The sequence below is a fragment of the Eutrema salsugineum genome, unplaced genomic scaffold (assembly GCF_000478725.1).
Source record: "Eutrema salsugineum unplaced genomic scaffold, Eutsalg1_0 scaffold_15, whole genome shotgun sequence".
NCBI lineage: Eukaryota > Viridiplantae > Streptophyta > Magnoliopsida > Brassicales > Brassicaceae > Eutrema > Eutrema salsugineum.
This window is the reverse complement of record NW_006256867.1, coordinates 3,284,487-3,340,149: the sequence shown is the minus strand read 5'-3', so window position 1 is coordinate 3,340,149 and position 55,663 is coordinate 3,284,487. Positions and strand designations below refer to the sequence as shown.

The 55,663-nt window shown below is 34.8% G+C and overlaps 5 protein-coding genes across 5 annotated transcripts; 1 reads left to right on the top strand and 4 right to left on the bottom strand.

Moving 5' to 3' along the window:
* Positions 1-3,988: 3,988 nt before the first annotated feature.
* On the bottom strand, positions 3,989-6,258 carry LOC112088025 (zinc finger BED domain-containing protein RICESLEEPER 2-like). The gene is made up of 5 exons (XM_024158172.1): positions 6,048-6,258; positions 4,919-5,577; positions 4,571-4,846; positions 4,143-4,473; positions 3,989-4,068 (listed from the first exon to the last, which is right to left on the bottom strand). The coding sequence occupies exons 1-5, from the start codon at positions 6,256-6,258 to the stop codon at positions 3,989-3,991; spliced, it is 1,557 nt and encodes a 518-aa protein (XP_024013940.1).
* Positions 6,259-11,801: 5,543 nt separating this feature from the next.
* Positions 11,802-14,026, top strand: LOC18022350 (cytoplasmic 60S subunit biogenesis factor REI1 homolog 2). The gene is made up of 5 exons (XM_006404921.2): positions 11,802-12,046; positions 12,334-12,903; positions 12,992-13,161; positions 13,252-13,461; positions 13,533-14,026. The coding sequence occupies exons 1-5, from the start codon at positions 11,942-11,944 to the stop codon at positions 13,687-13,689; spliced, it is 1,212 nt and encodes a 403-aa protein (XP_006404984.1). The 5' UTR covers positions 11,802-11,941; the 3' UTR covers positions 13,690-14,026.
* Positions 14,027-35,170: 21,144 nt separating this feature from the next.
* On the bottom strand, positions 35,171-36,468 carry LOC18022349 (F-box protein At3g28330). The gene is made up of 2 exons (XM_024158171.1): positions 35,920-36,468; positions 35,171-35,821 (listed from the first exon to the last, which is right to left on the bottom strand). Exons 1-2 carry the CDS (start codon positions 36,466-36,468, stop codon positions 35,171-35,173), a joined length of 1,200 nt encoding a protein of 399 aa, XP_024013939.1.
* A 658-nt stretch (positions 36,469-37,126) lies between these two features.
* Positions 37,127-39,749, bottom strand: LOC18022348 (mechanosensitive ion channel protein 9). Its single transcript, XM_006404919.1, has 5 exons — positions 38,518-39,749; positions 38,330-38,450; positions 37,827-38,120; positions 37,462-37,664; positions 37,127-37,367 (listed from the first exon to the last, which is right to left on the bottom strand). Exons 1-5 carry the CDS (start codon positions 39,747-39,749, stop codon positions 37,127-37,129), a joined length of 2,091 nt encoding a protein of 696 aa, XP_006404982.1.
* A 10,389-nt stretch (positions 39,750-50,138) lies between these two features.
* LOC112088024 lies at positions 50,139-50,983 on the bottom strand. The gene is made up of 2 exons (XM_024158170.1): positions 50,788-50,983; positions 50,139-50,746 (listed from the first exon to the last, which is right to left on the bottom strand). Exons 1-2 carry the CDS (start codon positions 50,981-50,983, stop codon positions 50,139-50,141), a joined length of 804 nt encoding a protein of 267 aa, XP_024013938.1.
* Positions 50,984-55,663: the final 4,680 nt, after the last annotated feature.

Here is a 55,663-nt window from a genome sequence, read left to right as displayed (position 1 = left end):
GAGGAAATATGGGTTCAACTGGAAAATAAATTCACGAGGATAAAGGAAGATCGAACTTTTCTTTGCCATGTGAGCGAAAAAAGGCAATGGATGCTCGTGGATCGTGGCAATGCATTGCAATGCCATGTAGTTATATCAAATATCTCTTGTTTTGGAGTTCAGTGTTTAAGTCTCTTTCTAGTTTTATTAAGAAGTTTTTTGGATAATTAAGAACTTTCAGATTTTATGGGTCTTTAATTTGTCTGGACTGAGAAACAAAGCAGACTTCATGTTTGTGTTACATTACCATTTGCATTGGTCCTAATTGTATATATCTCTATATTATTATTTGAGTAGATATTTATATAAATGAACTTTTCTTTGTAAGATATTACAAAATATTTTACATAATTAATCATTTATTTATAAAATATTATATAAATAAACCTTAACTTAGAAAATATTATATAAATAAACTTTACAAATATAAAAAGCTTAATGAAATATTTCTTTACTTATTAAAACATATTCTATTATTTAAAATAATAATTAATCTATATATATAAAAAAATCTATTTAATTTTTTGCAATATTTTTTATCTGTATTTTCATAATTAGTTAGTATCAATTTTGAAAATTAGTTCAATTATTTTTATAAAAAAAAACTAAACTATGTTTTCAAAATTTACGGGTTGGCCAAAAAAATATTTTATTTAAATATCGATTGTGTGATATTTATATATGTATTGTTATTTAATTGCCACCAATTTTATTTCTTTATATTTTTTGTTAACGGAATTGTGCAACCAATTTTAATTTAACCAAAAATTAAAATTAAATTTAAAGACAATTTAAACAACATTACCCTGCACAATGTGCAGTTTAATTTCTAGTTCTATTTTAAACTATATAGTCCAATGTTTTCGAAGAGCTTATCATCTGTTAAATATTTGGAAGAAGAATTTTTAAGAAGCTGTAATTAGGAAGATTTTGAAAAATAACAGTCAAAATTTTGTATGGTCTTTCTTATCTATTTATCTAGTGTTTGCAAGAATTAATTTAAGCTTTGCCGTGATTGATGAATACAAACTTTTTAGCAAAGAAAGATTTTGAAAAGTTTTTACGTCTGGTATGATGCTTCACATCCTGTTTAGCAGAGAATCCATATAACTCTCTTCTAGATAACATTTTCGAATATGTCAAAACATATACTGTATATTTTGAACTTTTTATGGATCATATTGTATTATTCCTTTGTGCGTTTGAGTGGGATCTCGAATCTTATGTACTCTGGGTTAATTCTACATCTTACATATAGTATATATATATATATATATAGTTTTTCTTTCTATAAAAAAACTCCTTAAATACAGTATCAACGAATTCATTTTTAAATCCCTCGGTTCAATTTGTGATGGTAAAATCCTTCAATTAAAGTTTGTTAAAGAATAATAATGTATATATAATAATTAATATCTAACAAAATCTTGATGTCAAAAATAAAGATTTTATGTTACAAAAATATAAAGAGAAAATTTGAGAAAATACTTTGTCATGAGTTTATAATTTGAAAAATATACTAATTTTAAGTTTTTTTTTTGAAATCTACACTTATTGATAAGTAAAATAACAAAATTACCCATAATTTATAATTTAATATTTAAATAGTAATACATATATATATTTACATTTTCTGCACAAATAATCTAATTAGCTTTTATTTTATTTTATTTTATTCTAATTACAAAAATAATATTTTAATAAAAAATTATTGCTTTTGATTCAATTCAGTTCAAATCTATTCCAAGAGCTGCAAATTGTTTCGCAGACTCTAGCCTTTTTGGGCCGAAATGTACTAGGCTGAAATTGTATATGGATAAGTTTGATCAAAAATATAAATAAAAATAATCTATTATGTTAAAATATAAGCATTTTTAGTGTTTGTTTCCAAACACTCCCAAAGTTTTTTTTAAAATTTTTTTTTATATATATATAAATTTAATTCTGAAAATTAGATATTAATTTAGATAACTAAATTTTTTCTTAAATATAGGTTATATTTATAGTCTATAAATATTAATTTAAATAGACTTCCTTAAATATATATTAGATTTAATTAACATTTGAAATTTAAATAAAATTTTTAGAATAACACATATGATTAACAAATATCTTCTTTTATTTTTTTAATCATATTCTATCAGATTAAAATTTCACATATTGAAAATAGATAAATATTAATATTATATATTAATTTGATGGGACAAATTAAGTTTTTTTATAATTATGATCGGGTTAGGTTATCAAAGCATGCAAGATATTAGGAAAAAATTATTTCAAAATTAGTAAATATTTATATTATAAAGTAATATAAACGGGCGGGTTAGAATTATGGTTTCATAATCATGTCTTTTTTGGATTAATAAAATGAGCGAGTTAGAAATATATTTTTATAATAATAATCACTTTTTAATTATTACAATAACCGGATTAAAATTATGTTTTTATGATCATGGTGGTCATAATAATACTAAAAATAAAAACAAATTATATCTAAACACAAATTTTTTTTTATATCACTTATTAAAAAATATATTTATATAAAAAACATAAATTAAATTACAAATTTTGATTAAAACAAATTCCCGTGCGGATGCACAGGGTAAAATCTAGCAAAGAATTATTTCTATCTGAATTTCTCTAACAACATTTCCGAGTTTAGGTCGAGACGTCGGGATTCTCCAAAACGAGATCAAACATTGCCTGGAGGAGAGTGTGGACTAGTGGCTTACATCGTCTTGTCACTTGCACCTGCTCCAAATATTGTTAGATCTCCTAATAACACCATCAATATCACTCATTCTTGCCTCTAATTGGTAAAAAAAATTGTTTCGTTCTCAATTGGTATTATTGTGGTGTTATGATTTTCTTCTTTTTATTCTCAAAATGGTTCTGTGTTTTGTTTTTTTTATGAAGGAAAATATTGCATAAAACTGGAGTTTTGGGTGAATGGCAAGTGAAAAAGGAATCATGGAGATTCATCATGAATACTACAAAAAGGTAAATTATTCACCATTAGGGATGGTTTGAAGTTTGCTGATATGGTTTAGATGGTACACGAAGATTTTGGATTTGATAAGTTGGTTGATGATGTAGAACTTAGCTATGCCTTACCTGAGATAATGATGAGAGACATGCCCAAGGATACCCGACCTATCTTTGTAACTAATGAAAGGCAACTAAAGACTTTATTCAAAATGTGCAGATCGATGCATGTTCGTCTTTGCATCTCAGTTAAAAAGAATGTTAATCCAAAATACCAAAATGAAGACTTCTGTTCTCATGAATTATCTGTGGTTTATAAAAAAGGCATCACAAATATGACTAAAAATTCATATGAGAATATTGATAGGCAGAATAGTAATGATGAGTAGTGGTGTTTTTACGGGCTACCCAGGCCAGTTTAAACCCTGCCAGTATAAAGCCTGCCCTATTAAAGCCCGCTTAAATAAAACCCGTTTATGTTTGTAATTTTTTAGCCCATTTATTTAGAAGCCCGCCGGGCTTAAATAACCCTTTTAAGCCCGTTTATCTTTTTTTTAATCTAATTATTTAAATTACATTTGAATTTTTGTTATATTATGTATGTTATTATAAATTTAAAATACATATTATGTTTTTTTTTATATATTTTTAGAAAACATAATATCTTAAAGAAAATAAAACTTTCTGAAATGAAAAAACATATATCATAAACAAAATCCAACATTTCATAAGTAAATAAGTAACTAATAACAAAATCCAATTCAAAAATATAACATCAACGTTTTGTTCAAACAAACACAAAATTATAAAATAAATATTTGTAAATATTATCTTTGATTTAAACTTGATCTTTTTCTTCATCCTCTGCAAAAAAAAAAAAATATAAATAACATTTAACTTAAAAAAAAAGAGACTTTATAAACAACTTTCACAAACATAAATTTTTTTAAAGATACCTTTGTTTTCATGGCATGCTTGAATCTTCTGCTCTTGATCCTTCAACTGCGGAGCTACTTTCTGCTTCATCAGTATCCTCTATGATACCTGTAATTAAAAATATTAATAAGTTAATAAAATCAATAACTATAAAACTGTTTTTGCAAATCTTAAAGTTTTACCATCATAATCTGCATAACCGCGTAACCAATTGCGAGTGCAGAGTAAAGCTTGCACGTTCTTGGGAAGTAAGCGATTTCTGTATGGTGTCAAAACCCAAGCTCCAATACTAAATACTGACTCTGAAGCTACCGTGGTAATTGGAATAGTGAGAATATCACGTGCCATTGCAGCTAAACCACTAAGTCGATGTTCATTTTCTTTCCAATAGCTCAAAATATCCAAATCTGGAAAAGAACTTCGCGCTAGCCTCGACTCATCCAAATAGATATCCAAATGTGTTTTTGTGTTGCCAACACCAGCTTCAATACTTCTTTCTAACTCATAGAGATCCTATATGATCATGCACTCAATTATAAACTATTCTATCTTATAATTTGCTAAAGTAAAGTAATCAATCAAAGCTAAAAGAGAAGAGTAAGTTACTTACATTATCAAAGTCATATTCAAGTGGAGATTCAGTGACTATCTCATGTGGGGTTTGTGTAGCTGAAACACCCAAAGAACTTGCTCTAGTCTGATACTCTTTGTATAAAGCTTTCAAACTATCCTTAAGCTCTTGAATTTTTGAATGAGATGTGAAGGGATCTACAGATTCATAAGCTTTTTCAAGCACCTGCACTTTCATCCTAGGATCTAAAACAGCTCCCATAGCCAAAATGATACTGTAATCTTTCCAGTACTTATCAAATTTCACTTGCATGCTCTGAACCATTTCTCTTATTCCAAAATCATCACATAGAGCATACTTCTTTTACAACATTTGTATCCTCCATACTTGTGTGAAGTATACATTTGAAGTAGGATACTTATAGCCTGAAATATATGTAGTAATGATGCTGAACGGCTTTAGCAGGTCACATATCTTTTCCCCACGGTTCCAGTCTTCCTCTGCAGGCAATGACGTATAATGTGTGTCAAAAGATGCCAAACTTTCAAATTCTTTTCTGAACTTCAACGCTCTGACAAGCATCTCATAAGTTGAATTCCATCTAGTCTGAATATCAAGTGATAAGCCAGCTCCACCTTTGATATTCTCTCGCTCTACACAGCTTGCAAAAGACTCTATTCTCTGTTGAGATGATTTGACATATCTGACACTCTCTCTAATATCATGTAGAAGATCTTTTGCCAGCTCTAAGCTTTCTTTCACAATCAGGTTCAATATATGAGCACAACACCTAACATGCAGATACTTTCCCTCACACAACAAACCACTACCACTCGTCATTTGAAGCCTCCCTTTAAGAATTCGCTGCATACTAGTCTGGTTGGTTGCATTATCCAGAGTGATTGAAAAGACTTTTTTCTCTAATCCCCATTCTTTCAAACAATCAAAAATCTGACTAGCAATCCCTTCACCAGTGTGTGGACACTTCAGATAACAGAAGGCTAAAATCTTACAATGTAATCTCCAGCTATCATCAATGAAAGAAACTGTTAAGCAAATATACCCCATCATAGTTGTATGAGATAACCACAAGTCTGAGGTAAAACAAACCCGCCCATTATGATTTGCTAATACCACTTTCAACTTTTCTTTTTCAACCAGAAATCTCCTCTAGACATCAGCTGCAGCAGTCTATCTACAAATAGGCTTACAATCAGGATTAAGATATAGATTTCTAGCTCTAACCTTCTCATACTCAGCATATCGAAATGGCAAATCATGGTAGATTATGATTTCACTAGTCATCTCCTCTTATGATCATATGCTGGCCTATCTATCTTTTTTGGCACCTTTGAACATGTTTCTAAGTGTCGAAGCAAGTGGGTTATTCCATGTGTTCTAGTATTTATCACTAGTTTTGCCCCACAATGATTACACTGACCTCTTTCTTTGCCATCACTTTCAACCCCAACTGATGTAAAATCTTTCCAAACAGATGAAGTTAAGCGTCACTTACGTCGAGTGCGAGTTGGTTGAGTTGCTGGAGCCGCTTGAGTTGCCTGGGTTGCTTGAGTATCACTATGGTCTGGTTCTTGCGTTTCTGTTTCTCCCTCATTCATAGCATCTTCCATGTTTATAGCATCTTCTTCATTCATATCCATGTAATCATTCATGTAATCATTTTGAGCATCAAGAAGTGCTATGGTATGGAGAGACTCTAAATCCATTCTCTGTAATCGGAAGACAAAATCAGAAAACCGTGCCTTTTTCTTAAAAAATCTTGACTAGTACCGCCCGGTTACACTGTAATCGGAAGAAAAAATCAAACAATGAATGAAATGCCTTTTTCTTAAAAAATCTGGACTAGTGCCACCTTAGTCAACAATTAAAAATTATTTAAATAGCAACTGATGGGCACTGAAGTGTAGTAATATTTATAGAACAGCTTGAACTTCACTTTACACTCTTTAGTCGATGTGGGACAATTTGGTTTTGTAATACTACTTTCTACACTCTCCTTTCCTCTCCTTTTCTCTCCAAATGTCCTTGTGCCCTTGATGACAAAATTCCATTTGTGCCCTTGATGACAAATCTCGGCGACAACTACAACATTTAGATCCCATTTAACTACAACATTTAGAGAGAAAAAGAAGAATATGAAAAACTCACCGCAAGCAGATCAAAGTTTGATGAACTCGTTCCAATTCAACTTCTAACAACGAAACATGTGTTTGGCAAAAAAGATGATGCATTTGTTTCTCAAATGTTTTAGGAACTCGAAGACAATTCAACCATGCATTTTTAAAAATTCAATCGCTTTCCAAAACAACTCTATCGCTGCTTCCGCATCTTTCTCCACAAGCTGACCAAAACATTTCCAATTTTAGTTCCCAAAAATTTAGAATCAATCAAAACATCTCTCCTCCTCTTCTCAGACTCATCATCATCAGGAAGAAACCCAAATGGATCTGCGAGAAACAGCTTCGATGATTTATGTTGCTGGTTCACGAAACTATGTCGTGGAACGGCGGCGAATCTCGGGCGGAAGTCGGAGTCGGGAGAGATGAAGATAAAAAATAAAACGGTGTCGTTTCTTCAATTGAAAAAAAATAAAAATAAACGGGTACCTTTTTATTTCGCGGGTAAGCCCATATAATAAATGGACGTAAATGGATCTACCCTTTTATGATTTCATATAAGTAAACGGGTTACGGGCTTAAAACTTAATGAAGAGCCCGTATAAGCCCGCAGGCTTCAGGCCCGCAAAAACACCACTAATGATGAGGCAGAAGTAGAAGCTTTGAATTTCCATGATGGAAAGGTCATTAAAAAGGACCAATGGTTCAAGAATAAGGCAGAGTTGCCTTGGAGTATATGGATGCTTTCGATTGAAAGAAAATTCAGAATCAGTGTTAAGAAGTCAGACACTAAATTGTTAGTTGTCAAGTGTGTTGAGACTAGCTGCAACTGGATGGTTTGAGCTACAAAGACTAATCCATCATGTGAGTATTTTAGGGTAACAAAGTACATCGACAAGCATACATATCTTTCTATAAGAGTTTGGTGGACCAAAAGCTCCATCGAAAGTAATAAGTAAACTTGTTTTGGAAACTTTTGGAAATGCTGGTATAAATATGAAACCAGGGCAGATCTCTACAACTATAAAACGACGATATGGTCTTGATTCAAGATATTGGAAGATATGGAAAGCTAGAGAAAATGCTCGGGAAGAGGTATTGGGTACTCCAGAAAGTAGCTATGCTCAACCCCCTATATACATCCACAATATTAAGAGGCTAATCCTCACGATTTTGATTGATGAGCCTATATCTGTACAGTGCAATGTATCGAAAGAGGCTTTCAAATCTGTTTTTGTTACCTGAAAAAAAAAACAAATTGATAGAAATTATCTACGATACATAAAACAAATTGCAAAATACAAAATCATCAAGCTAAAAAATTGTTTACCTTCCTTGCTGTTTTTAAACTTTTTTTCACTGTGCTCGATTTTTGTAAAGTCTTCAAGTTTTCATCAAGTCTTTTTAGCTTAGCTTTCCACATCCAAAAGCTCTGAACTAAGCTTCACAAAGCCATTGTTCAAACTTTCTTCAAATTCTGTCATACACGCTTGAAAATAGTCTTTTGATAAAATTTCCACGCATGCGATAACACTTTTCTTCATTGCTCTGATTCTGTCTTTTTTTTTCCATCAATTTCTTTCCGAAACTTGTATTCCATCTCTAACAGAACATATGAAAGAAAAGAAAAATATAATATGTGGTAACTTTCAATAAACAAATCATCCATTGTAAGAAAATAGAGTATATGAATTGTTGATGAATCATAAATCTAATAAAATAATCAACGAGCAAGGTAAATATATAATAGAGGACCTCAAGTCAATGACCAAAATGAATATATAGCAGAAGACCTCAAATCGATGTACCGTTGATGTGTTGATGTTCTCTGTTTTTTTCAAAATAGCCATTGATGAATCATAAATCTCATAAAAAAATCAACGAGCAAAGTGAATATATAAGAGAGGACCTTAAGTCAACGACGAAAGTGAATATATAAGAGAGGATCACAAATCGACGGACCGTTGCTGTGTTGTTCTTTTCTGCTCCCTTCTCTGTTTTTTTTTTTTCTCAGAAAAGCTAAAAGTAACATGTTTGTTTATATAACACAATAATTTTTTTTTTGTGTCGAGATAAAGTTAAAAAATTTGTAAAATTTTATCCAATTAGACATTTAATAATATCAAGTAATAAGATATCTTTATCTCAAATAAAAAATTAATCATAATATTAATTATTTCAAAATTTTATTTTCATTTAATAGGTTATGTTATTCCTAATTAAATTTTGGTCAAAAGTTCTTTTAACATATATCAAAAGTTTATTTTGGAAAATAAATAAATTAAAACAGTGTATTTTACTAATTCACATACTTAATTAGTGTATTTTGCCAATTATCCCATAAATAAATATATTAAGGATATAAACAAGAAACAGGCCTGGATAATGAAACGATTCAACTTTCGGCCTATCAGCTTGTGCTCAGTCAGTTATAAAATCATTTCTAAAGTCTTAGTTATGCGGCTCAAGAATTGTCTTGGTTCGATTATTTCAGAAGCTCAATCTGCTTTTGTTCCTGGAAGAAATATTAATGACAACATCCTCATTGCTCATGAACTTGTTCATGCACTCAATGCCAAAAAGGATTGTTCAGAGAACTATATGGTTATTAAAACGGACCGAGTGGAATGGTGTTTTTTGGAACGAGCAATGCATCAGATGGGCTTCGACAACAAATGGATTAAGTGGGTGATGACTTGTGTTTGTTCAGTCTCGTATTCTGTATTAATTAATGGAGCTTCCTATGGACACATTACTCCAAGCAGAGGAATTCGACAAGGGTGTTCGCTGTCTCCATATTTATTCTTAATATGTGCGGAGGTACTTAGTCAGATGATTGCTCGAGCTGAGAAAAACAAGATCTTCAGGGCATGAAACTTGCTAGACATTGCCCGACAATCACACATCTCCTTTTTGCTGATGACTCTCTATTTTTTTGTCGAGCAGATTATGCAAACTGTGAAGAGTTGGCTCGTATTATCAATGATTATGAAGTCATTTCTGGCCAGAAAGTTAATTACAATAAATCCTCCATCATCTTTGGCGCGAGAGTGGAAGAAGATCAAAGGATGATCATGAGAGATATTTTGGGAATTGAGCATATGGGCGGCGAAGGTAAATACTTAGGTCTGCCTGAACAACTAGGAAGAAGTAAAGTTGAAGCTTTCGATTTTGTGGTAAAGAGGATACGAGATACATTAGGAGGCTGGTATAATCAATTTCTTTCACCAGCAGGCAAAGAAGTTTTGATAAAATCGGTTTTGTTGGCAAAACCAATTTATCCTATGAACTGTTTTCTTCTACCAAAAACTCTTTGCGATGATATAAATAGTGCACTGTCAGAGTTTTGGTGGGGCTCAGATGAGGGTAAAAGGAAAATCTCTTGGATATCATGGAAGAGATTATCTTTACCAAAGAAAGAAGGAGGCATGGGATTCAGAGATTTACAGCGATTCAATGAGGCTCTATTAGCAAAGCATGCTTGGCGTCTATTTCAAAATCAATCATCTTTGTTGGCCAGATTGTACAAAGGTCGTTATCACAATAAGTCGACATTTTTACAGTCGTCTTGTGGAGGACAATCTTCGTACGGTTGGAGATCGATTCAAGCAGGGAAGGAACTGCTAGCAAAAGGATTAAAGGTTCAACTAGGAGATGGTCATAATACAAAGGTCTTTTCCGATTACTGGTTACCTTCGAAGCCGCTAAGGTTAGCCAGAAGTAATAATAATGCCTCTATGCTCACTGTAAGAGAATTATGGACAGAGGGTAACATGGTATGGAATCATGAAAAACTCGATCAATTTTTGGTCCCAGAAGATGCAGCTCTAGCCAAAACTATCATCCTTTCTACTTATGAAACTGAGGATCGTTTAGTTTGGGCATACACAGAAGACTCAACATATACTGTCAAATCAGGTTATTGGGTAGCAACGCATATTGGGATTGAGAATGAGGATATTATTCCACCAGCAGGTGATTTAGAACTCAAAAATGAGATTTGGAAACTAAATATTCTTCCAAAGATTAAGCATTTCTTATGGAGGGTTCTCACAGGTGCATTATCTACAGCAGACAGACTTCGGAGCAGACAGATCAATATGAGTTCATTATGTCAACGTTGTTGTCAACATGATGAGACTATAAACCACGTGATCTTTGAGTGTCTCCACGCTAAAGCTATATGGAGATGTGCCGGAATATTACATTTTGATTCAAATGTTGCAGGTTTAGAAGCTAATATCCACACATTATTTAGAATATACCGTAATGGAGCAGGTTCGGAGGAATCTAAGCTGTTACCATTTTGGACTTGCTGGATCATTTGGAAGTCAAGGAATGAGTTCTTGTTTAGATCACGTAATACTCACCCAAATGACGATGGCGTAAGAGCTATAGATGCAGTACAAGAGTGGATAGATATTATGTCTGAAGAACAATCAAAAATTACCTTCTTTGAGAGTGACAGAGTTTTGGACCGTTCAAGTTATTGGGAGCCACCACCAAATAATTGGTTAAAGTGCAACTTTGATAGTAGTTGGAAAGCAAATTCTGATACTACAGGTTTAGGGTGGATAGTTCGAGACCATAGTGGGAAACATATTTGCTCTGGAGCTTCTAAAGGTTCAACTGCGTTTTCTCCATTGCAAGCAGAAGCTATGAGCTTTTTATATGCGCTTCAAATAGTTTGGATAAAAGGTTGGAGATATGTGTGGTTTGAAAGTGACAATCTGCAGTTGGTCAACTTGATTAATCAACAAAGAAACCATGTTGAAATAGGCAATTTGCTTACGGATATTCGCTATTGGATGGGAAAATTATTAGAGTGTTCTCTTAGTCATACCAATCGAGAAAGGAATTCTGCAGCTGATGTTTTGGCAAAGCGAAGCTTTCATCTCTTAGAATCTAGTTGTTGTTATTATATTCCTGCAGTTTGGTTACAGAACTATTTGTATTTCCCATATACTTTATAAAATAATAAAATAGCTGTTAAAAAAAAAAAATGAAACGATTCAACTTTTGTTTGGGCCAAAATTAAATCCAAACGGCTTAATCCGACCCATAATAAGTCACCTGCTTACGCAAAAAAACCGACTTTTTTTTTTTGTGACTTTTGGGGAATAATCGTCGTTAACAAATTTTGCTTTTAACCTTCTTCCCTCAACCGACCTCCGAGCCATCGCCGCAAGTATATAAATAGCTCATCCCTAACCTCTAAACACTTTTTCTTTCCTTCTTCTTCTTCATTTTCAATCGATCGAGATAGAGAGAGATGTCAGGCTTAGCTTGTAATTCGTGTAACAAGGAGTTCGAAGACGACGCTGAGCAGAAACTCCATTACAAGTCCGAATGGCACCGTTACAATCTCAAACGCAAGGTGAGTAAATTATTCTCTGCTGATTTTGGTTGATTTTCTTTGATTTTTCCCTAAGATTGGATTTGTTTGTTTTCTCGGGAAACTCCTGTTTCCTTCCGAGTCGTAGATTCGTTAGGGTTGATATGATTCCTGATTGTGATGGCAAGCTTTCTGTAATTTATTGAGAAGGAACGAAGAAGAAAGAGCTTTCGTTTGTTTGTTCATTTGATTTTGTTCTTCAGTTGCTATTACGTTTCTGTTCCTGTGATTATGATGAATCGGTTTGGTTTTATGTTGTAAATGTTAAGATTGCTGGTGTTCCTGGAGTTACGGAAGCACTTTTCGAAGCTAGACAAGCTGCGATTGCTCAGGAGAAGGTCAAATCTAACGAAGCACCATTGCTTTATAGTTGTGGAATCTGTGGTAAAGGTTACAGGAGCTCCAAGGCTCATGAGCAGCATCTCAAGTCGAAGAGTCACGTTTTGAAAGCTTCTTCGCAAGGGACGAGCAACGGAGACGAGGATAAAGCGATCATCAAGCAGCTTCCTCCTCGCCGTGTTGAGAAAAACGACCCTTCTCAACTAAAAGGTTCGATTGAGGAAGAGAGTGAAGAGAGTGAAGATGAATGGGTTGAGGTTGGTTCTGACGAGGATTTGGACGGTGAAGATATGGATGCAGACGAGTCTGGTTCTGGTGATGATATGGATGAGGATGATATCGAGTTTGAATTGGATCCGGCTTGCTGTTTGATGTGTGATAAAAAGCATAAGACGATTGAGAAGTGCATGGTTCATATGCATAAGTACCATGGATTCTTCATTCCCGATATCGAATACCTAAAGGATCCAAAAGGGTTTCTAACCTACGTTGGTCTAAAGGTCTGTAATTTTGTGTCGTCACTTTAGTCCTCGTTGTTTTCACGGTCTTGGATGTTTTTCTTAGCTGCTTACATGGTGGTGGTTATAGGTGAAGAGGGACTTCATATGTTTGTACTGCAATGAATTGTGCCATCCATTTAGTAGTTTGGAAGCTGTGCGGAAGCATATGGAAGCTAAGGGACATTGCAAAGTGCATTATGGTGATGGTGGCGATGAAGAAGATGCAGAACTTGAAGAGTTCTATGATTACACCAGCAGGTCACCATTGTTTGGTATCTTATTTACCAAGTCTTGCGTTTTCTTTTTTGCTTGAACTAATGTTTCCTTTGAATGTGTGTGTTTGTACAGCTATGTCAACGAAGGCGAAAATCAGATGGTTGTATCCGGAGAATCAGCTAACACCGTGGAGCTTTTTGGTGGGTCTGAGCTTGTGATCACCAAAAGAACCGATGACAAAGTGACGTCTAGGACTCTCGGGTCTCGAGAATTCATGCGCTACTACAAACAGAAGCCACCTCCATCTTCTCAGAAGCACATTGTCAACTCATTAACCTCGAGGTTTATCTTTGACCTCTCTGTCTTTAGAATCAGGATTTGCAGAATCTGACTTCAATGGAACTTATTCACAGGTACAAGAGCATGGGTCTAGCAACAGTGCACTCGAAGGAGGACATAGTGAGGATGAAGGTGATGAGAGAGATGAACAAAAGAGGAGCGAAAATGCGTGTTAAGCTTGGAATGAAGAGCAACGTCATCAGAAACCTGCCCAATAACGTCACGTATTAAGTCTCTGGTAAACTCTTTTGTTTGATTCTGTAACGGATCATTGTAATTGTGAGAGATGATCGACAAACCAAAGTTTTATGGAACTTGTGTTGGTCAGTGAGTGCAGAACCTATCTGAGCTTATATGCATTTGAAGGGTCTCACTCTTCGATTTTGTGCCATTTAGTCTCGAGAATGTTTTACTTTTGAGCAGAGTTTGTATCTCTTTTGTCCCGTACTTTATTGTCCTATTTTTTTTTGTTTTTTTGTTTTTGTTTTTTGTTTTTTGGTAACTACACAGTCTACACTCTACACTCTATACTATCTAATCAATAGTTATTTACCTTTAATAAACGATGAACGGCAAATCCTTTTTATTTTGATCAACACTAATCTATACTACTTTTAGCAAGAAAGTGATATACAAATACACAGAATTTTAGGGTGCTAATAATTGTCTATGACACTCTAGTAAGTGAGCAAATTTGTACTTGATTAAGATTGTTTGCAAATGGAAAAACGAGCTTGGTTCAAGCTTAAAGGAAACATGTGATGATCTCAAATACGATAACAACAAATATATTTTCATAGGATCTTATTTTTAATGATATTTGATTGATTCAATGGGTGGAAGGAGAAATTTTGGGATGCAAATTTTTCAAATTTATCGTCTTTGTACTATATATCTTCCCCCGGTTTCTGTTCGAGTCTTAGAAGAAATCATACACAATCCATATCGAGGGATATTAGCATTTTTGGAAAAATCTGCATATTTTTTCTCCATATTTGAGATGAAATATTCTCGGTTGTTTTTTATTGTGTATCCATGTTTTTTGTACCCTATCTAGTACCAACCACCAACAAAACTTTGTGATTCATGTCTTTGTTTTTCCAGGTCTCTCACTACCGAAATAACTCAAATTATAGTCTGCGTTCAGCCAAAAATTTAGTTATTTTAGTAAGTTTTCTTCACTTAACACTGCACACTAGTCCTGGGCTTAAAAACCGACCTGAGAGGACCCGAACGGACCCAACCCCGAAAAACACGGTTTGGTTCGGTTTCGGTTCCTTCATTAAATCTGAATGGTTTCCAATTTAATTTGAATCGGTTCTTGATTCGCGTTAGGTTGGATCCGAGACCCATTCGGGTATCCGAAAACCTGAAATTAATAGGTTAATATAAGATTAGAAAATTAATTATGTGTATAATGTTGTTGTTGTTAATTGTTATTACATAAGTATGTAATTATTGCAAATTTTGGATCGGTTTTTATCTAAAATGCTTCTTTCTCTCTCTCACTTTTCGACATTTCTTCAATTTTTTCATGTAAATAGCAAAAACAAAACACTGGAAGACCTAGGTCGATATCTCAGCCGCCGGTCACCACCTTCGACTCCTACAAAGCAAATCCCAGAAACAGCTTCATCAAGAAATCAATCACAGGTACGGTTCATCGAGAACTCAATCACATCGACAATCATCATCTTTCTGTTTTCGTTTTCATTTGGGGATATTACGGTTTGATTTGACTGAGTAGAATTAGATATTGTAATTGCAGATGGGTTCCTCACCCAAGTGATTATGAACCTGAAGATGGAGGAGATGAATTCGAGACTCCTGCTCCTGCACCTGCAACTGGAAAAAAGCGGAAAGGAAATGCGTCTGAAGGAAGCTCTCTTCCATCAAAGAAGAAGAAGAAAAACACAATCCCAAGGTCGTTAGTCTGGAAACACTACACGAGAACCGAATATGATGAGGATAAGTGCAATTGCAATTACTGTGGCAAAGAAATGTGCTGCAAAACATCATCTGGGACTACGAGCTTGAAGAAACATCTCGGCTGTTGCAAGGCATTCAATACATGGAATGAGACCAACTCTCAATGCCAGCATACTTTAAATCAGGAAGGGGAGCAAGGGGAGTTGAAGCTATCGAAAGTTTCTGAAGCAGTTTTCCATGAAGTTTGTAACGAGATGTTGGTTTTGGGAGAATTGCCTCTAGCATTCATAGAGAGTTTGGCTTTCAGACATTTCTGCGCAAGGCTTAACCTTCAGCAGCCACATTCTAGAAGACAAGCAACTCGTGACATTGTGGAAATGTTTGTCAAGAGAAAAGCTGCGATGATGATGATTCTAAAGGGTAGTAATCAACGGCTATCCTTGACAACAGACATCTGGGTTGCTCCAACGACAACTGCATCTTATATGGTGATCACTGCACACTACATTGATGCGTTTTGGAAGCTGAGGAAGCTAATTATTGGATTTAGGAATGTCACACACCATAAGGGGAAGACTATATCTGCTGTTCTGATGGAGGTTTTGGCTGAGTGGGATATAAAGAGATTGTTCACCATCACGGTGGACAATGCCACTGCTAATACATCAGCTTTGAGCAGATTCAAGGAGGCATTCACTTGGGCAGGAGGTGAATTGGTTTTAGGAGGAGAGTTTATGCATCCCCGATGCTCTGCTCATATCATTAATCTAGTTGTGAAGGATGGTTTGTATGAAGTGGACAAGGCTGTGACTGCTATTCGGAATGCTGTGTCTTATGTAAGAGCATCGATAAATAGAGTGAAGGCGTTTGATTCTAGAGTTGAGTCACGGAATATGACAAGAGGAAGTTTAAGTCTGGACTGCAAGACGAGATGGAACTCAACGTACCTGATGCTATTGAGAGCTTCTAAGTTCAAGACTACTTTCATCAAAATGGCAGAAGATGACAAGTTGTATACTGACCATTTTCAAGAAAAGGTGGATGGGACTAAACGGATTGGGCCACCTACACCAGATGATTGGGAGTCCGTGGCAAGGTTAGTGAGGTTTCTCATCATTTTTTACAAGTCTACTCTGGTGGTTTAAGCTTCTACTTCTGTCAATTCTTACAAATGTTACAATGAGATTGTAACTATTGAAAGAAATCTCATTAAGCTGACTACTGATACTGATGAATCACGAAGGTAAAAAGCCACGGCTATGAGATATAAATTTGATAAGTATTGGGAGGGAACCACGAAAATCAATAGGCTGTTGATAATTGCTAGCATTTTGGATCCAAGGAACAAAATGAAGTTTGCGGATATGTGATTTGATATGCTTTACGGTTAGGACAGCATGGAAGCTAAGGGACTTCATGATGCAGTCATAGAGGTTATGAAGAGGTTATTTGAAGAGTATAATACTGCTCTGGTCCCACCTGTGAATGCTACATCTTCTCAGTTTGTAGCATATTCGTCTCAGACTCAGAACCAATCTACACAAGAGTCTGAAGAGCAGGTTGCAGGCGATCTAGACTTAGATGAAGAGCTCGGGTATGAAAGAATAGACTCCTTGTAAAAAGAGATGGCAAGTGAAATCAGATTTCAGGATGCAAGTAACGAGCTGGACTTATATCTGAAGGAGAGAACAAAGAATCCGAAGACAGCAATGGCCGGTGTAGAATATGGTGTGTTAGGTTGGTGGCGTCTCAACAGTCAGAAGCATCCTGTCTTATCTGAGATTGCAAAGGACGTTCTGGCAATGCAAATTACTTTGGTTGCTTCTGAGTCCGCTTTCAGCACAAGTAACCGAATCTTAAATCCTTCGAGAAGTTGTTTAACACACTATATGATAGAAGTTTTAATGTGCACTGAGCAATGGATGAAGACTGAGAGTCACTTGAATGAGAAGGGAGTTGTTATTACGAAAGAGCAATTGCTTGCTGAGATTGAATTGCAGGATAAACTACAGAGTGGTAAACATTAGCTTCTAGTTTGTTTTTTACAGTTGTTTGTGCTTCTGGTTTTACGTTTTAACATTAGCTTCATAAATTTATGTTAGAGTTCGACTTTGGTTGTGTAACTGAAGGCTGAATTCCTCATCTGCGATTAGGTATACATGACACTATCACCAGTTATTTCTATCTTGTAATAGTTTTCTCAGTTTTGAGCTTCCAAGTTTGTCAAGTCTTGACTGATGAGATTTGAGAACGTGTGATTGGTTTTGGATATCTCTTATACTTAGGATTTTTGCAGAATACTAGAAATCTTTAACTCTGAATATCTCTTATGCTAATGATTTTTGCAGACCAAGGAGTAGGCGTAGCATTAGACAACTTAGAGAAGAAGTGAAGAGGCTGAGAGTCTGAGAGCACACAGTGAGACACTGAGTCTGGTTTTCTTTTTGGTTGTGTTCTTTGTGTTCATTTAGACTTTCTTACTTGCCTCGGAAATGTTTTTTGGAACTTGGAAATGTGCTGCAAAACATTTTGTTGTCTAACTCTACTCTTGTTTTGGAGTTAGAGTTACATAAGTTCTAAACTCTGAATATTGGTTTTGTTGTGCTTAAACACTATCATTTGGAGTTGAATTATGATGTTTACGAATGTAAGCTACAAAGTTTTTTGTTTTACACTTCATATGTGACATTTCAGGTACATTTTTTTCGGGTTCTCGGTTCTAATCCGAATCCGATCAGACCCGAAAAAAATTTCGGTTCCATTTCGGTTTATTATTGAAATTCGAGAACAGACCCGAATCCGAAAGGAACCGACCCGAACCGAACCAAATTACACACCAGAACCAAATTGTTCCAATTCCTCTAGATCCGAAACCTGAAAAACTCGACCCGACCCGAACCACAGATCCGAAGGCCCAGGACTACTGCACACTGTGTTCTCTACATGTGAACATACGACATGCTGATTGAAAGAAGATAATACGAGAAAAAAATTCGCAAACGAGACTTTCAAGCTGCCTTAATTTTTCTTCTAATATATATTGCATAATGTGAAATAACACTCTTTCTTTGACCTTTCCTCCAAAATTTGTTTAATATCTTTTTTTTTAGATTATAAGAATAATGATGAAATAGATTACTGTACAATACTTGGATACGAACATTCAAGTGCTCCGTTGCTAATTTAGGTTTTCTCTGATAAATTTTTGCGTTTTCGATTCTTAGTTGAAATATCCATATCGTTATTTTAAAAATTTTGTTTCAAAAGATTATAAGATTATTAGTTATTTTTGGTATGTAAATTGGAGAAAGAAACGGATTTTATATGACTATATTAATGTTCCAGAAGATGGAGATGTTTACCTCGACACAAAAAGTGCGGACTATACATTTGGATCGAAAACATAGTTAACAATGTCTCATCATATTCTTAGTTTAAACAATAATTATTGATTTATGGTTACTATATATTGTCATTCACTAAAGTTCCATGTACAATGTGAAATTGGTAACTCAAGCTATCAAAAGTTCATTTCGGAAGTAATTTCCTAAGAATAGGTGATATTACAAAATTTTGGAAACAAATCTATTATTTAAGACTAGTTACAATAGATGTTTATTTAACTGTTGAATAATTTATTCAACTGATGAATCTTCACAATTAGATATTGAATAAAATGAAAGATGATGCGGATTCAGAATTGTTGAATCGATTCAAGATCAATTCAAGATCAATTCAAGATCAATTCAAGATCAATTCAAGATCAATTCAAGATCAAGATCAATTGCTTTATAGAAAAAGATATTTGATTTATGTTTTTTATACGAAAGTTTATCATTTTTCAAACTCTATAAATACAGACTTGTTTCAATTCGGTTTGACATAGACAAAAAAAATATATTTTTTACTATATTCAGTCTTCAAAAACTCTTGTTTATTTCTTTACCCGTCTTTTTAGTAAAATGAATATGAATAGTCCTTTTAGCTCCCAAAATTCTTCTAATTATCCTTTGAACTACCCAAATCCTAATAATTATCATTTTTCAAATCAATTTTCCAACCAGCCCAAATATACCAAATTATAGTTATCCACCAAATTTCTTCATAACGTCAGCTGTTCCAAACTAATGTCGATATTATGGATCGATGATGTCATATCCATTTCAAACATCCTTTTATTTTTCTACTCCAAAGGGTAATAACATTGTTCTGAATATTGGAATAATTGAATTTTCTACACAACTGGCTCTTGGTGGTATGAGCGGTGTTTATGAAACAACTCCAGATGTAGAAGATTCAACTCCTGCTTGTCGGAAACACCCTAAATGGACTAATCAATAAAATTTGGTGCTTTTGAGTGGGTGGATTAAATATGGAACATATAGCATTGTTGGTAGAAACCAGAAAGGTACAAAATATTGGGGTAAAATTGCTGAGTACTACAACGAGCATTGCTCACTTGATCCTTCGCGTGATGAGGCTTCATACAGAAATCATTATAACTACATAAACAAATATTGGGAAAATGGTTAGGCGCTTACGATAACGCTAAGCGTATGCAACAGAGCGGGCGGTCGGAGAATGATGTATTGGCAAAAACGCAAGAACTATATTCAAGTGCTGATACTAGAACTTTCAATTTAATGGAAGAATGGCTCGCTGTCCGTGAGCAACCACGTTATGGTAGTCAGGTAAGTGGAAATACTGGCTCTGGAAGCAACATATCTAAGAGGACCCATGAGAGTGATGCTAGTGACTCCAGCTCTGTAGGATGTAGTGCTCGTCCAATGGGGAGGGATACAACTAAGAAAAAGGCTAAAAAGGAAGGTACAGGCGCAACCTTGGAAGTGGTCAGTGAAGAGTAGAATGAATTCAAACAATACAATGAGCAAGAGTTGGAACGTTTGGCCACAATAACAATGAAGAAAGAGGAGGCAAACGAATTGTAGAAAGAAAAGACTCAGGCTAAGAAGGTGAAAATGTATTTGAAGTTAAGTGAGAAGGAGCATCTCGATGACCAGAGCAAAAAATTACTGGAGAAGTTGGGTAAAGATCTATTTGAAGGTTAATTATCGACAAATTTATGTTTATATTTTGTCACATTATGCTTTAATAATGTATGTTTGTCATTTTACTTTAATAATGTGTGTTTGTCATTTTCTATTTCTGATAATGTTTGTTTATCATTTTCTGTTCTAATAATATTTCTACTTTAATAATGTTTGTTTGTCATTTTTTGCTTTAATCAGAGATTTCAATCCTTTCAGTTTTAATCATTCAATTTGAATCCAATCTTTATCCAGTCAGTGACTTTTGGATAGTCTAATGGGAGAGCGTTCTCTCCTTTTAAGTTGTCCACATCAACAAAATTTTAAAAAGTAACATATTCTAAATATTTATTTCTTAAATACATAATTATAGTTATTACTTTATCTTAAATTTATACCATTAAGTTTTAAAACTAATCTCATTAAAAATTTAGAATGTGATACTAAAGTCAATGACTCAATTACTTCACACACTTTGAAATAAATATTTTTTTTTAGTTACGGAAAAAGAAATATTCTACACTAAAATTAAGGATTTAGTTAATTCACACAATTTTTATAATTAATATTTTTCATCCAGAAGAATAGGAGTAAAAACTGGAAACAAGAAGAAATTATAGAAAAAGATGATGATAAAAAATAGTACGAAGAAAAAAAAAGAAAAAAAAAGAAGAGAACGCAAATGAAAACGGAGTAAAAGAAGAAGAATACATATAGTAAGTAAAAATAAGAGATAAAATAAAATCAGAAAACAAAGATGAAGAAAAACCGAATGAAAAAAAAAAAGAAGAAGAAGTAGAAGTTGAAGATGATAAAGAGAAAGATTGAAAAAAAATATAAAGAAGAGGAGGAACATTCAGAAAATACAAAGATAAAAACGTTGAAGATTGAGAAGGAGACTAGACGATAAAAATAACAAATTAAGAGAATATGAATATGAGATGGAGTCAAATAAAATTAAGAAATATTAAAAAAAAAGGCAAATATGATGAATTATCTGTTTAACGATTCATAATAATAGCTGTTTAAAAAAAAAAATCTCATGCAACACGCTGACTATAAATCTAGTTAAGTAAATGGTAATGATGTGATTTAAATATTTTCTGAACTATCTATCCTTCATTTAACGGTGTTATAAAAACTGCCTTTAAAATTTTTTACTATTTTTACATCAGATGATACCCATTTAAACAAGGCTGCCTTTTCCGCTGCACCCAATCGAAATATAGGAACATGTGCTTTTCCATTATTTGTAATGTGCAACTCACTCCGAGAACAAATATCAGGCAAGTCTAGTCTCGACTTACTGCTGTTTTTACTCCTTCCAGGAACATTCAACACCGTATGCATGATGTTATCAAAAAAAGTTTTCTCAATATGCATCACATCCAGATTGTGTCTAAGCATATGGTCTTTCCAATATGGAAGCTTCCAGAATATGCTTTTCTTATGCCAGTTGTGCATTTCTCCATATCCATCTGGCATATTAGCTGGAGTATGCCAGTTTCCACCACGAATTATTGTTTCTTGTGCACCGTAATTATCAATATCTGCTTCCAAATCTTCCCTTGATAAATACCAGGTGGAGGAACACGAGAAGCTTTGTTCTTTAGAAACAACCGTTTGTTTCTTGGTATGGATGGTGAGGTGGTAGAAATTGACGGTGACAATCAAACCAACATGTCTTTCGCCCATGCTTTAGTTGAAAAACTTCTGTCCGATAAAGACAATACGGACAAGACAACCGACCATGCGTAGTACACCTTGAACATCCTGTAAGCAGAAAAGTCGCGTATAGTCCAGATAAGCACTGCTCGCATAGTAAAATTTTTTTTTCTTGCAAAATCATATGTCTGAACTCCGGTATACCACAATTTCTCTAATTCCTCAATCAGAGGCTGCAAAAAGACATCAAAGGAACGCTTCAGGTGTTTTGGACCAGGAACTAAAATACTCAAGAATAAAAATTCTCTTTGCATACACAAATCTGGAGGAAGGTTGTAAGGTGTTAAGATTAAAGGCCATAACGAATATTGTCTACCTGACATACCAAATGGACTAAATCCATATATGCATAAACCAAGGTATACATTTCGTTTCTCTCTGGCAAAATCTGGATGTACTGATTTAAAGTGTTTCCACACTTTTGCATCTGACGGATGAGTAATCTTTCCATCTGTCTGCAAATGATCTGCATGCCATCTCATCGCTGTCGCTGTCCTTTCAGAATGATACATTCTTTTCAACCTATCAGTTATAGGAAGGTACCTCATACGCTGGAATGGTACTTTGCTGCGACTAGTTCTTTGCAGCTTATATCTTGGTTTATGACAAAATCGACATTCCTGCAACTTATCATCATCTTTCCAAAATAGCATGCAATTGTCAACACATAAATCTATCATCTCAGAAGGCAATCCAAGACTATAAATAAGTTTTTGGATCTCATAGTAAGTTACAGCTGCTAAATTATCTTCCGGTAAATACTCTTTAATCAGGCCAGCCCAATCATCCATGCAAGTCTTAGATAAGTTATGATCAGTTTTAATAGTTATCATCCTAGCTGCCAGCGATAATTTAGATTGCCCTTCTTTACATCCATTGTAAAATGGTTGATTAGCAGCACCTAGCATATCATAAAATCTTTTTACATCTACATTGGGTTCCTTATCCATGCAAGTCTCAGCTAAGTTATGATCAATTTTAATAGTTATCATCCTAGCTGCCAGCGATAATTTAGATTGCCCTTCTTTACATCCACTGTAAAATGGCTGATTAGCAGCACCTAGCATATCATAAAATCTTTTTGCATCTACATTGGGTTCCTCATCATGGACAGGTGCAAATGTATTTCTGGTTTTGTGAAATGCATCTGTAACCATGTCATGAATCCTATCATGATCAAGCCGTGCTGGCAAATTATTTGACGACTCATCAAAATTTGATGCTTAATAATTGCTACTACTACTACCTGCACTTTCTCCATGACCTTCTCCATGATGATACCATATAAAGTAATGTAGCATAAATCCTCTATTTAATATATGCGACCACACCTTCGCAATAGTGATAAATTTTCTATTCAAGCATTTAGGACAAAGACAATACATCATACGACTGGTAATCGTCCTTGGAAGTTTTTCTGCCTCATGCATGAATTCCTCTACCCCCCTCACTGAATTCTTTTTTTCAGCGCTCCCGTTGAATCAATACGATTGTACATCCATTTCCGAATTTCGTATATGGACGACATTTCGTATATTTATTCACTATCAAAGTGAATATTTTTAAAACTTAAACTTGTTCCCAATTAAGTGATCAATTCAATCACTTTTATTATTTGGGAGCATTGTAAGTTTTTGGGTTATAGGGTGGTGTTATATATAGAATTTTACTTAGGTTACCATTGAATTAACAACGTAAATTAACAACGATTTAACAATGAAATTGAGTTTACCGTCGAATTAACACAAATAAGAAAAACTGGTACACCAAAATTAAACGTGTTCACCTAACTTGTATTTGTCGTAAAAGCGTCGTTACTATGCGACAAAAATTTTTTATCGTTAAATCGTCGCTAAGTTACGACAATATAACGTCGATTTTGTTAATCATCGCCAAATCGTCGTTAATGTAAGACTATTTAATGACGAATATATTTTGTCGCAAATTAACGATGATTTTATGACGAATTTCGAAATCGACGTTAAATCGTTGTTAATTCGAAGGTAATTCACAACGATTTCAAATCGTCGTAAAAAATTGTTGATAATGTCTCGAATTCTTGTAGTATAGTCTCTGTGTTGTTGGTTTATATAGTTTTTTTACCTGCCACTGCTGAGAATGTGAGTCATGTGAACTATAGCTTATTTTTATACCTACTATATGCATGCATTATATTTAGTAGATATAGATTGGGTATTTAATCGTGGAAATTAATTGTCCCGTTGTTGGTAGGATAACATTGCCGATCATGGCCCTGCTAATACGGAGTTTCACGACCAACCTGATAATGTAGATTCTACTGCTCTTGCATCTGCCATTGTGAATGTGAGTTATGATCTATATGATAAGTGATGGCATATATATATGGTATCAGAGCCATGCTAATGGTTCGTGGTAAGAGAGAGATAGTTAAAGATTTTGGTTTATTAAAAGTCTTAGGTCTAAGTTTTTTGTGACCTTTTATTAAATATCATTGTTAGTTTTTGGGAAAACACTTTAAGTCTCCTGAGTGTTTTAGCCAGTCTAAGAAAGGGTTGTAAGTCCCATTTGTTACTAGACAGGATTGTAAGGAGTCATAAAACATTTTTCTTAATATACTAAAAATGAGTTTATTTAAAAAGATCAACATCAAACAGGTCCGAGTCTACATCTTCTTCTAGATCTGATAGTAAGTCTCTTAGAAATTCAAAAGGCATCATCACTAGTTATGAAACAACTATAGATGATTTCCAAGGTTCAATTGATAATTGGGAAATTCCAAAAATTCATAAAGAACAAATTTATCAAATCTCAAATTAAATTTTCTAAGAACTGATTACTCAATTAAAACTGAAGAACGAGATATACAACTTACAAAACCTTTTGAAAAAACCATTTGTTTTCTGAAAAAGCTCTAAAAAGACATAGAGAAAATGGTTTTATATATATACATATTGGTTTAGCTCAAGTTGGAATAAAACCACTTTCAAAAGAAGGATTAAACACTTCTATTTTAGCTATTTTACGAGATACAAGATTTAAAATATTTGAAGATTCATTATTAAGCTCTATTGAATCAAGTTTGTGTACTGGTCCAATTTCATTTGATTGTTATCCAAATTTTACAGTATCTTTAAAAGATAAAAATATCTTAAAATCTCTAGTTTTACAAGTTAAAACTCACAATTATGAAATGACTGCAGGATCTATTCCAATTGCTATAATTTTTAGAGTTCATTACAAGGCCATGATGAGTGCTTTCTCTTCAAAAGTAAAAATTTCGAGTAAAAAGGGTGAAACCCTCTTACAAACAGATCTTTCGAGATCCAACTCCGTAATTCCAAGATCTATTCAATGGAAAGAAATAAATCTTCCTGATGAATGGGTCCTTGAAGGAGTTGTCCAACCAAAACCTATAAAACCTAATGAACCTTTAGAGCCAAATACACGTTTAAAACATATTGAACAATTTCATGATGGAAAGGTAAAATTTTCTTTCATACGAAATCATCATGAAACGATAGATGATTACACATGTGAATCTTCTTCTCTTCCAGAAACTATTGATCTAGGAAGATTTTCATAATTAGCACAAGATTTTTCCAGAATGGAAAATTGTCCAAAATTCCAACCACGGTTTTCAACTTCTGATATTCCAAATTCTGTTTTAAGAAATGTTGATTTTCGAACACAAATCCCAAAACCTGTTTATAAAGCAGAAAGTAGTTTTCAACATCATGACTTTTCTCCAAAATCGAAGCCAACAAGTCCTACTTTCTCAGCTGTTACAGATAATATGATAAATGAGTTAAATGTTTTAGAAAAAGATTTTCAAATCGATAAAGAGTTTTTACGTGATGAATTTTACTCTAAAAATAACACCCAAAAAAGACTTTGGTTTTTCAAAAACTTTTTAAATAATATAAATTTAATCCAAGAAGAGTTTTACAAATATCTCTATGAACATAAAGTACAAATTTTATTTTTTTAATTGGTTTGAATACTATACATTCAAAAATAGTATCAATTTTCCTTTTTCTAAAACTGCAAATCCTATCACCATTCACAATAAAACCCCTGAATGGGAAACCCTTGCCAATGGAAAACTTATCCGTTCCAATCACTCCCCTCAACAGGGAATCAAGTTTGAATTATTGGGAACACCAATTGAAGCGATTCCTTTTAAACGTCCCCAAGATGATGATAAGACTAATATCAAAAATATCATCGTCCAAAATAATTTTTCAAATACGAATTTTAGAACGATAGGCAAACAGCTTGATAGAATCGAAAAATCAATTCAAAATCAACCTATCACTTCAATAGATTCTACCTCTGAAAAGAAAACAAAAAAACCCATATTCAAACCTTTCCAAATTTCAAGCTCTAGTGTCAAAACCTACCAAGAGACGAATAAAGAATTCATTCGTGCTCTTCAAAGCCAACTAAGTAAGATAGACATAGGAGAAAATAACGAGCCTCAGGAATCCAATATTCCCGATACTCCTACTTCTAAAGCCCAGATAAATACTCTAGCAAATGAATCCTATTCTAGTGAAACCTCTGAGCAAAATTCAACCCCTGAGATTAACCGTCTTGGTCGGGAAAACCATCAAGATCATCAAATAATCTCTGCCCCTGACTTAGGTCAAATCCAGACAATAGAACAATCTAGGGTCAATTCATCTTCAGTTTACGACTGGAATATCGATGGAATATCTGAGTACAATATCCTAAATTTCCTACAAAAGATGACTATGGCCGAAAACGCCTACAGAACTCAAGTAGGAAATGAAGATAGAACCGTAGCTGAGCTCCTAGTTGCTGGTTTTTCAGGCCAGCTTAAAGGATGGTGGGATAACTACCTAAACAATCAGCAATGCTCATAAATTCTAGATGCCGTCAAAACGGATGAGGATAACGTGCCCATACTAGATTATTTTGGAAATCCCCAACAATGATGCTGTAGCCACCTTAGTTATAGCCATAACCTTGCATTTTATAGGAGATCCCTCAATACTTAGGGATAAGAACGCTGAACTCCTTTCAAACCTTAAATGCAAAAGGCTTAGTGATTTCCAATGGTACAAAAACACTTTCATTACTAGGGTTCTACTCCGCCAAGATTCAAACCAACCTTTTTGGAAAGAAAAATTCCTCGCAGGACTTCCAACCCTTCTAGGAGAAAAAGTTAGAAATAAAATTAGAGATTCCACGGGAACTCAAATAATTGATTATGATGATTTCACTTATGGAGAATTCATCAGTATTGTTCAACAAGAAGGTCTCAAGATCTGTCAAGATCTAAAACTCCAGAAACATCTTAAATGGGGAACTCAAAAGAACAAAAGTAGAATTAGGCTCATTTTGTAGACAATTCGAAATTGATCCCAGCAAAAATAGTAAGTCCTGCATAGGAGATTGCAGTAATTCTTACTACTCTAAAGTAAGCCTAGAAAATACTCTAAGCCTATAGAAATCATAAATCTCACAAAAATTCCTGGCAAAAATCTCGTAAGAGATTTACTCCAAAAGAAATAACAAACTCTAAGTCATTCTACAAAAATCTCACTTGCTTCAAATGTAATAAAAAGGGTCACACTTCAAAATTCTGCCGTTTTAACAGAAAAATCTAAGAACTCGGCCTTGGAGAAGAACTTTCGAGTAAAATATCAAATCTCTTGCTAAATCATTCATCATCATCGGGTAATGATTCTTATTCATCATTATCTTCTGAAAAAGTCCTACAAGTTGATGAGCTAAAAAACTCATCATCCGGCTCTGAATCCGATGAAAATAAAATAAATGTACTTACAAAAGATCAAGAATTTCAGATTGAAATCTTGAATTCCATTTCAAATCCTCAGACCAAACAAATTTTTTTAGAAACAATCCTTTCTTCCCTTAACGAAAAAGAAATAAAAATCTCTGAAAACACATCAAGGCCTCATAATCCAACATCTTCAAAATCATCGTATGATCTAACCACAATCCTTAACAAAAGAACGAAAGATAGTTCTAAAACAACAATTCAAGATCTTAGGATGGAAATAAAAGAGGTAAGAAATGATCTCAAAACTCTTAGAGAAAAACAAAAAAGGGATTCTGAGTATTTTCACTCAATTATATCTTCTATCAAAGGGAATCATGATTCTAGTTCTGATGAACAAGACAATGATAACCTAGATAACATAGAAGATGATATCAGTCTCAAAGAACAAATACAGTCTCTAGACTCTGCCCCTAAAGATTTCCTCTGTGTTTTAAGAGAAATCACTTCCCGAAAATATAAAATAAAAATCACACTTGTTTTTTCTGAAAATTACAAAATTGATACGATCGCTCTGTTTGATACAGGCGCTAATCTTAATTGCATCAAGTCTGGGCTTGTCCCAAAATGTTTTCATCTAGAAACACAAGAAAAATTATCTGCTGCTAATAATTCCAAACTCCGCATAACATCTAAAGCAGAAGCTTCAGTTTTAAAAGATAATATATTCATCAAGACTGCATTCATCTTAACAGATGATATATATCAGAATGTTATATTAGGAACTCCCTTCATAAATTTAATCACACCATACAAAGTTATGGATGATTCAATTTCTTTCAAAACCCAAAACAAAAAACTGTCTTTCCAATTTCTTGAATCACCTAAAAAGCGAAGTCTAAATTTAATGAAAGCTTGCTCAATACAAGAGAATTTCTTAAATTCTTTAATATATAGTAAAACATTCCATTTGGAAAATTTAAAATCTGAATTTTTTACTACAAAAAAAAAGAAGGCTTTGGATACGAAAGAAGTAAAAGACAAAATTTTAAATCTTGAAAAACTTTTCGAAAAGGAAATTTGTTTAGAATTACCAACAGCCTTTTGGAATCGCAAACAACACATTGTTGATTTGCAATACGAGGAAAATTTCAATGAAAAAGAAATTCCCACTAAGGCTCGTCCTATACAAATGAACTCTGAATTAGAAAAACATTGTAGGAAAGAAATTTCTGACCTTTTAAACAAAGGCTTAATTTCAAAATCAAGATCTCCTTGGTCATGTGCTGCTTTTTATGTGAATAAAATTCTGAAATTGAGAGAGGCACTCCTAGGTTAGTAATAAATTACAAACCTTTAAATACCGCATTAAAATGGATTAGATATCAAATACCAAACAAAAAAGATTTACTTCAAAAGCTTTATTCTGCCCACATATTTTCAAAGTTTGATCTTAAATCAGGATTTTGGCAAATTCAAATCTCTGAAACAGATTGCTATAAAACAGCATTTACAGTTTCTTTTGGTCAATACCAGTGGAATGTAATGCCATTTGGTTTTAAAAATGCACCTTCGGAATTTCAAAGAATCATGAATGACATATTTTCTGAATATTCAAAATTTTGTATTGTTTACATTGATGATATTTTAATATTTTCAAATTCTCACATTTTAAAAATTTGAAGACATTTTATTATGTTGCAAGAAAAAATGGTCTTGTTGTTTCAAAAACAAAAATGTCTTTATTCCAAACTAAGATCAGATTTCTAGGACATTACATATCGCAAGGTATGATAACCCCGATAGAAAGATCTTTAGAATTTGCAAACAAATTTCTAGATAAAATTTTAGATAAAACCCAATTACAAAGGTTCCTTGGTAGTCTTAACTATGTATTAGATTTCTGTCCTAACATTAATAGGATAGCAAAACCATTACATAGTCGTCTAAAGAAAAACTCAGTTCTTTGGACAAAAGAGCATACTGCACTAGTACAAAAAAATAAAAAGCAGGTTCTTGAAATTCCTTGTCTGCACATAGATGCATCAGATGTAGGATATGGTGGTATTCTTAAACAAAAGAACATAGATGGTCGAGAAAGTATAATACAATTTACATCTTCGCATTGGAATGATACCCAAAGAAACTATTCTACTATTAAAAAAAAAGAGATTTTAAGTATAGTACTATGTATACAAAAATTTCAAAGTGATCTCTTGAATAATTTTTTTTTATTACGTATCGATTGCAAAAGCGCTAAAGATATTTTACAAAAAGATGTTAAAAACTTTGCCTCAAAACAAATTTTTGCACGATGGCAAACAATTTTAAGTATTTTTGATTTTGATATAGAATATATTAAAGGAGATTCAAACTCTGTTCCAGATTTTTTCACAAGAGAATTTCTTCAAAACAGGTACGATGCCTCCGAGGAAGATTGATAAAGGAAAAGGCATATCCCTGGAACCAATCCCAGAAAAAACCTTACCCCCAAACACATCCTCACAGATAAAAACAGAACCTTGGATCTCTGTTACAAAAAAAAATGTGAAAAAAGAAGAACATTCTGATTCTCTTCAAACTTCAGAGAAAATCATGGATCAAATTCTATAGCTACAAAAAGCCTTCGAGCTAGTTTTTCAAAACAGGAGAAGAGTGATTCTTCTAAAACCCCCTCTTCGAAAAATGTTTTAAAATCCTCTGAGGTCCCTTCAAAAATAATTTTACATGAAAACCAGACCTCTAAAATGATTTCAAAACCTTTAAATAATTCACAAATTATTCTGAAGGAGTTTCCACAAAACTCACCTTCTGAAAATTTTGAAAAAACTATTTACCAAAACATTATAAATATTGAAAAAGGATTTTTGGTTAGCAACGACCCATTTTCAATAATCGAAAAATATTTTGGGAAAAACAGATTTTTCAAACCTCGTAATACAGATAAAACTGTGTTATTCTTTCAAACAATTTTGGAAATAACAGAATCAGTGTCCTTTAAACATTTTTATCTCAATGAAAACCACACTGATCCTGCTTATTCCACTTTTAAAATTCATAAGGTCATTGCTCCAAGCGATTGGGAATACGATCTTAATGAAAATTTAAATTTTCCAGAAAATCTAAAAGATCTCTCTTATTTCAATGTCTCTTTCAACTACTGGGACTATTGTCAGGCTTAGTACAATTCCTTTTTAATCCAATCTCCAAAACGTAAACACACATGGTTAATATTTTTTTATACCACTTGTGATTTATCCAAATCTCCTTATTGGTTCATTCCGTGGTGGAACTATTTTGGTTCTGTTACTGAAATTTTCAAGCCTAACATTCAAAAGTCTTTTCAAATCTTCAAAACAAACTTCATTCCATCAGAAAATGAAAAGAAATTTCCCCCATTAGCCTTTTTTCACTCTAAATTTCATTTTCCTTGGGTTTTTTCTTGGACTCTCGAGTTTTCCTCTGATCCGATTCCAACCATTAGGAGAAAGTTCAGGGTAAAATGGTGGGATAAATTTAAAATTCCCTCAAACCTTTATCCGTCCAACATTCTAGAATGGATAAAAATCCAAAATTCCAACTCCTCCGTCGCCCTTATCCAAACACCAAATAAAAACCAAACACCGGAAACAACCTTTTTATTAGCACAAAAATCCAAAATGTTATCGATGCTAGCAGCTGCTAAATCTGAAGAAGAAATTAAGGCAATCTCCTTACAATTCATGCCTTCAATCTCAGACTCTATTTCACAAACCTCGGGAAGCGGATCAGAATCTAATATCCCAGATGTTGATGAAGAAATTTTTGGAAACAGTGGAGTATGATTTCTCGCCATCAAAGTACAAATCTCGACAAAATCATTGTTACGAAGATATCATAAAGACGAATATTTTGATACGATCCACAACGACGAAATACGACAACACCGCACATCGAAGACCGCATTTCTCGGTGTTGTTTTCCGCAGACGTGACACCACTTTGAAATTGGAGACAATCTTTTGCAAATTGGAGACAAGCTTTTGTGAGAGGATTTATCCATTCTCTACCACTATTTTATGTTTTATTATTATTTTTATCATTTGAACTCTTGTAAAACTCCTATATAAAGGAGTGTGTGGTTAGTTGTAATCTCCAAGTTCTCATTCTCCATTTTTTGATCCCTCTCTTTCATTTTCTCCACCATATTCTCTGAGTACTTGTAATCTTCTACATTGTTACGATCTCCAATAAGTAAGTTTTCAACTTTGTACTATGGCTGGTTTAACCGCTTTTAATTTTATGTAATAAAAAGTATTTTATTCTTGTTTATATTATAATTTATGTTTATCTTTATGTTTATGTTTATATTTATGATTCTATTTATGTTTAAGTGGCTGGTTTAACCGCCCAATTTACTATATAATTATCATTTTTATTTACGTTTCTTATGATTCTATTTATGTATAATTATCATTTTTATTTATGTTTCTTATGTTTATGTTTATATATATATATATATATATATATATATATATATTCCCTCAGATCATCATATTTTCCAACATAATTAACTACACTAGATTTTCCAACGAAATTTTGATTTTTAAACAGTTAATTCATCATATTTATCTTTTTATTTATCTTGATTTTATTAGACTCATTATCTATCTTCATATTATCATAGTTTATTATTTTCATTTTTTGATTTTATTTTTCATCTTCAACATTATTATCATTGTATTTTCTGAAATTCCTCTTCATCACCTTTGTGTTATCCTTCTTCTTCTTCTTTATTTTTCTTTGTCTTCATCTTCCTCCTCATCTATCTTCTTCTTCTTTTTCTTTATTTTTCTTTATTTGTCTGAAATTCCTCTTCATCACCTATGATTCAAATTTGTTTTTTTTTATAGTTTTAAATTATTAATAAATGTTACTAAATATTAATTGTTAGCAAAAAAAAAACACGTATCAGCGAAATATCAACTGTTAGCAATCGGCGAATTTACTTTGATCAAAAACACGTAATCACAATTACATTAAGCTGGATCAAAACTAATTTAAATTTGAAATTTAAATATGAAGTAGTTTCCATAAAATGTTAGTTGTTTAGTTTGAAAATCCTTGAATAAACAAGAAATAAAAGATAGGTTAATGCTCCCTAGGTCTAATGGTTGATCAAGAGTTCATTAATTCTTCTACAACAAGAGATATGGTTTTTGAGTCCCAGAAAATGCGATTTATTATTAAATGCAGGTTAATGGAGACAAGTTCTTTACGCCCACCAGTTTGCGGCCTGTATCAGTTATAGGGAGATACCACAAGTTCTTTAAACCCTGTCCTTTCAGATTGATAAAGCCGTTTTAACCTATCAGTTATAGAGAGATACCACATACTTTGGTACGGTATCCTTTTACGCCCACCAGTTTGCGGCCTGTATCTTGGTTTTTGGCAAAATCGACATTCCTCCAGCTGATCATCATCTTTCCAAAAAATCATACAATTGTCAACTCATACATCTATCATCTCAGAAGGTAGACCAAAACTAAAAATCAACTTCTGAATTTCATAGTATGTTCCCGCTGCCAAGTTATCCTCCGGTAGATACTCCTTCAGAAGATCAGCCCAATCATCCATGCAAACCTCAGCCAGGTTATGATCTGTTTTAATTGACATCATCCTAGCTGCCAACGATAATTTAGACAAGTCTTCTCTACATCCTTCGTAGATTGGCTGATTAGCATTGTCTAACAAATCATAAAATTGTTTGGCATCTACATTAGGTTCCTCAACAGCATTACCCGTATGCGTTTCATGAAATGCATCAGTCACCATTTCGTGCATCCTATCATGATCTACACTTTGGTCATATTGATACTGATTAGGCTGATGACCATAATTCGATTCATCAATATCAACATGACTTTGATAATTACTACTACTACCAGCATTCCCATGGGTATTACTGCCATATCCTTCTCCATGTAGATACCAAACAAAATATTGCAGCATAAACCCTCTATTTAATAAATGCGTCCACACGGTTTTGGTTAGTGTATACCTCGTATTCTTGCATTTCAAACAAGGACAAAACATCTTCCCACTATCTTTCGTTCTTTCCATATTTGTAGCCTGATACATAAATATTTCTAACCCGTTCTTGAACTCTTCTGTCAACGCCCCATCTGAATCTTTACGCATATACATCCAACTTCTTAGCTCGTATATAGACATCTTGAAAATAAACTCAAAATACTATCTCTTTTTATTGATTAGACAATAAAGGAGGTAGTCTCTTGTGTCACGTCTAGCCACGTGAATGGAGTAAATTAACCTTATAATATTATTACTTTTTTTTTCAAAATAATATAACTCTTAATTCGGGTTTCCAGCAATGGACAACCAATTATATAAGGATTTACAACACTATACTAAAATTTAAGAGACCTACAATGGGTCTCCAAGATGAAGATGCTCTTATGTTTGAATGATGATGTGTTGTGATTGAATGAAGGAATGAAGATCTATTTATAGGAAAATTTCGGGCTTTACAACGCTTTTACGACGACTTTTTACGACGATTTTACATTCAACAATAATATTACGACGAGTTTACGACGATTTTGCGATAAAATCTTTCATCTACAATTGTTAGGTAAACATGTTTTAAATGTTTTTCACCTAACTTCTTTTTCGACGTAAAATTGTCGTAATATGTACATCGAAATGAAGTCGTCGTATATTCGTCGTAATTTTGCATCGAATTTACGATGATTTTACATTTACTAGCAAATCTCTCGTTATCGATGTATAATCGTCATAAATTGTACGTCGAGTTTACGACGATTTTTTTATACGACGGTTTTAAAATTAGACGTAAAATCGTCGTAAAATCATTGTAATTTTGCGACGATTTGAAAACCGTCGTAATGGACCGTTGGAAAACGATTGTTTTCTTGTAGTGTTCAACGTAGCGCAGCAAAATCTGTTTGGCGTATATACAAGCAGAAGAATTATCCGTTGTAGAATAGTTCTCATAATTTATAATAGAATAGTAGTTCTAGTGTTAAAAAAAAAAAACACGAAATAAGAGACAAAAGATCAATTTCTTAATCAATGACAAAAACTGAATACAACTTTTAAATGTAAACGGTTTGTTATGACAAAAATTAACCATTAGAAAAAATCCTAAAACCAAATTGAGGAATTATCTAAATAATAAGATACAGGCTGCATCAGACTCGTCCTTGGAAATCTAAATTGTTATCCTCAACTTTAAATCTTTAAGTTGTGATCTTCATCTTCAAATTTTTTCCACTGGACGTCTTCTCAGCCACTTCGGAAGTGCAAGGGATCCTATACAGCCACCGCGGAAGAACAAACATCCAAAAAAATGATGCTGAGAGAACAAGAAACTTTCTCTTGCATCCAACAGAACTCAGAGTCTGACCGTTTCTGCTACGTTCCAACTCATTGTAAACCGTAGATTTACCACTGCGTAAGTTGATAGATGCCAAAGTTTTATACATCTCGCTCCACATATACATTGTATTACCATCAAAAGGGTGCACGAAGAGCGGCGAATAATCTAAATAGTTGCCGCTTAAACCCGGGGAAGTTTCAGATACTAGCTGCCATTCACCGATCTTTAACCTCCATACCTTTAACTTATGCTCCATTGCACCTTCATCATAGTTGTAAATAGAGGCTATGTTCATATACATGAGATTTCCTTGAGAAGTTGTGCAAGATCTCTTGAAATTCATTTTTTTTTCTGAGTCAGGGAAAGGTATAACTCGGTATGGATGATCACAAGAACCGTAGAGATCGATTGACACAACAACTTCTTGACCATCAAGACTGCGACCAAGCCAGTGAAGACTTCCGTTCAAGCACTTCCGTTCAAGCAAATGGGAATTGGAATCTTTAGACGGCTTATTGGGATAGAATAATGGAGATTGTTGGAACTCCACATGCCTGTCTCAGATGAATAGATTATTAAAGTAAAGAGATGTTCGTTTCTATTGTTGACTGTATCAATCAGAACAACTTTGTAACTCAAAACGACGCCGTTTTCGGTTCTTGTGACAAGCCCGGCGTGACTGGAATGAAAAGATTCAGGAAGAGGAGGGATTTTGACGCATTGTCCTGAAACCGGATTAGCCACGTAATAGGTTGGAATTCGAGTCCAAGGGTTAGATGATGTGATCACACAAATCAATATTAAACCGACTTCCGTGTAAGCCAAGACTCTAACGTTTTGATTGTGGAATTTCGCGGTTATGAGAGAGGAGACGTAAGAGCCAAGCGATCGTTGAAGACCCCAGACTTTGCATCCGTAGTGAGCCACGACTTCTTTAGGTGAATGATTACGCAACATGAGAGACCATGAAGAGTGCGAGTTTTGATGATGAGCGAGAAAAAGCTCGCGGAGAAACGGAGATTCGATGATTGATTTCCATTGCTTGCAAACCAATTTGGAAGTGGTCATGCTCTTAATCGGTAATCTTGCAAGTATAACCGTCCAGATATCCTCTGTGAATGTGAAGGAATCCATCTTCCTTCTTTTCTCTATTTCCATATAGGTCTCTGATCTCTCGTATTCTCGTCGATCGGGTGAGAAGATTGGAGAAAAAGGTAAACTTAGGGTTTTGTTTTATATAGTCAAATCGATCGGTTTGGAGCGTTCTGAAACCGAACCGAATCGAGAACCGAGGACTTTCTAGAAAGTTACGGATTCACCTCTAAACCGAAGCCTAACGGAATTGACTTATTGACCAAACTTTCGAATCGGGCAATTCATTTTAGTATTTCTTCGCAGACCTACATAAAAGGAAATTCCCGCTTTTTTGTTTCTTTTCCTTTTTTTTTTTTTGAAATTTCTCTCTTTTTTTTTTCTTCTTTGTAATTTTTGAGAGATTTGTTAAGAAAAAAGTATATAGATTTAAGAAATGTAAATATGTGAGTTAACTAGTTAGGTCCAAATCCAATATATTTTGGAGGTTTTTACTCAAACATTGGTTCTTATCAAGAACTTCTTGACATAATCAGTAATCCTTAGAGGTAAAGTGTTTTGAGTTTAAAAAAAGGATAGAGATAATAAGCATCTTCAGAAAAAAAAGAAATTCCATATCAAAAACCAAACCAATTTTTATCATGAGTTCAATTATTAAACTGAAGCAAATCAAGTGAATAAATTTAAGTAGTGGAATAAACATGCAAAAGGTAGAAGGAAAAGATCACTTGTGACCGATGAGATGAACATCTTGAGGAAGGAGAGTGTAATCGATCTTAAGCTCCTCGAGTATTCGCTTCATCTCGATGAACAGGCCGGTTCTCCTGACATTCTTCTCTGCAAAGTTTTGGAAGTTGATGGTGTGCTGGACGAGCAGATTCATTTTCAGTTTGTTCACATTTTCAATTGCCTTCACCATCAACATGGGTTCTGGATACCAATGTTGTGGGTTTTGCACCAAGTGTCTGACCAAAAACAAAACACACACACCAATTTCTAGTTAATACACAGTAAGTAGTGAGTACTAGAGGATAGTTTTTGTTTTGCCTAATAACTTACTTTGCAATTCTTTCCTTGAAAGTGGCTATTTTCGTGGCCGGTGTTGAGAATGCTATGGAAAATTCTATAAAATCTCCCATATCTGGACTTCTGTAGTAATTGCTTATTGGTTTCGATATTAAAACTGCATTTGGATAGAACACTTTCTCATTGTCAATCTTGAGGAACACGGTCGTCAAAAGATGTATTTCTTCAACCAGCAACTTCAAAACAAAACAACAGGGGAAAGAAATATACTCAATGAATTAGAAGTTTAAAATGAGGCAGGAGTGAAATGAATCTAATAATAATAAATTGCTCAGGGTAAGAAAAAAAAATTGCTCAGGGTAATAGTGATGAGCAAAAGAAACTTCAGAGTCAATTACCATTACACCGTCGATAACGCAACGGTCACCGACATCATAAGGGTGCATCACAAACACAAACACAAAGGATTCAAAGATATTCTTGCAAGTGCTTCCGATCATGAAAGCAAGACCCACGAATTGAGAGGAGAAGACCACCAAAAACTTGGTCGTTGCTATATCCAAAAGTATCAACCAAATGATGAATGTGGCAACGGTCAAGATTCCAATTATAAGTTTGTCCACCTGCTTAACCGCTGTTTTTGTGTCGTTCAACGAATGTCCTAGAGCTTTCCGACTTGTATAAACTTTAATCTGTCAACAATTAAGGCAACAAATGCTTACACAAAAAAGTTTTACAACTTCTCCAAAATAGGCATGGACACAAAAACAAAGGGCTTATTTTGTATGACCGCGTAAATCATGGACCACAACCTAAACTTATTCAAGAGCTTATAGCGTCTACAATGGCCAACACTTGAAGATAAAGACTCATATTTGAAAAGGTGTTTGAAGAATGTTACCACCCATTCTGTCAAAGCTTTGCGTGTGATTTTTCCAGTCTCGGCACCTTCTATTAATGGGAGTACAAGGTCTACCTCTTCCTTTATCATGAACCTCAATAAGTCAGCTTCCTCTATGTAACTGAAAAGAAACAGTGTTAAGTTTGCATATGTTTATGATGAAAACAGAGTATTTTGTGATGACTCACTTGTGGTTCGGATGAGCCACATTGTTGAAGATATCATAAGCAGCAGCCACAGCCTCCATCTCATTAGTTATCTCTTTATTGGTTTTCTTCTCATTGTGACACTCATCTAACGTGTTAGATATGGTTGAGAGACCTGAACCTCCCACGGCTTCAATCAAAACTCTCATTGTCAAAGCAGAGACTTTCTCTTGTTTCATCTTGTGAACCTTACCCATATCGAGCACTTTCTTCCCTCTCACCGATCCATCCTCGGTGCTCGTGAAGCTAAGGTGTCCTGTGCTTGGCTCTTGCCCGACCTTCTCTGCCTCTTCTATAAGCGGAGGTCCAGAGAGGGTCTGGAGAACGTATTGGTGGAAGACAGACTCTTGAATCCTCTCAAAGAAGTTTCTTACGTTGAACTTTGAAGCAAGAACTTTCAAGGCCAATGTCTTCACCATGAAAAGGATTGACCCGATGAGAAGGGAGACAATAGTCCAAGTTATAAAGTCGAGAAACTTCTTGGTCTTACGAGAGTGTTTATGGTCCTCTTCGAACAAAAATATCCAAGTAACAAGAATCAAGCTAAACCAAATGAAGACTTGAACATTCTTCTTCAAACCATGCACAAAGTACAACACTTTTTTCCGGAGGAGGTAGTTCTTTTCTATGATGAACACTGCTAAATGCATGAACCAGTTAGTAAAGCACATGCCACAGAGCGTAACCATCACAAGCACGCACCATTTCCAGAGTTCCAAACCCCAAATGTGATGCTTGTTCACCTGATCAACGGTTAAACTCACAACCAAAGTGCACAGAATGGTCATAAGCACTGCGTATTGAAGCAGAGCCATAGGTTTTGTCCTACTACGCTTCACCTGGTTTTGCTTAACCTTTTTGTAGATTTCCTCATTTTCATCCGTTTCTTCCTCAGCAACTTCACTCATTGCTGCTGAGTCCACGCTCCTATCTCGTTTATCGAAAGAAGTTCCACCATTTTCTTCTACTATAGTTTTATCGAATCGAAAAGACTGTTGTCTCCCAAACCTTGAATTGGGCTTGGAGTAAACTGACCTCGAAAAAGATTTCCTCCGAGCTAGACCTTCATCGTTAGCTGGGCTAGTACCAGAGAGCTTATCGATTTCAGGAGTGGGAGTGCTTAACGGCTTTGTTTTGGTAGTCACCGCATCTGAATCTTTATCTGAAACATTAATCACAACTTCTCCTCCGTCGCTGGTTTTCCTCTCTGCCATGCCTAATAAGTTTGCGGTGGAAGTTGACCCCAATGGTTCTCAGAAGAACCCTAAAGCTGGACCAAATCCTAAGAACACAAGGGTAGAAAAATGTACCAATGGTTAGATCAATCACAAACTCTAAACACCATAAGATACAATGAGTATCAGATGTTTGACATCGACTTTGAACCAAGTTTTGCACCTTTAACCCTAAACCAAACCCTACAAGGCTAGAACAGAGATGTGCAAGATTGATCATTTGTTCTTAGTGTATGAGTATTTTAAACTACTCGAGAGTTCAAATAAAACCCACCATTTAGATCAAAATTTCCCAAAACATATATGCATATATACTTTCACATAAACAGAATAGACAGTGCATAGACTACTCAGGTATGAGCTTACTAATATCAGCTATGAAAAATGTTGATGTTAGAAGAGTTTTAGTTACCAGAAAACAAAGAACAGTTTGAAAGGAAGAGTCGATAAAAATGGCTCCAAATCAGAAGCCATTTATGGAACTCTGTATCCTTTGGTGGACCAAGAAAAAAAAACAATTTTTTAGAAACTGAAAAGGAAAAGAGAAAAAAAAGAGCAGAAGATCGTACAAGAACCCAAGCAAGGAATGATCTTCAAACTTTAGTCCTCTTTTGCAAAGAACGAACTCCAATTTCAAGTGCATTTTAGAAACCAAAAGAATTCCAAAGTAATAAAAACTACTAGGCCTCAATTATTTTATATATTAAATGACTGTACTATATATATATATATATATATATTCCTTAATTTGCAAAATGACTTTTCATGTGATTTGTAATTGCAAAAGAGAAACAAGTTAGGTGGGAAATTGCAGTTTCTGGTCCAAATATCATGCAATATTTATTCAGTAAAACATTTATTTATTTTTAATATTTTATAACCTGTAAAAAAACTCAAAAGTGGAAAAGTAGAAAGAAATTAAATCACCTGTAAGAATAAATAAAATAAGATTGAGAATATCAATACGGAATTACTTATGGATTTTTTTTTTTGAAGATAGTAACAGTTATTATTTCTTTTGATTCTCTTATTTTTGTTTGGTTTCCAGTTAAATTTTGCCACATGTTTTAATATATATATATATATATATATATATATATATATAGTTTTTGCTATTTTTATTTAAGTTAAGTTTATCTATTGTTATTTAACTAATATTGACAAAATTATTTTCATACAGATTTCTATATGAATTATATCTATCCTTTTTATAATCTTATTTTATTTTTTGTTTTCTTTTCTAAAATCGATATGAAGAATTAATATTTGTTTTTTATTTTTTTAATTATTTATCTAATTAGATTGATTGATGGATTGTGTTTTGCAGATTTTTAGTCATCTTGAGAGGTAAATCTCCTGCAAAACCGAAAAATGTGTGAAGGTTCGGAAAACACAATGAGGGTGTGTTTTCCGAAGGGTTTCCAACATTTAAATCAGAAAACAACCAAGAAATTCCACTAAGTGGCTAATTGGAGAGCAGAAAACGATTGAAAAACTTAGGAAAGGCAAATGGGCCGAGCGTTCCTAAAAAAGGTAGAATCGACTCAGCCTTTTGAGTGGTGATGGGCTTTTGTCATGGAAAGAGAAGAAAGAACAAAGTTGCTGGTGAAAATGCTCCACGGTTTAAGAACCGCGAAGAGGAAGTGAAGAGTTGGTCAGAATAACGATCTGAAAAGTGTGAAATGCTAGAGCTTAAGAGTCACAAGTATCTAAGAAGATATTATGAGTCTCAAGATGGCTAAAAAAGTGAACCCCTCCTCTTTGGAAGAAACAAAGTATCTATAGAATTTTACCTAACCCATGTTAGTATACCGGGTTGGTCCTTGGGTAGTAAATCGGATGGGTCGGTCCTCGATCCGACTTGACTCGGTTCAAATCTTGTGATTGCGTCATGCTTCTGACGGTCTCACCTACTTTCCTTGGCATGTTCTGCCTGCTACGAGATCGCTCCTTGGCGCGTCTCTTTCGCATTCAGTGTACGACTTGAATCGGCGATTCAGGCGGTATGGCTCTCGCTGAACCTCTGCTTTTCCTTCTGGCTCCTGCGAAAGGTCACTGTCGCCTGACACATATAATAGAGATGTATTAAATGCCAATCTCGTGGGTTTGTAAAGGTATGGGTAATTAAATCAGACTAAGACATATTTCTATTGTCGAATGTAGAGATATTTGAATAGTGTTTCCCGCTTATCGGGCTGCCAGGATTGCTTAGATGGATGACTCTGCTCTCTAGTACTTGTGCGGACCACTCTTCCTTATGTCTTGACCCTTCCGGATTACCGAGCTTAGGTCTAGGACATAGAGAATGTGACATCTCTTACTCCTGACCACTCAGTTTTTGACCTTCTTGTCTCTGACAGCGTGACTTGCGCTGTCAGATACGAGGAACCCGGGAACAGGTGGCCTATCGTGCCGATCTCCCGACTCCAAATGGATTCAAAGTCCGGTTTTATATGTTTAGGTCGTATTGGGCTGTAAGTCCAATACGAGACCTAATTTGGTCCTAGAGAGTCGTATTTGCAAAAACGTTATGGACGTCACGTGCAAATAGGCAGTTCGTCCATATAGAAAAGATCGAATTTATCCCCAACAGATTAACTGATATTGTTACGATCATGTTGATTATAAGTTTGAGATATCATGCTTCATATAATAAGATATGTTTCACCATTTCTTAATTCTTAATTAACATAACAAATCATTTATACAAAATTCATGTTGTGTGTTAAAACCACCTGAGAAAAAAAAATTTCACTTGGCCCCTATATATGTATATATCTCTATATATCACCTCCTAGTCATAAAAAAATGTAGTAAATGTAAAGTTTTTATTTTTTGTTAATTTATATTTTTCTATATAATGAGTTACAATATGGTCTATTCCATCAAAAATATTTAGATCAATTAGAAGAAAACAAGTTTAGAGTTATGATGAATAGTGATTTTTGTTTGTTATATGGATATATAGTGGCAGAGCCAGTGAAGGAGCCGGGAGACCCCATCATTTAAATTTAGTAATGTAAGCATATAACTATTGTATATTGAATCATTGATATCAATTGGTTAGTTTTTATAGTGGCGAGAAAATCCTAAAACGAGCTGAAATTAAGTAGATAGGAAAAACAGTAATGCGTGGGAGAAAATCGAATTAAAAAGAGTGGCATTTTACCGAAATCATCTTGAGCAGATATTCTGTAAGCTATTAATATTTAAATACAAAAAGAAGATAATATCGTAGGTGTAGAAGCTAAAACGGTGATAGGTCTGCTGCTATGTCTCTGCGGGCCACAGAATATTGGCGCTCCCGAAGTGTGGCATTAAATGCGATATCTAAAAGATCTGCTCGTTGTATGATGTATGTTAATGCAACATGCATGGATATGCATGTTATTAGGGTTTTTTACCCTCTATATAAAGAGGTACCGTCCACAGACTTGAGAATATCAGCCACCAAGCTAAAAAGCCAGTTAAAATCCAAAAGATAAAGTTGTCTTCTAGTTGAGAACGTCGAGAAAGATTCAACTGTTTCCGGGAAAGGTATGAAAACAGTTATGTTAGACACCAGATATATACATCTCTTGTAGTCTTATAAAACCATTGTTGGGTAATAAATGCGAAATACTGTCTTAATAACATAATAAATGTTTGACCTTTGATTCTGTATAGTTAATGTAACCGATAAATCTGAAAGTGGTCGGTAATGTATAAATGGTTTGTAAATGTAATCGCAGATGGTTGGGAAATTGGTGATGCTAGTTCGCGGTGTCTGGGAGAAAACAGAGGTCGGAGCTTGGAGTTTTCAGGTCAACCAGCAAGGAGAGATTTATGCAATCATGATTCTAGAGAACGAGAGCTTCGATGGACTGATGAACAGTGTGCGTGCGAGATATCAGGTGAACAAAGCGACAGAGGTGGCCTTGACCTACCAATTTCCTGACTGGATGTTGGTTCCGAGTGGACCCCCCACACCACCGGTGGATATCATGAGCAACGCCGATGTTGAGGTGTTCATGGCTGTGAGGATGGAGGTGGCGGAGCTACCTATGTTTGTGACTATTGGAACGGAAGTTGTTAACCTTTACAACTTCCAGAAGAGGTCTACCTACGTTGTTGGAGGACCATCGAGAGAGGTGGCGGATCCAAGTCCACAAATACAGTTTGGTACTAATGACTACAGAGGAAAGTAAAATTGTAGATATAATAACTAGTATAATACATTCGTTGATAACGGTGGAACGTTTTTTTCTTTTTTGGCAGGAATGGTACCGAGGGAGTACATACCTTGCAGCCACAGTGTCTTACAAGAACTGTGCACTCCGGAGGAGTTAAGGAGACTCGAGAAGGCGTCGGCAGATCTGGAGGAGCTACAGGCCAGAAAAACAAATGGAGTGTCACCGAACCACGTAACCAGAACAATAGAGAGACAGTCATCTGCTGGCTCAAGCACCGTTCCCACAGTTGCGGGATCACCAGTAGAGGGAATCATAAAGCTGACAGATGAAGAGGAAACGCAGATGGGCCCAGGTAGTTTCGACGCTGCCCTGGCGAACTTGGCATTAATGATGCCAGTGAAAGGTAAAATGAGGTTTCGATTTAACTGTTATTGATTTCCATAGTAGTGGGGCGTATAAGTAGGGCTGGATTTGCAGGTATAACAGCAGGACCTATTGGACACGTTACGCCCACCACACTAAATTTTAGTGGGGATAAAGGGAAAGGGAAGAGCATAGATGAAGGCATAGAGGGTGGTTCGAATCTGGCATTGACTTTGGCGTGTCCGTCGTCGTCAGATACAAATGATCAGATAGCAGAAGACAGCGAGGATGTTGAATTAGGCTGGGATGTGTTCGTAGGTAATGAGAAAGATTTAAGTTAATAAATTAAATTAGCAAGCTATTTGTGATGATAGTTGGTATTTTTTTAGTAACCGCTACCGTTTTCGAAATATAGGTGATGGTTTAAGCAGAACAGATGAAGTGTACGTAGGAATGATGTTTAAAAATCGTGAAGCATTCAAGCTTCACATGGCCATGTACGCACTGCAGAACAAGTTCTGGTTCACCCACAAGAAGTCGACTCCTGCAGTAACAGTACTTGAATGTGTTGGGAAGAGCTGTTCTTGGAGAGTGTATTCCGTCAGGATGAGTGGGTCGGAGTACCAGATAAGGAGGGTGCAGCCGAACCATTCATGCACAGTGGACGAAAGAGGCAACTTCCAAAGACACGCGACCTCGAGCGTGATAGGTGACATGATGCGAGCAAAGTTTGCGGGTAGAGGGGCAGGGCCCAGGCCTAATGAAGTGCGGAACACAATGAGAGCTAACCACGATCTACCAATTTCGTACTGGAAGGTAAGAACTATTTTGTCACGATAAAAACACAGTTAGGGATTAAAATTGTTGGTAGCTGGAAAATATTTTAATAAAAGCATGGCGATCTCGTCAGGTTGCGATGGACTACGCGAAGGGAACAAACGGCGGGTCGTACAGATTGTTACCAGCTTACCTACAGCAACTTGTTATCAGTAACCCAGGGTCGGTAGTCAACTTGGAAACCGAGATTGAAGAAGGAGTAGGTCAACGGTTCAAATATCTTTTCCTTGCAGTGGGGGCGTGTGTTCAAGGGTTCAAGTACATGCGCAAAGTGATTGTTGTGGACGGGACCCATTTAAAAGGAAATTATGCTGGGTGTTTACTAACCGCAAGTGGCCAGGATGGTAACTACCAGATTTATCCCCTTGCTTTTGCAGTTGTAGACGTAGAGAACGACAAGTCTTGGACTTGGTTTTTCGAAAATCTACTGAAGATAATACCAGATAAAGAAGATGTTGTCTTCGTATCCGACCATCACAATTCAATCTACGCTGCGTTAACCAAGGTTGGTATCTTTAAAGTTGGACAGATAAATGTTATTGTAGTCAATACATGAATTTGTAAAGGGATATTTAAAAGTTACCTGTATAACAGGTTTATCCAAGGGCGCATCATGGGATATGCGTCGTGCACCTACAACGAAACGTCCAAGCCATTTCAAGAAAAGGCACTTGTGATATCTGATATCCAAGGCAGCTAGGGCTTTCCACGTGTCTGAGTTTAACGAGCACTTCAACGAGATTGTTGAAATCGATAGGGCGTGTGCAGAATATCTCGCAGCAATTGGGTTCGAACAATGGACGCGTTCACACTTCACTGGAGTGCGGTACAATGTTATGACCAGCAACATTGCTGAATCATTGAATGCGACCCTTGCTGAAGCTCGGAGTTATCCGATAATTCCCTTGTTGGAGCACATTAGAACAACCCTCATGAGTTGGTTCAACACAAGGAGGGAGAAAGCTAACAATGAGGTTAGTGTGCTAACTAAACGAATACAAATGCTTGTAGCTGCAAACTTCGAGATGGGGACTGGGTATGGAGTCAACCGAATCAATGAGAGTGAGTTCGAAGTGACTGACAAAACCGGAATGAGATTTCAGGTGGATTTGTGTAAGAGAACTTGCAGCTGTTGCGAGTTCCAGCTTCTTTCCATTCATTGTTCGCGTGCGGTTTTGGCGGCGGTACGTGCAAAGGCAAGCGTCGAACAGTTGGTTGGGGACGAGTTAATAACCGCATTCTGGAGAATGGCGTATTCGGAGAGTATCTACCCGGTACCAGATTATCAGTCACCGAACAATGATGGAGACGTGATCGCTAATTTCGCACTACTGCCACCAGCGACGAGACGCCCACCTGGACGTCCACGTAAACAGTGCATATATTTGAGGGTGAATTCAGGGTAAGAAACAATTTAATGGTTATAAAGAATTATGGATGGTTACATGTTAACTTAACTTGAAAAATGTATATAACTAGTGTTTTTTATACACAAGTTTGCAGGGCAGATTTGTGAGGCGTCTTACGATCTGTGGTCGTTGTGGTGGCCGGGGACACAACCGGGCCACTTGTAAGAACCCAATATGAGGACTCGAAAGGTGGGGGAAAGGGCGCGAATGCAAGAAAATGGCAGTTTTTTGTTATGTGCCGAAGGAAGGGCCGGCCAAATTTTCAAACTGGATGTGTGTGTAAAATATAATGCGTAAGTCCCTTTAGCAGACTATATCGGGTGTGGTATACGTCTAACTAGGTCCTTACCCCCTTAATGTAATATGTTCCTGTTAAGACTGTTGTTCTCTTTTCAAGTGGTTATGTATTATATTCGCTTTATGCAGTTTCCTAATTTACAAAAAGTACTTGCTGTTTTAAAGTTTAGAAAAAGTACGCTGAATGAATTATGAACTTTGGTTTTCGAGAAAAATAGACAATATATAGACGTTATCTGACGTAGGTGTGTGTGGTAGGTATAAACAGAGTAATAGATACCAATAATGTAGTTAACGGTCTATTACTGAAGTTATCCTGTATTATTATAAAAATTGAAAGAACATAACGGTTTCTTGGAGTTACACCCAAAAATCAATACATGTAAAAGTGGATGAGTAAAAAAAGATAGATCGTTAACAAGTTGAATAACCTAGGTAACAAACGATATAAGAGGAATATGCAAGTGTAGTTATGGTCAAAACAAATTACAAAACTGTAAAAGTTAATGAAAAATGCCCTCAAACATCATACGGATAACAAGCAGTGCATAAAGAGCGTAGGTGAAATTATTGAGTCCAAACTATCAGATCCGTACATAAGAGGGCGAGGTAACAACAAGTAAAAAGAAAATAGCGGATTCAAGAAAAAAAAAACAAGAAAGTTAACGCACCAGAAAATGTTAAGAATCAGGTCCAAACTCGTCATAAAACAGAACAGCTAGTTTAAGCGACTCCGAAGCTACCACTTCAGGAGAAATGGTTTTACATCCTTCAATACCAGCAGTTGCATGAGCCTGGAGTAAGAGCATCGCAGCTACTGCAGAGTCCGCGTTACGCTCGCTCTGCGGGATGCCTAGGACTCTCTCCAATGAATATGGTTTCTCATCACGCAAGGCCTTGGTGCTTGCAGCGCGAGAGAAATGGGAACATGTTGCATATGGGTGCGAAGTCTTTTTTCAGGGCACTATCAGAACGGAAAGCAACATTGCTGGCGAGAACGAGGATAGTACCGAAGGGGATGTTTACGCAAACGCCTACCCAGTGTCGCTTGTCGAAATTAAACAGAAAATACATGAATTCCGGCAGAGGGCGAAGAGGATTTTCCAGTTCGAAGTAAGACATCAACGAAGGTTGATACTTGAACTTTGATCGATCTTTGACGGCAGTCTTCGTAAATTTGACGTAGTGATTTTTGATGAGGACTGGGAAAATAGTGTCAAAAAATTCAATCTTGTTGTAGTTCATCGGGTACATTTGTGGGCCCGAAATATGGCGGATGTAATACATAACAGCGTCCACCACCTGAGGAATTGGAGACAAAAAAATATGGTGAAAGAAAAATGAGTTTAAAACTGAGATGTAGTAATGTACCTTATGAGGAAGCACTCGTGTTCTCTCCCCGATATCAATAACATCTTCGGAATCGACGCTAGAACCCTCATAAACCTTCATAGGACGACTACGATATATATATAAATCATGTGTTAAAAACATGGATAGCAACTAACAATTTATTTAACAGTCTACTGATATAGTTACCTGGTAATATTCCAATCAAAAGTCTTACCGGTCAAGACTGAGCTTAGCTTTTAGATCCGCAAACCGAGACCCATAGTTAACTTTCGGATCACATGGCATGGAGAAGACAATCTTCGATGGATTCGTCTGAGTTACCCCACAATGGTAATCCTTATACACCACAGACGATGTCTTAAGTCTTTTGCTTTTACGTGGGAGCTGAACAGGGTCGTCAGGAAAGACGGCATTTAAGTAGTCTGGTTCCGGATCGACGGATTTTCTTGAGTGAGGCCAAGAGAGAAGGTTGGGGATACGGATAAAAGTAAATCCATCTGAAAAAGTATTTAGAAAAGATAAGATACAACTTGCGGATTGAGATGGTTGAGGGGATCGAGATACGAACCGCTTTAGTGTTGGCAGCAAGTGCAGTGGGTGAATTCCTAATTCGTTCGGCCTGGGAAAAAAAAAATTCCTGATACAGACAAGTTGAATTGCTAACTGATAATGTAGATGGTATAAAATATCTTTACGTGATACAAAAGATATTGGATATGAGTAAAACAGATATAACACGCTACAAACCTCAGGAATGGGTTGCGACCCCATAGGTAATGTCGTTGCAGAAATAGCTGGATTAGGATGGGAACCAGTTTTTGGTATGTTGCAGAGAAAGATCCAGAAAAGCATGAGGATTCAGTGGCCTATAAAAAGACATTAAACATGTTACTACTGATGTAATCGAAAATGACAGTGCTTTTGGAAGGAAAACAGCAAACCTGAGCGTTGATGGATTGCGTGAGGTTCCGAATGAATTCTTCATTACTCATTGCGAGCCCTGGAGCCTTTGAAATCGGATTAAAGCTGGGTGCGAGTTGTTGGGGCGCAGGGGAGGGGAGTGGTTGGGAAGGAGCAGTGATGCCTGCCTCCTTGGAAAGAGGCTGGTTGTCAAGATCTGAGTGCACAGGGGAGCGGCGGCTCGGTGCAGAGGGTTGAGTATTGGACCTGTCGACGTTATTATGCGAACGTGTCAACTCCTCGTGGACATGTGCATCTGACATATGATGGCCAGAATGCGAGAATGAAGCAAGCACGGATGTCTCAAAGGACTTAAAAGAAGAAGATATAGCCTCCGAAATCTTCCCATTCTGTAAGATAAAGCCAGCTTCCAAATCTCGCAACCTGTTATTCAAACTCTGCAGCTCCATCTTCAGTTTGGCAGCCACAGGCTCAGCAATAGCCTCCGGATCTATATGTGTAGTGATAGGCGAACTTTCTGCATTTTTATCTTTCCTCTTCTTATCTCTAACTTATTTTTCTTTATGTGCCTTCTCGCTGCGAATACGGAGCAAGTCGGCCGATGTCAACCCACCAGTAAACATGTCCTTGGTAAACGTAAACCCTTCACCTATAAGTTTGACAGTGACATCAACAGCCGCATCCATCTCTTCATCAGCCCAACGTAGATCCATGCCTTCGATGGCATAGTCTTCGCTAACAGGAATGATGGAATGAACGAAAACCTGCATGAAGCGTTATAGGAATTGTTAACCAACGAAGATACATCATAATGTCTATGATATATACAACGCATGAATATATTTTTATAGCGACTAACAATAATGTTACCATGCTAAACTCATATTTAACTGTTTTATTTTAGAATAGCATGGTAAATGAGTATTAAACTACCTTCGCTTCTTCATCTATGTCCCGAGCATGACTGGGGCTGAGCGTCATCTTCACTTGACCGGCCGCGATTTCACCGGCACCAACTACAAATTCATCGGAGCCCGTATTGGCATCGTGGTCGCTTGTTGCTCATCACGACCATCGGACTCCTCTTCACCGTCGCTATCTGAGTCCCCCGATGGCTCTTGCACAACTTCTGTCAATGTTGGGATCGCAGCCATCATAACCAACTGAATCGTATAAAAGAATCCTTTTACCGCAATTGTCTTCTGCGATAACTCCAATTCGTCTTTGGATTTTATACTTGACACTAGCAAATCAAAACCCACCCTCCCCCATGGATAAGCCAGGAACACCTCGATGTCCCTAATCAGCTCAACATGCTCGGGGACAATCTTCGTCACATGAGATGTGGGAACCAAAACAACAGCAGTAACAGCAAGGCATGCACATTTAAATCTTTTCTCTTTGTTGGTAATTTTCTTCTTAGAAAGCATCTGGATTACTGAGTCGACGGTACACGATTTCAAAAGACCAAACAATTCGGCCCAATAGGGCTTCTTTGTAATAGGATTCTTCTTCTTCTTCTGCTGTGCGAACTTACCGCACTCAAGACCGGTAACAATGGCGAACTCGCGCAAGGAAAATCTTACAGGCGGCCGGCGAACAAAAACCACAACTCGTGTTTCTTCTTAACACGCAATAGACGAGCAAGCATGTAGTATCCAAAACTCCCAGAGAAAGCAGGCATCTCCATGGTCGCTAAGAGACTCCCCAACTGCGACTCCCTGAGACGCTTAACTTCGTCTTCATCAAGGGCATTTATAATGGCTCGAACAGTTTTTGTTTTTTGGTAAGTATTGACCCTTTCGCCGATGGGTTCTTGACCCGCGGCAAACATCCTCTCTGGTAATTGAAGATTGGACATCGGCGCGATTTCTGATAAGGAATAGATCAAGAGTCTGTATATGGGTTTAAATTGGAAAAGGAAATACTCTTTAACAGACTTACATGCAAAAAGGCTTTGTATTTCTCGGACGAATCTGGAACTTCTTAAAGCGAATCGGACTTTGGTTCTGACAAAAGGGATGAACAAAATCGAAATTTTGATGTTTAGTGAGTTCTCTATCTAAAAAAATACCCTACAAGACGACACTGTTTAACATTTATTCATCCGTATATCACAATATCAGCGTATGTAGCGATGTGTGCGATGATTGAATTTTAAATTTCAAATATTCAATAATATTTTAATCTTTTTTAATAATAGTTCTGACACGATACATTCTCAAGAACGCCATATTGAAAATTGAACTATGAATAGTACGTTTTTCCTATATACCTAATTATGAACAGCTCCTTGGTTATATAGCACATTTTCTTTAGTTTTTAATGGTTTGATGCCATTGTTATTTGTGAAGCCTCTCTGTCCTATTTTCTTTTTCTTTCCTCCGTGTCATCTTTTTCTTTTCTTTTTCAGTATCCCATTAGTTATATTTTTCTATCATTAATTTGAGCTTTTCCTTTCTATCTTTAAGTGATCTTCTTAATTAATTTGGTTGTGTATTTCTTTTTTGCTTTTTTAAAGTTTTTGGTTGCTTATTAAGTTTATATCGTTTTCTTCCAACACTTTTTTTTATCTATTTGTTTACTTGGTCCATTCCAATTTTTTTTTAACCAATATCATGTATTAAAATGTTTTTTATATCCAAATTTAGTAAAACTGTTAATAATGAAAGTTATTTAATTACTTTGGTTATTATGGGATAACATAAATTACAAGGTTTATAATATTTATATCTTATATTGTTGACTCAGGTAGTTCTTTTTCCTAGCTCTACCACTGTAGATATATGATGTATATTTATCTCTATCGTTTGTCACATTGTGTTTACATGGATATAAAAACGTTTAGAAATAAATTTTGGGACTATATTTGTAATTTGTATACATATATTGTAAATTATTAACTTCATTCTACAGATTCGAAGTTGATAGTGTAAATTAAGGAATAATTATTAGAACAACCTTTAAAGATTGTCCATTTACTAGAATAACTCTATTCCAAATTGGTATAACTAAATTAATTTTCAAAAGTTGACAAAAGATATATAAAGGCGTTTTTCATATTAATAATGAAAATACCAATTTAATTTATTTTTGATAAAAACGAATTTCTAATTGTTAAAAAAATAATTTTTTTCTCTCTTTACTTATCATCGATAAATCTCTCTCTCTCTCTTCTTTTTTTCTTCTCTTTCTTCTTCTTTAGGGATTTCTTTCTCTCTCTTCTTCTTCTCTCCTACAACAATGGCGATATGTGAGTGTATCTTCGACACTGATTTCAGCTGCTCCTCTCCACCGATATGCTCCACTGCAGAGAACCTCTTGCCAGCAGATGTATTCCACCGTCCTTCCACAAGATCTTCTCTCTTTGGGTTATTTGATCGTGTTTTTAGTTGATATGATGATTCAAGAGATACGCCCACGAACTGTTCGACAAAATTTCGCTAATGATGGTAGAGTTATTGGTAGATTTTCATTAATCGTAGATTTATTTTCCTAATGGTGGTAGATTTGTTGTCAAATGATGGAAGATTTATTTTTGTCTAGGTTTACTATACATTGACAGTAATTTTTGATATAATGATAGATTTATTTTTTAAATGATGGTAGATTTATTTTAAATTTTGTGTATTTATCTTCTTATTTAGTAGGTGACAGACGACGAACGGTGGATCAAAAGAGTCATTAGGCTATACGATGGAAGGGAAGTAGAGTTACCTGCAAAGAAATGGGGATTGGTTTATCAAAAAAATTATGTGTAGATTTGTTTACTAAATGGTAAATTTAATTTTAAGATTTGATAGATTTATTTGAAATGGCAGCAGATTTTTTTAAATAATAATTTAATAATTATTTAATATGTATAATCAAAATAAGTGAGCTATAAACTAAAAACATATGAATCAACCCAATAATATGAAAGAAATTAAAATACATATTCATTTTATATACCAAAAAAAGGAAACAAACAAGCACAAACCAAGGAAAAAAAATACAAAACTCATATGCCATTTCAGACACGGATCTACCTCTTCCTAATTTTTATTATATTGCTTTAATTTAAGAGTTAATTTTGATTCAAGAAATATCCTTATTTTATTTTAGTTTACCTTGCATCAACCACCATTGTCGAGAGATTGTCTAACAAATACTCAAATATTCTAATATATAGTTTAATGTTGATTACAGTAATAATACAACTTTTTATTTGTTATTGACATTTTAGTACTTAAAAATTTATATATCAAAACAAATTTATCATCATTACTATCAATCTACCACAAAAAAATATTTAGACCGTGACAACCATCTTCACAATGAGTGCCTGGTTTTTCTTTGCAAATAGAAAGTTTTTTTTTATGGGCAAAATCATCATTTAATAATCTATATTTTAATAAGTCTACCATTAATAACAAATAACAAATCTATCAATTTCAGATAAATCTATCAATATCAAATATATATACCTATTTGTAATTAAATCTACCAATTTTGTGTTTTTCAACCTTTTATATAAATCTACCGCCATTACTGATAAATCTACCAATGTTTTTACAAATCTGCCTAATGTTAAAAAATCTGTTGTCTCTTCAAATAAATCACTACACTTAGAAATCTAGGAACCGTATTTTATCGTGAATTAACTCTACCGTCTCTACCAACAACTCTACCGTTTGAACAATAAATCTACCAAGATAAAAGTAAATCTACCAACACAATTTTAAATCTACCATCCTTATTAATCTACCGTTATTAAACATAAATCTACCATCATTGAGAATCAAACCATCCAATGATAAGTCTGCTATCATTACACAAAAATCTACCTCGGACAAGATAAACCTACCGTTAAAGACGGAAAAATCTACCAATGTGGTGAAATATCTACCAAAAAGTCAACCAAAAGTCAACCATCAGTAAAAAAGTCTACCAACTCGTATCAAATCTACCGTAATTACAAACAAATCTACCCAAAATTTACAAAGTCTACCAACCAATAACATCTCTATCACATGTAAGAATAAATCTACCAAAATAAATCTACCAACGTCAAACAAATTTACTGACTCTCAAACAAATCGATCGTCTGTCAAACAAATCTACTGACCCAAAAAATATACGGTTCAAAATATTAGTCTACCAAAAAATATATTTCTCCCATCAAATATTGATAGACTTTTGTATTTGGTTGTTTCATAAATAAACCATATTTTTGCGCCTGACATAGATTATAAATAGTAATGGCAATATTCTAATTATGTTTTTTCTCAACAAAAGTTACAAGGGTAAAATGGCTACAGTAGGTTATTCTAGTAATTATGAAAGTTTTATGTTGTTTTAATAATTTCTAGACTTTTGAAAGCTATTATAGTCATTCTTCCGTAAATTAACACGTAAAAAGTATTTTTTGGAGGCAACATTGGTAAATCGGATAGTAAAACAGTTACAGATGATGGTGAAAGCAGTTGTTGAATGAAAAATAAAACGGTTGGTAAACCTTAAAGAGACTCGGAAAAAAAATTTCACTCGACCATTAACATAAAAAAGACTTAATAGAAGACTAAAAAAAGTAAAACCCTCTAAAAACAAATATTGAGTCGGATTTTTTGTCAACCATATGCCATTTCATAAAAACCCATAATGGGAAATACAAGTGGTGATAAATAAAACCCATACCCAACATCGATTATAATTTGTAAAGCCCAACTTAATCCAATAACTACAATGAGATAAGGATTAAGCAAAGTGAAAATTCCTCAGACTAGCCTTTAAGGTTGATGAATTGACAAACCTAGCCTAACATATTGAAGGGTTTACCAGACTAACCTTATAAAGTTGGTTTTATATCATTTTATCCAAATATTGAATATTATTACGAAAATACCATTATGGTTAATAAAAAAAATTATTTTTTATTATTAATAAAATAAAAAATTATTTTTTTTATTACTAATAAAATAAAAAATCATCATAATGTTTTCTGTTATTACAAAATTGCCATTTTGATTTTTTTTTGGTCAAATTTTTTTTTCGGAAAAACTTATTTTTTTTGAAAAAATTTCGAATTTATTTTTTGTAAGAAAAACTATTTTTAAACGAACTTTTAAAAAATAAAAAATAAAAAAAATACACAAAATCAAAAAGAAAAAACAGAAACCCTAAATTCATCTTCTTCTTCTTCTCTCTCTAACGGCGCTGCTATTCTTCTTCCCCTTCTTTCTCTTCTTCTTAATCTTCCATTCCTCTCTTGCTCTCCTCTTTCTCTTTTTTTTTTTGTTAAATTTTATTGCATGAATAGTTATCCTCAATGAATTTCAAAGCATCGATGTTTCAGATAGAGAAAAAGAGGCATAGCCCTACCGATTTTTTGTACCAATGCGCCTCCATTGTTTCCAAGCTCGAAGATCTAGATCTTCCCACGGCTTCTACAATTCGTTCTATTATTACGTGAGTTTCCTTTCATATATTTTGAATTCTTTTATTTTATTTTTTTAGATCTGGGTTTTTAGATCTAGTATCGATGATAAAAACTAAGGAGTTG

What these genes read in the sequence shown, in the direction of transcription:
- LOC112088025 (XM_024158172.1), bottom strand. Translation starts at nt 6,258, where the DNA reads ATGGATTTAGAGTCTCTCCATACCATAGCACTTCTTGATGCTCAAAAT. An exon ending in CAAATGTATACTTCACACAA is followed by an intron (nt 4,847 to 4,918) that starts GTATGGAGGATA and finishes GAAATGGTTCAG; the next exon opens with AGCATGCAAGTGAAATTTGA. An exon ending in CGGTTATGCAGATTATGATG is followed by an intron (nt 4,069 to 4,142) that starts GTAAAACTTTAA and finishes TTTTAATTACAG; the next exon opens with GTATCATAGAGGATACTGAT.
- LOC18022350 (XM_006404921.2), top strand. Translation starts at nt 11,942, where the DNA reads ATGTCAGGCTTAGCTTGTAATTCGTGTAACAAGGAGTTCGAAGACGAC. An exon ending in TAACCTACGTTGGTCTAAAG is followed by an intron (nt 12,904 to 12,991) that starts GTCTGTAATTTT and finishes TGGTGGTTATAG; the next exon opens with GTGAAGAGGGACTTCATATG. An exon ending in TTCTATGATTACACCAGCAG is followed by an intron (nt 13,162 to 13,251) that starts GTCACCATTGTT and finishes GTGTTTGTACAG; the next exon opens with CTATGTCAACGAAGGCGAAA.
- LOC18022349 (XM_024158171.1), bottom strand. Translation starts at nt 36,468, where the DNA reads ATGGAAATAGAGAAAAGAAGGAAGATGGATTCCTTCACATTCACAGAG. An exon ending in AAGTTGTTCTGATTGATACA is followed by an intron (nt 35,822 to 35,919) that starts GTCAACAATAGA and finishes TATCCCAATAAG; the next exon opens with CCGTCTAAAGATTCCAATTC.
- LOC18022348 (XM_006404919.1), bottom strand. Translation starts at nt 39,749, where the DNA reads ATGGCAGAGAGGAAAACCAGCGACGGAGGAGAAGTTGTGATTAATGTT. An exon ending in AAGCTTTGACAGAATGGGTG is followed by an intron (nt 38,121 to 38,329) that starts GTAACATTCTTC and finishes AATTGTTGACAG; the next exon opens with ATTAAAGTTTATACAAGTCG. An exon ending in GCGTTATCGACGGTGTAATG is followed by an intron (nt 37,665 to 37,826) that starts GTAATTGACTCT and finishes TTTGTTTTGAAG; the next exon opens with TTGCTGGTTGAAGAAATACA.
- LOC112088024 (XM_024158170.1), bottom strand. Translation starts at nt 50,983, where the DNA reads ATGTCCAATCTTCAATTACCAGAGAGGATGTTTGCCGCGGGTCAAGAA. An exon ending in GATGCCTGCTTTCTCTGGGA is followed by an intron (nt 50,747 to 50,787) that starts GTTTTGGATACT and finishes TTGCGTGTTAAG; the next exon opens with AAGAAACACGAGTTGTGGTT.